We start from the raw sequence: 70,863 nt of genomic DNA, 5'->3' as shown, positions 1-70,863 counted from the left end.
CACCAGTACTTTGGGAGAAAAATAGCTTGAGAACCCAACATTCCTTCCCTTAACTTCCCTTAATTCCCTTCTGCGATTAAACCCATCTCTCCTCGATAAATCAGATACAGCTTTCTGGCCTAATCCCTCGTGTATGTTCGGCTAAGTAATCCACACCGAGATCAGGGGGATTTATCCGCATTCAGTGTGCGCAGGAATTAGGATCGGAACCGTAAGCTCAATAGGACTTTCTTCCGAGGAAACACGCATAGGATTGCGCAGCTAGCTGGTTATTTCCCCACCTAAAGGTTGCAGCCCTAAGGATTTTGAACCAGGAGGTAAGGGGTGAAGTTCGCTCTTGCGGAGATCTGGTGGATCTGAAACCTCTTGGGATAAACGGCCGTGGGAATTCTTACTCTCCGAAGTCCAGCTCCCGTCTCTGACGCCCTGGGGATGGAGAGAGACATCCAGGGCTCTGTCATGGGCGCCTTCGCGCGCAACGAAACCGTCCAATCACCGGCTCGGCTGCGGGCACAACAATCCCTCTCCGCAAGGTGGCCGCGCTCTCCCCCCAAATGCATTCCCCTGGTGCTTAATTTTGGAGGAGAGAAACTCAGCATTGATGGGGCCGGGGCAGGAACTTTAAGGGAGACTCGTTCAAAAGCTGGAAGCTTCCCACCAAGTGACTCTTCAAGGGTGGGTGGGTGGGTGTACACACACACGGGGGGGGGGAGAGAATGGCACACCTACGCCCACACGCACCCACAGAGGATGGTACTTATTAATACATCCCCTTGTGCTAAGAGAAGCAGCATCCAATCAAGGCGCTTGCTTGGATGCTTGCCAAAGGGCTTCCACCACCAAGAAAGAAAGAAACCCGGTACAATTGCCTCACTGTTTAAATGGCCACGAATTCCTCACCAAGCCCCGCTAGGTTAGCCCCTGTTGGGCCAACGTGTGGGACACGTCGGCGCTTCCCCGAAGCTAATAGGCAAAGCCCAAATAGCTGCCCTTTGGCCCCAGTTGCTCGGTTGATCTCAAGCCCAAGTTCTCTCAGGTGTCCATACGACACATTTCCTCCACCCAGCAATTTGTGTAGACGTGCGTTGCGTCCTCGATCGCAGTCTGCCCATTTTCTCGCGACTCCTTTAGCTATTGTGAGCCGAGATGCGAAAAGAAACCTTTCACAGCTAGTTAACCTCGGGAGAAAGGCAACCCATTCGCGCGCGCGCGCGTGTGTGTACAGTGGGAGGAAGAGGAAGCAGCTTAGGAATCTAAAGCTCTGCTGTATATAAAATCTCGCTACCTCTACATGCAAGGAACCTTGACGGTGGTACCTGGTTTCAAAAGCAAGGATGCACAGAGACTTGGGCAGCCCATCCGCTTTTCATAGGTGCTCTTACCCAAAGGTTTGCAGGGAATGGATTAAGATTATTATTAAATTTATTGCCCGCCCTTCACCAGCAGATGCCAGGGAGGGTTACAACGATTTAAATTTTAGAATTAAAAACAGTTAAAGCAGAGCACAGTTAAAACAGAACACACACACACACACATCGTGCCGTCACAGAAGTACGGTGGGCCGTGAAAATACAGAGCTCCTGTATGAAGAGATTGGCACTGCCGTTGACTTTGCTATGGAAAATGGAAATGGAGTCACAGCGGCGGGCGATGTGGAGGCATTCAGTTGAATGATCCACAACCCAGGAAAGACGAACTTCACTGTGGGGAAAGTCAGGTAGGATTCTACACCTAATGGCCCCGAACCAAACTTCGTTGAGCACCTACAGATTAACTTTCAAGCAGATCCGGGCTAAAGGCCACATTGTCATGGGCCGAACTTCTTCTTAGCGATCCAAAATCAAACACGTTTGCTTCCGAGACAAAGGAAAGTGAAGCCGGAAACTATCATTTTTTTCTCGGAAACAGGTTCCACTATATTCATAGCAGGGCTAACCCCCCCATATAAAGTCAAGTTACTTTTCCTTTACAGGAATCACACCGAGCAGAATTCACCGAGGAAAGGGTCCTCTAACTAATTTTACTCGGTGGTAAGTCCGACTAAACTGGGCCTGAGAATCGTAGAAAAAGGAGACAATAGTCAGGAGTTAAACTGAACTTTATAAATTAAAAAAAGAATAGGTACAGGGGAACGGATTAACAAACAAATATTCACAAATATGCAGGCGTCCACCAGAGAGAATGACAGCGAGGTTTGCTGGGAAACTGACACAGCGAAGAGACACGAGAAGACACTGAATAGTACTGAAACTCCCTTTAGAGGGTTCCCACCCCACCCCCGCAGGCCCGACTAAAATATTCACATTGAATATAAAAATAATTATCATAATAACAACAATTTAATACAACCGCAAAGTGCTAAAATATCAACTCTCCCAAATCCTCTCCATCATCGCCTCGAAGAAACCGGGCGCGATCCAGCGGGAAGTTACCCAGCGCAAGGCCCATGGAAGTGAATGGGCAGCGGGGACTCACAGGCGGCGGCTCCTCCGTTGCCCAAGGGGGCCAGTTCGCGCCGGAGAACTTCCGGCGGGGTTGCGCCGAGGCATAAAATAGGTTTGGATTTATTTGCGCTGTTCTGGGGTGCGTGTTGGGCAAAACCTCACCCTTTTGCCGCCTCGAAGAAAGAGAAGCGTGGAGCGGAGGCTGCCTTACATTCATCCAGCCCCGTCGGGGAAGCTCCACTGGAGTTTCGCTGGAAGACCAAAAGACATGGGGGAGGGGCAGATGAAATAAGGACGTTCTTTGGGGTTTGGAGACAGCGGGTCAGAGTGCAGTTCTCCTCTGCCCCTGCTCCCCGCCCCCCGCCTGCCCACCCGCCCTCCGGGTCTCGTCCATTTGCCTTAGTCCGAAGCCACGGCTCTTAATCCAGCCTGGATCGAGGGCAGGGAGTCCCCGTCACTGCGTGGGTCACTGCGTGGCCCCGGCGGCCGCGGCGCAGGCGGAGAGAGCCCAGCCCGGTAGGCAATAATAGGGGTAATAGTAGGATGGCTGGAGGGAGAGGAGGGGCGGCGGCCGGAGGACCTCGCCCGGGTGATACTGCCTCTGGTCATCACGGACTAGCACCTTGACAGCCACTTTCTTGGCGGCCGGCGCCGAGGACAGCAGATCCGCGGCCAGCTGGCGCCGCTTGGTCTTGTAGCGCCGGTTCTGGAACCAGATCTTCACCTGCGTCTCGGTGAGCTTGAGCGACGCGGCCAGGTCGGCGCGCTCCGGCCCGGACAGGTAGCGCTGGTGGTTGAAGCGTCGCTCCAGCTCGAAGACTTGCGCGTGGGAAAACGCCGCCCGGGAGCGCTTCTTTCGCGGCTTCGAAGCTGCCGTCGAAGCGGCCATCGGGGCCGAGCCGGACCCAGCTGCTGCCGCCGCCGCCGCCTCGTCTTCCTCCGACGGGGCCTTGGAGCTCTTACCGCCACCTCTGCTGTTGCTCTGCTCTTCCTCGAGCTCGTCAGGATGGCTGCGATCTGAGGGAAACACGGTAGAGGCACAAACAATCCAGAATCAGAAGAGGCGGGGCGAAGGGGGACCCCCAAAATGCCCTCGCCACCCACACCCGACTCAAACCCGAGCGCACACGGCGGGGATCCCACTGCCGTCTTTTTCAAAGGCTCGCACCCATTGGCGGCACCCCGGGCAGGGGCGACGTTTCGGATTTGGAGAGGCACAAAGGGGTGGGGTGTTGTCAGAGAGAGGCAGAGAAAAGCAAATTTCTCGTGTATGTGTGTCACGCAGAAACTCACACACACATTTTTAACTTTCACATCTCAACCCAGTCCTCTTCTTTGTGCCTTTGAAATGCCCACGCAGTGACCCAGTCTCATTCGAGAGTAAATCACAATAGTAACACGGGTTTGGAACCAGAGAGTTGGCCAGACGTGTAGGATCTCCTGAGAAACACTCAGAAAGCATGGAGAGCCAAAGTCCGTTTGATTCGAAGTGAGCTCGAAGTGAGCCTCCCCTTCGCTAGCACCTCTGCTTAGGACGAGCGACGGAGCCCGACGGAGCGACATTGCGCGCCTGGAATCCCCCAAGCCCAGGACTGTGTTTTGTGGTTCGCGGCCACCCTTCCCGCCTCGGATCCCACATTAACGCTTGACTCTGAAAGAAACAGGATTCGGATCAAAGGCCGCCGGCCGTCGTAAAACCACAGTCGGTTGTCAGCACCCCAGTAAATAGAGGGAGAAATGCCATTTCAAACAGCTTGCGTCCCTTGACCCCGAGAGACTGGCTTCGAAATAAGCTCGCCTGGACGCAAGGCTGTCGCAGGCGGGCGGCGGTCTCCGGACAGCGGCTCCCATTTCGCTTTCAGGGAACAGGCTTTCATTTGGGAAAAGAGCCTAAGGCGACCGCCCTATACGAGACTCACTCGGCCTGGGATTAAACCCCGTGGCATTTCGACAGACCACCCAAGCCTACATAAGGATCCAAGCGGAGCCCCGCCAGACCAGGCGCTTCGGGGGAAACCTGGAGGGACCCGCCTGGGGCTCTTCCCTTCTTCCCACGGAGGGCCACGGGAACGTGCCGGAGGAGATCGGCCTGCCGGTCACGAGGCCCTCGGAAGAGTGGCTGGAGGAAGGCCGGAAGAGAGACGGGGCTCGAACAAGGACCTCGAAGGGGCAGAGGGGCTTTGGGAACCGGCTCTCGAGACTATTTCGCCTCAGACACGCTTTCTGGCCGAGCGCATTATCGTCGATACTGGATTGCCTTTTTTCGCTGTTCGGACGGCATTTAAAGTTGTTTCGCCACAAACTGGCAAGCCGCGTTTGCTTTGTGGTCAAAAAGCGGGATATAAATACTGACACGGAGTTGGGCCGGGTCCCTGGCTCATCCAGGAAGGAGGCGGACCTCGGAACCAGGCAGGATAGGGACCCAGGACGTCGTTTGAAGGGGCAGAACTGGCAGGCAGAGGCTATGCATCCCTGCGGCCTCCCCTACCCCCAAAAGAACTCGCCCCCCCCCAATTGCTGGAGTCTTGTCATTAATATGCAGTTATTTTTCTTTGAGATCCTAACATATGGGGTGCAACTTCACACCTAGACATATACTTTGTCCCTTCTGTGCCCCCCCCTCTGGATTTCGGATGGAGGCTCCTGCAGACCGACCGCGAGCCTGCAAAGCCAGGAGGAGGGGGAGGCAGGGAGGAAGGCCTCCTTCGGGAATCTTGGGGAGGGGCACCCAACCAAAATCGCCCATCCCTCCCAGGGGACACCTGATTCCCGTCTCAGTGAGATACCTGTCCTCCCCCCTGCACTCAAAACGGGGCTGGGGTGGGTGGGCTCCACCTACAGCACAGCGCCAAATAGAGGTCCCCCCCCATCGAGTTCAGCGCAGGGCCGAGAAAGACTTTCTCTTTCACTCACGCGTGAAAGTCGGCAACTGGACTGTCGCGGAGTTAGGAGGGAAGCCCCAGTCCCGGCGACCCGGCAGGCGAGCCCAGTTGGCAAACCAGGCAGGGAAAGGCTTCGGAGAGCCGGGCCCACTCAAGGCCACGCCACATCCGGCCACAGGCGTGAAAACCCAAAACGAAGCAACGGAGGTGGGCCTAGAAGCATTTAGGAGGGTCTGCGTCTGTGTTTTACACGGGAGTAAGCAGCACTCGTGAGCTCGTCCCCAGGACAGAGAGCAAAATACTCTGGCACAAGCGGTTTCAATGGCTGCAGCTGATTATTGTTTTGGTTGACCTTGCGAGTCTCAATACGGATTAACCGAAGTATTTTGAGCTCCGTTGATCTTAAAATCGCGCTCAGTACTACGTAGGGCTTAATGAGGTTGTGGATCGGACCGGCCAAAGTATCCCTTACACGAAATTTAATCCGGCTCACGTGACTGGAAATCCTGGAACCGTGCAACTGAAAAGGGATTTTATCCGCCTCTCGCAAATAAATATCACTCGCTTGCTCTCCCACTAATCTACGGCGGCGGCTGCCCTCCCCTTCTCCCCGTGGCAATGGATCCTCATTCAGAGGCACGATCCTGCCTTATGAAAGCTACACCTCAAAGCTTACATTAAAAAAAAGAAAACAAAAATTCGGGACGCAAGGCGGAGAAGTTAAGCGCAGGAGTTCCACGCAAAAGTCTGAAGTATGCGCGCAACTCTGCTTAAGAACTGACTAGGCTCGAAAGCCCGCAGCTTGGGCTGGATCGCGGGGTTACTGCTCTTGTTTTTAGGGCTATTATTCCCGCCCTCGAGGCTGAAATAATCTTGCTTCTCCTCCGTTCCTGGACGTCCGTTCCCGCCAGTCCTTTTGCTCCCAGACCTCGCCCGGCCTGCCAGCCTTGGTTCTTCCGCAATGGCCACCAGGCGAACAAGCGCCCTTGAAGACTGGGAAACTCCCTGGAGTAAAACAGCCCTCTGCATGGTTTCCGGAATAGGCCGGAAGGAACAAACTGACTTCTTCTTTTTGGGGGGTGGGGTGTGGCTTTCGGTAATGGCTCTGCCCCGAAGATGCTGCTTTTTCCCGCAAGCAAGGCGCCCTATTTCACGGCCCCTCCCTGGCACGTGGACGCGGAACCGGGTCGCCATGTAAGTGGGTACCAGGCAGTGGGACTCCCCGCCCCGGATTTTGCCACCAAATTCGCATCCCGAGATCGCATTTGGATCGCATCCCGAGATCTGCGTCCAGAGGAGCCGCCTCGGGGTTGAGGAAACGAGGAGAGTCGCCGTTTTCAAGCGAAAGTCTAAGAGGCTCTAGACCCAGTGGCGTAGCGTGGGTTGTCAGCACCCGGGGCAAGGCAAGTAATTTGCGCCCCCTAACCCGTGGATTTGCGCCCCCTAACCCTAACCCCCAGATGTTGCGCCCGGTGAGGCCGGCCCCCCCTGCACCCCCCACGCTACGCCACTGTCTAGGCCAGTTGCTCTCTGGGACGGAGGGCCTGCAGCCTGCCTCCAGCTCCGGGGCCTACATAATGAGGCGAGCGGGGACTGGGAGTAGCAGCGGGTGATGGACTCACTGTCTAGCGTAATGCTGCCGTCTTATCTGTACCCGCTTAACCCCACTGAACTGAACGGAAGCAATTTCTGTATAGGATTTCTGCCTAGGGTTGTGCTGTAGACGAATTAAGTGAAATACTATGGATTAAAAAGAAACAGATTTCTATATAATAAAGTTGGGAGTGGAGTTCGGGAAGATGGGATTATAAAGGTTCGCATCACCGTAATTTTAGTGGAGATTACTCCGAGGCTGGTGTGCGCGCGTGTGTTTGCAGGACTGCAAGAGACACGGACAAAGCAAAAACGAAAATAAATAATTGCAACTTTCTGCTCCAGTGTTTTAAAAGCAACTCGCTTTACATGGGCCCTAAGCTTTGAATAACCAAGGCGCTGAAAGGTTCCATTTAAAATGTAGCAAGGTGCGAGACCTGAAGATCATGATCCATTTAATTAATATTTTTAAAGAGTTCTTTCTCCTTTGGGCGGAGGGGGGTTGTGGCCTTGAACATCAGTAGACTCTGCTTGTAACATTGAGATGCGCTATTTAAACAAAGGCCTTCGGGACGAGAGCTACAGTAAAAACTTCTACTCGCCTATTGAGGACACGCTTTTTATGGAGAAAGCAGTAAAAAAACATGACTCCCTGGGCCGCAAGCTGGAAGGGTCCAGAATTCTGTGGCCTCAGCCCGAGTTTTTCCACCATGAGCAGCAGGAGAGAGCGAGACGCAGTCAGTAGTGCTAAATTCTCCATCCCATCCGTCTCCATTCGGACTAACAGCGCACTCTTAAGCGCGTGTGTTCGGGACCACGTCTAAGCGCACTGCAGTGGGCCTTAGATCTAGGTGTAAGTGTGCAAAGGACTGCAGCGTTAAAATAGTAGTTGGATCGTTCCCCCTACAGCATGTTCCCTAGGGCAGGGATCTTCTGAAAGGCCGCTCAAAGTGGAACTCTAAAGCGGCTCTAACAGGCTAACTGGCGTCTCCAGATCAGTGGGGCAGATTCGTTCCTTTGGCACACGGAGGGTGCGTGTTTCTCTGTGTTAACACGCGATGATTTAGGATGGATATTCTCATCCCCCCCCGCCCCTGCCCTGCAATTCCAATTCGTGCTTAATAGGTGCCGCGGAACTGGCATTTCCGGGAATCAGCTCCTGCGAGCAAAGCGCCATGGGTTGGCCATTTTAATCCGGATTTCAAAAGCGCAAACTCCACCCTGGGACTCCCGCGTAATCTCTGCGTACCTGAGATTCGGGCTGAGAGCTCAATGTCGCTGAGACCCTCCGGGGACCGTTCCTGGAGCTCCTGTCCCGGTGGCTCCCTGCCCGAGCCCTCCGACAGCGATCGGGCGCCAGAACCAGAGGACTGCCCTTCTCGTGGCCTCCGGGAGGCCGCGGGCGATTTGCTGCCGTCCTCGTCGTCGTCCTCTTCGTCGTCGTCGTCCTCCTCCTTGTCGCCCTCTTGCTCCTCGCTCAGGACCGAGTCGGAGTCCCAGACGGCGAGTCCGGGAGCCCTGGAAGCCGCGGGGGCCAAGGCGGAGGCAGGCTGGTGCTGCTGCAGCGCCGCGGCCAGCGCCGCGGCTTCGTCGCCGAAGAGCCTCCAGCAGCAGGCGGGCGCCACGTCGGGGCTGGCGGAGGCGCCCCCTGCGGGCGGCGGCGGCTGCAGTCGGCCTTGCAGGAAGCCCCGCGCACTCCGCTCTTCCTTTTTGTTGAGGATGGCCTGGATGGAGAAGGGCGTCGGGGCAGGGGTGCTGCTGCTGCGCACCGCCATCGGTCTCCGGCCCCCGCCCCTCGGGCTCCTTCTCCAGCGGGAAGCCTCCCTTCAGCTGGGCGAGCGCATCGCCTCTCCTCGGGCTGCAGCACTGGCAGCGGCGCCGTCGGGGCCCCGGGGCGTCCTGCGCAGTCTTCCCATAAAGAGCGCGGCAGGCGTCGGGTCTGCCTGGGGCGCTCGCGCCCGCTCGGCGCGGCTCCTCCAGCTCCGGTCCCCCCTCGGCAGGCCCTCCCCGTCGTTCCCCCTCCACCTCTGTTTCTTTCCTCTCCCCTCCTCGGCCTTTTTCATGCGAGCCCAGCTGTCATTCCTCTCCGGTGAGTGACAGCTCCCGGGCCGGCCTTTCCCATTGGGCAGGGCTCTGCCCCGGGAGCCGCCTGATTGGCTCTCACGGCAGCCCGAAGAAGTTGTTAATTTTTTCCAGGCAAAGCGATCTGGGCGCGAGTTGGGGGTCCCGGACCAGCGCTGGCCGTTAACCCTTTCCCAGCCGAGCCACCGCGCGCTGGCTTCGCTGCCTTTTGCTCCGCGAGAAAACTATTAACTGCAGCTCGCTGTGCTCACGATCCTGTACTCGCTGAACTTCAGTGAGACATACTTCTGAGTAAGCGGCGAAGGGACCCGGGTGTCAAACTCCGCCGAGGGAAACGTCTTTTGCAAAACGAACCAATCGCGCGCGGGGGGCGGGTGGGGAGGGGGCCAGATCTGCTCGAACATGGGGAAACGAATGGAGACCGTTTAATTTCCCCCTCCAGTCGTGTGCAACATTTTTTCTAGGTCGCAAACATTTTCTCTCCCTGTGTAGTTTTCAAATGGTCGATTTAATGTATTTCTGTATAATCCCACCTCGGATATGCAGTTAGGTGCTTCGATATTAAGATGATGGGCCTTCAAATGTTTTCCTGTTAGGCAATTTTATCAGATGAGGTCAGTTTTGTCGTGGCGATGATGTTATATCAAAGATGAATTATTTTTAATCAGTTTTGCGACAGCTATTTCCCCCATCATGGATAGATGCTAGATAGATCCTTCCAGGATGGTATTCATTCGTTGCATCAGAAGCCCCTGCTAGCACAGTGAAAGAAAAAAACTACTATAGAGATGATTAACTGGACGCATCATTAGTAATCAAAGAGAGTCTTTGATTATTGATAATTCATGACAAGGCCAATAGAGAAGGAACAAATCTCGCTCTTCCTTCTTCCTGGAAGCACGGAAAGCGTCTTCTGCAAGCCGATGAAAACTCCAGAGTCCTGCGGTACCTTAAAGGCCAACAAAGTTAGAGCGTGATCCGGATTCCAATGGGGGAACTTAAGAGCAACTTCTCACGCTGAAACCAACGTGACGCAACTTTGAGCTCGACTCTGGCAGCATTGTGCCCTAAAGGAGTCAGAACCTGAATTTTCGTAATAAGAGCTTGTATACCAATTAAAAAGCAATAATTCTTAATGTAGCACGTATGGCGATGGCTTTACTTCTTTATATTCCCTGGAGACGCAGCTCTTCTGTTTCCCATTCGCAACCCGGGGCAGCTTGACGACTCTCAGAGAACTTTCCAAGTGTGTCGAGTACACGTTACGAGACAGCCAGGCGTTGAAATAAAGTGATCTGGTCCCGGGGGAAATGCTGGTTTCGCTTGCTTCAGCTGCCCAACATTTCCCAAAATGTGCCACCATTCTCCGGCGCTTGTTGCATGCAAACAGATCTGCAAAGGAAAAACATTTTTGCGAGGTCTCTGCGTGTACGTGCAGGAAACAGACTCGAGGTGGAAGAGGCCCAGGGGAAGAAGGCACAATCGATAAAAGCCTGCGGGGGGGGGGGGAGAATGCAAAAAGTAGGGGCGACAGGGATGGGGGATGCGACTTTTGTGGTGTTTCAAAATGCTGCACACTTAAGGGAAGTTGGGGGGTCAGCTTGACATTGGTGTGTGCGAGCAGCAGCAAAAAAATAAAATAAAAAAAGCTATTGGGGGGCTCCATCGAAAGGAGGGCAGGGAGTAGGCGATCATTATCCTACAGGGCCTGGGGTGTAAATAGGCCCAAATAGGAGCAACTCCAACCAGGGGCGGGTAAAACCAAAGTGCTTCACCCGCCCCGCGTCCATCTTGGATCTTAGGCGATCCGCTCCAGAGCCGTCCTTCGGGCCTCGCCGCCTGTCCTGAGCCCTCGAAAGGCCTCCAAGAGGCGAGGCGCCCAGCGCCTTTTCCTTCCCCCTCAAGAGGGAGCCCCGGGCGGGACCCCGGGCGAGGCCAAGGTCCCGCGGAGCGAAGAGTCCGGCCCTTGTGAGGGGGCCCGGGCAGCCCAGCCCCGAGGAAAGGGCAGGCGAGCGCCAGGCGGGCGGCAGCAGAGCCCGAGGCCCAGCTCCACTCGCGCCCTTTCCCCGCAGAGCGAACCGTGGCTTGGAGGTCGCCGCGGGCTGCCGGGAAAGGCGGGAGAGTCGCTGGAAGCCCCGGAGGCCGCGAGGAGAAGCCTGGCTGGCAGGCGGCGCGGTTCAGGGCTCAGGGAGGCCTCTCCGTCTCCTCGTCCTCTGCCCGCCGCCTCTCGGTGGGCCTCGGCGGCTTCGGAACTCGCCCAAAGGCCCGGGCCCCGTTTGCGGAGGGCACCCAGTCATGCAGGGTGATGGAACGACAGCGGCCAAAGCTTTTTAATGAAGATGCGGGTGGGTGTTTCGCTCAGAGCTCCACAAGGTGGGGATGAGCATGAAGTGGCCCCAAAGGCCCGCCTGAAACCCGCGAGGAAGAGATGGCCGAGCCATCCCGCCCTCCTCAGCCGGCCTTGACTTGACCAGGGAAGGGGTCTCTGAGGTGAGGAGGCGCAGGCCCCGAAAGAGACGGAGCCCGCCCGCCCGCCTCAGGAAAGGGAACGGAAACAGCTCGGCCAGGAGGCCGCCTCAGGCTGGGCATGGTCGCCTCAGAAGGGCTCTTGTAGGGCAGGAAAAGGTTCCCAAGAGAGCAGCCCCAAAGATGGAGAGGCGCAGCCCTGACAGAAGAAGGCTTCTTTTGGTGCTTCGTTTAGTGGAAAAGGCGCGCGATGGAGGTGCGCAGAGCGAGTGGATGGGCGGGGAGCTTCCCGTCGCCGCCAGTGGATCCTCCTCGATCGCCCCGTGGAGCTGGATCGTGCTGGGAGATTTAGGGCAGGAGAAGGGAAGCGCTCTCTCGGAACTCGGGCCGCCTTTGAGTCGCTGAGGAAAACCGCGCGCAGGGGCCGCAGGGCTCTCGTGTCCGGCCGGCGGGCTCCCCAGAGGCACCTGGATCGTGGCCAGCGGTGGGAAGCAGGCGGCCTTCCAACAGGTCATGTTCTCTTATGAGCAGCCCCGTCGCCCGTCTCCGCCATTCCCGAGGGCCAGCAGCCTAAGGACGAGGGGGAAGAGTGGGGGGCAGATCCGGCAGAGGAAGCTGGCCTCCCCCCCAGACTTGCTCCCGAGAAAAATGTGCCTCGGATCGGGTCACCTTTGTTAGCCAAGTCGGACCCACGACAGTCCAGAATTTAGGTAACCCAGAATTGCCTAAAAAGATACGCGAGCCAAACACGTTTGGATCCCCATTGATTTCAATGGGGGCAGACGCTCATCTGCACACGAAAGAAAGCCATATAAGAAATGCAACAGGATGGATTTCCTTCCTTTTTGTAAACCGCTTTAAGAGGGTTTTTTAAAAAAAAGCAATCAAGCGGGGTATATATAAAAACAAATTTCTAGCCCGCCTTTCCTCACACACGTGATCCCAGGGCTGGGACCATCAAATAGAACATCTAGAACAGTCACCTCCAAACTCAGCCCTCCAGATGCTTTGGGACTACAACTCCCATCATCCCTAGCTAACAGGACCAGTGGTCAGGGATGATGGGAATTGTAGTCCCAAAGCATCTGGCGGGGCGAGTTTGGGGATGCCTGATCTAGAACAAATAGAACAATGTTTGGTGACCCAGACTCATCCTTCCTCCTTAGCAAGCGTTCATCGTTGCAACCTTAAACGCCTACTCAGCTCTATCCTTGCAACCAACACCATCCGCAAGGCTCTAGTTTGGGCGTGTCCAAAATTTTGATGTCAAAATCACACTCGCTTAATGCAAGGAGAAATCGCTTCCCGGGAACAGGAGCAGGCGGTTCCAGCGATGCCTTTCTGCCACAGCTCAGCGATAGAGCAGGTCCTACCAAATCCAGCCTCCAGCACCTTCAGGGTTGGGGAAGACTCCTCTGGAGCCGCTGCTAGTTCGTGTAGACTTGTGCGGGGAACCTTTGGCCGGTTACCTGTTGCCGGACTCCAACTCCCATCAGCCTCAGCAAGCATGGCCAATGGTCACAGATGATAGGAGTTGTAGTCCAGCAACGTCAGGCGGCCACATCTGGTGCGTGTAGACAATACTGAACTAAATGGACCAGTGGTCTGACTTTCCTTGAGACGCACAGAGCTGTATCCGTTTTTGGCCCTGTGGATTTGGCTGCTCCAGCATGACTTCGGATTGGGCTATTATCAGGATGCTAATCCATAGCTAGAGGACGGAAGAGGAAGCTAGAGCCGACCTGCATGTCCGCCTCCAACCCGCCCCCTCTCTTTCTTTGAGCCAGGGATGCTCACCTGGCAAGGGAGAAGGAGAGAGATGTGGCCGTGAGCATCTAAGGCTGCACTCGTAGGCGCGCTTTTTTCATTGGAGACTCCCATTGACTTCAGAGAGATTTACTCCTGCGTAAAGGTGCATAGGAAGGATCCAGCTGCACAGGGTAGACTTGAAGGGAGAGGGGAAATCTCCCATCAGATTCCCCCCTCTCCTTTTTTGTGAAGATCTAAAGCGGGAGGCTTCATCTGGCACAGTGACCTGGTGGTTTAGGTACGGTGCCGGCATGGATGAGGGCCGGGCTGAAAGGGATGAGACCGTGGGTTGAAAATAGTCCTTGCTATCTGAGTCGGCAGGTAGAGTGAAAAGGTAGCTCTGTCTCCCCACCTCCCGGTCACTGGTCGCTAACTGCAGGGCTGGCAGGCGGAAGCGCGCTTAAGCTAAGGGGAGGCAGGGAGGGGAAGCTGCAACCCCCCGCCCCCCAGTCAATAAAAAACACATAGCTAACTGAAGTTCTGCCCACCCCCAACAAAAATTCTGGCTATGCTCATGCTGAGGTGGGATGTGAAGCGCATGAATTGCTTCCCACGCAAGTAAGGAAGCACTTGATCTATGTCCGTCCTCATATATTTCCATACCCTCCAACGTTTCCCCGATGAAAATAGGGACGTCCCATTCCAGAATGATAATTTTAGTATTTATACCCTACGCATCTTACTGGGTTGCCCCAGCCCCTCTGGGCAGCTTCCAACATATGAAAACACAACAAAACATTACACATTTAAAAAACTTCGCTTTACAGGATTGCCTTCAGACGGCTCCAGGGTCGGATAACTCCACACCCTCCAACATTTCTCAAATGAAAATAGGGATGTCCTAAGGAAAAGCGGGACATTCCAGAACCAGATCAGAAACCGGGAAATCAGGGACGCCCCTGGAAAATAGGGACACTTGCAGGGTCTGTATTTCTCGGCCTCACGGGGGAATATCAACCGCGCATATAACTCAACTTGTTTCGGAGCAGACAGCCGAAACACTCAGTACCCAATCCGAGCAGACAGCCGAAACACTCAGTACCCAATGAGTTTGTATTTGGGGGAAAACAGGCCGACTCCAATACATAGACACAAATAGATATTGTGCGCCACCTAGAGGCATATGGATATCACTGCCTTCTGAAGCGGAGTGGGGCGAAGGATAATAGAATCAGAGAACTGTAGAGTTTGAAAGGACCCCAAGGATCATCTAGTCCAACCTTCTGCAATGCGGAAATCTCAGCACACGCCCCCCCCCACGTAATTTGACCCTACTTAGCTTTTACAAAACATGCTAGCAGTTCTATTGCTGCACCACTAAGATGGGATATTACCTTGCAGCTGATAATTTCTATTTCAACAGCGTTTTAGCTATTAAATAAAGGACTGGGAAACTTAAATGTTCTTTTTCGTTCAACTGGCTGCTTAGTAGCAGAATCCTATCAGTGTCTGTCCCAGTGATGCTTACTCTCAATTAAGAGTCACAACTTCAGTCTCCTGAGGAAATAAATGTGATTTAGAAGTTTATTGGACTGATTGGACAATGTCAGTTGCTTAATCATCTGCCCCGAAACAGGTTAATTTATCAATTAGATTTAAATACAGCTGCATATTCGTCAACACAACCTTCTTACACATTCTCTATTGCTGACTAGAGTAAGCTCAGTTCTTTGGTATTCCAGGGAGCTGGCAGCAATGAAGAAGTTGTGGGGACAATTGAATATCCAGCTTAATGTAAATTGTGGTTGGTTGTGGGGAAGACCTTAATACAAGTCTGGCTGAACATGGGCAAAGGCCCCTTGAAGGCAAGGCGAATCTGGTCATGATGACGACGATGGCAAAAAAGAATGCCAGTAAAGGCTTATGGTACCTCAAAGACTGCCAGATTTATTTATTTTTTAAAAAAATTACACATTTTGTTATGGCAGTTTATGTGGACAAGCATATACTTTATAAGATGCAAATAATGAAATTGGTATTTAAAGCGCCATGACATCTTTTGTTGTTTTTGCTGCAACAGACTAACGCAGCTACTGCTCTGGGAACTGTTAGCCAAAAAGAAGTACATCACCGCCACTCCTGTGTCTGCTCTGTGCTGCCAAGTGGAGCTTTCCTGGATAGTGAGAAGTCTCCTATATTTAGAGTTCTTGGAGTGTGGTCTAGAACCCTTAGTAGCCTGCTGTGACTTGTTTGCTGAGCATTTTTCTAGAAATCACATCTGTTCTGACCTGGACTCTAGGTTAAATAGTAGCAATCCTTGTGGGTTGCCTGAAGGGAATGGGAGAGGCTGTATAGCTCAGCGGTTCCACTCTAAACTGGCAGATTGCTTCCATGGTGCTGGAGATTTTCAACACTGTGCTATGATGTTCTACAAGCTTCAGTTGTATCCATTATCCTTCATGCTTTTAACATCTGTGTCAGAGGTCAGGAACCTTTGCTCTGCAGACTCATCAATGGGTCCAATTTCATCCCAGTTCAAATCATGTTCACCTGCCCATCAGCTGATGTGAGGTTCAAATGTGTGGTGCACAAAATTGTGTGGTACTTCTTGCTTCCTAAAATGCTGAGCACAGGGCTGGTAATGCCCCCTGCACGGCAGCCCCCTTGCCATTGAAATGCTTTATAAATCCATCAAGGCTGTGTTCTGAGCAGGTACCTGGAGTCATTAACTGGATGGACAGGGACCAACAAATTTAAACTGGCTCCAGTGGAAGATGGAGGTACTGTTAGGTCTTCCATAAAGATTTGTTTTATTTTTAAGTATCAGGATGTTGACCTCTGGGCCTTACAATATGGAAGCTGAAGGGTAACTAATGTTTCCAAGTAGTGGCATATTTCAGTGGAGGCATTTGAACATTGTTGTCCTCATTTATATAAATAACACATCATTGGTACATATATGAAAATTAATATTTATTCATTATCATTGTTTCCCCCCAAAATGAATACCATCATCTATATATTACAAATAACAATAATAAATTACAAAAGGGAAAAAACCTGACATTCAAAGATGGAAAGTCAATTTTGAGGAATCCATATTGTTCATTCATATTCAGATAGTTGAGAAAAATGTTCCACAGGTTCTTTTCCTTTATGACTCAGAGGTTGTGAGTTATTTTGTTGGCAATTGCTATGTACCAAACAAACATTTTTATACCATAATTCAATAAATATTTGTTTGTTCATCTTCTACTATACCTTAATTTTTCAGCAATCACTATGCATCCGATTTGACTGCACCATAAATCCTTATTTAACTCCTCTAAATATTTCATTTTTCTTAATAGAACCATCCTGGCAGCTAACAACAGAGATAGAACCAATTCTCTATCCAATCTGCTTCCATTTGGCCATCTAATATCCCCAGTAACGCTAGTGAAGGGAACAGTATCAAAGCTTGTTTTGTTGTTAAATTAATTTCTAGGAACACCATCTCCTAGAAAGCTGTAATTTAAATGATTTTTACCCTACTCTACAGGTGAAAAAGCAAGCAGAGTGGCTCAATTTAAAAAGTCTCTACTTTCAGGTTTACAGTCTGAAATATGCAAGACAAAAGGCAGAAGAGATGGAGGGAGAGAAAAAGCACCCATTTCATAGTTACAGCTACATTTCTTATAACAGTCCAGATGGAAGGGAAACACTCTGGGACTGAAATATTCAATAAAGGGTGGGTGGGTTATAAAACAAGCATCTCAGGTAGCCAGCCTATTAGAGTAGAATGACTGCTGGTGTGTAATATGACAGTCCAAAGAAGAACTGATGGAATATCTGCGTAAAACAGGACAAGGGTGGTTCCACTGTGGTTCAACTGATCTAAATACTGACCACCCATAAATCCCTTATTTTAAGAAAGACAGAGATGACTGAATCAGCCATGGATCTCAGCTGTCCAGAGTCAGAGCTCTTACCGTGCAGAAGCCGTAAAGAGAATCCTTCATTTTCTCCCACTGACACTAATGACACTTGAAAGTACTGGATTGTTCCCTGTCTTTGAATGATTAGAATATCAGGATTTCAATCTTTCTCTTCTTATTTTCCTTATTTTTTTAGGGAAAAGATCCATGTTCATTTAAGAGCTGGGGACTCAAATACAAACATTCTTTATAGAGGTTTACAACCTCAGGGAAATAAATGTCTGAATTTTGCTGACTGTGCTGGATAAAACTGTTTTGTCATCTTTAAAAGCTTAAAGCCACAGCTGCTGGGAAGCAAAATAAAAGACATTTTTGTAACCTCATATCTGGAGCTAAAGATTGGGTTCTGGCACTTAGGATACTGAAATATATCCCAGCCAGCCAGCCCTGTAATTCCGCTTTAACACTCTTCTTTTTCAGCTCCCTCTCCCCTTCCATTCTCTTCAACCGTTCCTACTGAAATCTGATTAAAGGAAGTTGCCTATAGATGGCCATTTGGATAATAATAATAATAATAATAATAATAATAATAATAATAATAATAATTTATATCCCGCCCTCCCCAGCCGAAGCCGGGCTCTGGGCGACTAACAACAATCAAATAATCAAACAATCAAATAATCCAACATTCTAAAGACATTTCATTATAAAAATTAATTAAAATCAAATTGATGGCAACCGTTAAGCAAAATTCTGTGCAGGTTGCCAGAGGAGGGAGTCAGGCTGCGCCCTGACCAAAGACCTGGTGGAACAACTGTGTCTTGCAGGCCCTGCGGAAAGATGTCAGGTCCCGCAGGGCCCTTGTCTCTTGTGACAGAGCGTTCCACCAGATTGGAGCCGCAGCCGAGAAAGCCCTGGCTCTAGTTGAGGCCAGCCTAACCTCTCTGTAGCCTGGGACCTTCAGGATGTTATTATTTGCAGACCGTAGGTTCCTCCATGGGGCATACCAGGAGAGTGGAGCACACATCATCATTGTCAGAAAGATGCATTTCCCAGAGGTGAATCATCAGCATTGTGGTGGTTTTCAACACCTTCATATTCTGAGTGTGTTTTCTATGTTTCATATGAAGCTACCATGCTTTGTGTCAGACGAGTCCATACAGTTTTGTCTCTTCTAGTTGGCAGTAGCCATTGGCCATGCTGCCAGGGCAGGGAATGCCGAAAGGCCTAGGTGAGGAGGGAGGAGAGAGCAAGCAGGTAAGGAATGGGGAGGAGAACTTAGCAGCAAGCTAAGAGAGGTTGTAGAGGGGAAGTGGAGGCTGCCAGGGAATGAAATATGGGACTCAGCAGAAGGGAGCTTTCCAGAGGGAAATGACAGACGGAGGGAAGAGTCCAAGAAGGGGAAAGGCGGGCAGGGAGGAGGAGGAGGAGGAGGGGGAGAGAGACTGGTCAGAGAGAAAAGTGACACGCTGCAGAGGAGAGGCATCACATTCTGATTTCAGAAAAGCAGCCCAAACTCGGTCTGTAGGGTTTCTTCGTAAAACATACTCCACTCAGTTTCCACACCCCGGCAGGGTGATAAAAGGAGGACAACCGACTTTCCTTTCCTAGACTCATATTATATCACCCATGGGTGAGTGTGTGGGGTTCATGTCTCAGAATAATTTTTGTCACCAGCAAACAAGCCTTTCCCTTTTTTTAAAAAAAGATTCAAATAACCAATTTAGTCTCATTACTGGGAGAACTGAATTAAATAAGGATTCCGTTACTCAAGCATTCTGCACTTGTGTTTATATTTAAAGACATCATTGTCTCAAAAGAAAATCTTCCAGCTTTCTGCTTTCTTGGGGCATTGAGCCAGAATTATTTTTTTTAGACTTGAAAATGGTGACAGACTATTACGCATGTGATTGTTAACCATTACCCCTTTCCTATATTTCTTCTTCCTCACTCACATTAACGAGCTTTGACATTTAGAGAGAAATTACTGCATCACATGTGTGACAAGTCACAATAAAACTCAAAACCTAATTGATCTGGCATTCCCCTGTAGTGTTCAATTGCTTCCTGGCACCTGGGACTGAAAAAAAGAAAGAAGGAAATGTAGATTGCCTGCACTGTTTAAGTGATGCGATACATATGTCTGAGCTTGGATAACCAGTCCTTTCAACTAATTTTCTCAACGGTGTTGAAAGGCAGGTTCTGGCTAAACTGTTTCCTCTGCAGGATAGGTGCATGGGGTATAGAGGACCCAAGTCAAGATACTTCAAAGTAAGTCTGGTGATCTCTTTTTAAGTTGATCCGCCTTTTAACTGATTAGCCAATTAATTGAACTTCATGCAAAATGGTGGGCCATTAAAGTGATTTCCTTGTAGGCCTTGGTTGCTGCTTCTGTGGAATGTTCAAAACTGGAGGTGGAAACTCATCCCTGTCAGTAACTGTCTGAAGGCCTGCTCAGTTGCGGCTGACCTGGGAGTCAGTTACTTCCCTGAGTGCCGAGTTTCACCTGGCTCCACTCCTGCTATCCATGGCTCCTGCCAGGAAGGCCCTCCTGCCTCTTCTCCCAATTGTTTGTCAGCGGTGGATTCCCCAAAATGAACTTTGCCTGTTTACATGTTACCAAAAATTCAACTCAAGTGCCTTTTTGAGATAAGTAAGCAACACAATAACAGCAAAAAACCACCCCCTCATTGTTGGGGGGGGGGAAGCTGGGTATTGTTAATGCTTTATTTTTCATTCTCCTTCACTGTAACACACCAGAGCCACAAAGGTCTGTGTGCCTTTAAGTCACAGGTAAACCAGCAGAATCCCTAATCAGTTCATATTCCCCAGCACCAGTTACAGACACGCTAGATGCCCACTCAAGTGGACAGAAAGCCTGGAGAGAGATGAATTTCCTACAGACTACAGCAACTCCCAACCCCTCCAACCCTCAAGCCTGCTCTGATGAAGGACTGAGTAACCTGAGGAGGCACAGCTGAGCAAGGCCAACCTTGTGGGAGATTGCAGTCAAACATAACTATGCAGGACTGCTAATTAGTGCGTGAAGGGGTTAAGGACCACAGAGTTTATTGCTAGAAAGACTCAACTAAGTCATGTTCCCTCTCCTCCAGAGAGGGAGGAAGTGAAGCCTTTCTCATTCCTCTCTCACTTTCTGCATCATGTAATCCAAGCTTAGAGCATGTGTCTGGAGCTGTATACTGTATTTTTCTACCCAGTAGAACTTTGCCTGTGTTTCTCCTTGCTACTGCATGACTGAGACGTTGAATCTGTAAGTAAAGCATTTTAAATTTACTTAACAGTGTGTGGCCTGCTCATTGCAAGAGGGGTGGAAAGGGGTTGGCTGCTGTGTGCAGCTGAATGGGATAGAAAGGTTTAACAACCTGCATTCTTAACACTTCACTGTACTGCTTATTTTTGTGTGTTTAATACTCTGCTACTGGGGCTCCCTGTGTGCAGGGACCCAGACATTTTTTTGTTCTCCCACACATGTGGGTCCACAGGGATTCGTGTATTTAATTCCCCACAAACCCCACCCTGCTTACCCACCCAGGCCTCAGTAACACATACCAGGTCAGTCTCCTTAACCACAATCAAATCATGAATGAGAGCGCTCTTATTTAAAACCAACCTGGCATTCAAAAGAAGTATTGTCAGGCCTGAGGGCTGGCTAATACATCAATCACAACTCCTCTGGCTAGCGGCCACATATGGCACAACCCCCAACTGTGCAGTGTGCCCCTTGCTGGGTTTGCCCCTCTCATACCATACAGCCTTTTACCCAGGACCACTGCATTTGCCCACCCCCAGCCCCTGCTTTCTCTGGCTAATCCCATCCCAGAGGCAGAAAGCACTGCAGATGTAGGATAGGCAGCTGAGAAGGTGGAGACTGAAGCTGCAACAGATTCACAGGAGCCTGTGGGTCATACTGTATTCAGATTCCCTCCTCCCTTGTCTCCAAGAAAACACAGGTCAGTGCATGTAGCAGAGCAAAGAGCACAGGGCCCTCCTTCCCAATGGAGCTCAAGACTGCTGGGGAAACAGCCGGCCGGGGAGGAGACTTAGGGGGAAGTGAGAGGCACAGATCGTCAGTTCTGGCAACTGCTTTACTGGGGTCAGTCTTGCCCCTAGGTTTCTCTGTTTGTATTTCCTTGAATAAAGAATCAACTTTACTGCTCGAGTCTCTGTGCTGACTTGCATCAGAACCAGCCCAAATCCTGCCATACAAAGCAGCATTTGAGTGCCCTGTCCCAAGAGACAGGAGCATGCAGCAGCTCTAGGTCATCTCTAAGAGGCCAAACAACTTAGGCACCTGGAGTTTCAGCAGAAGAACAAGAAACAGCAGGCCAGTAGGCAAGAGAAGATAAAGCTCACTTAGTGAAGCTCACCTGGGTAGCTGGTGTGCTCATTTCCCCGTCTTACTGGGGGCAGGGTTACTTTGTGGCTTTGTACTTGCTTTGCATGTGCATGTATATGTCGGCACCAGGAAACAGTGCTCAGAAATATGCTGGGTCAGATGTTACTTCCCCCAAACTGGTGTGTGGAGGATCTCCTAGCATCTGAACCAATCAAAGGATTGGCAGGGGGAGTGATAGATAAAGCCAAGCTGAAAACTGGAGGACTGTCTTAGTCTGAGATGGAGGATGAAACTTGTAGCTGCTCCCCATAATGTCACTAATCATCTTTATCTGCCATTTTTTTTATTAACAGTGCCGAAGAATCTATGACCATGATGCTCTCTGTTCTCTTCTGTTTGTGCATTTAGTTTACAATAATCTACACATTAAGGGCACAACCCATCCAACACTAAGTGCCACTGAGTTCCTGTGATTTCAACTGAGGAGGGAACACCTTGTACTTCTCAATTTCCCAATTTTAAAGAGAGTTAAATGTCCTTTGGATCGTGTCCTTTGAACATAACAAAATTTTCCTACCCATTGAAAAAGTTAATCTAGCGACTTAAAAAAAATACAGGACTCTAGTTTTGGGAAACGTTTTATAATTTATATATAAAAATTCAGTAAGAAACAAAGTAGAATATTTGACAGAAAAAATCACATTACAACAATAAAAGTCCCCAAAACAAAAAGAAAACAAATTAAAAAAACATAGAATGCTGAATTTGGTTATAAAACATGAATATGAACATTTTAAAATAATCTCAGGTTATTTGGCAACTTACCACATCCTTGCAAGAGACAAATTCTGATAATAATTAAAAAAAACCCCCAAAACTTTACATGAAACCAAACTTGAAGATTTGTTCTTGTGAGAGTAAAATGTAAGTATACTAATGATTCTGGCAGCAGGGCCAGGCGCTACATTCTCTTTTAATACTAGTATATAAAGTGTGAGATAAATGGTGAAGATCTTTAAATCCTGAAGGTGATACTTTAATTTCAGTGTTTCAATTGAAAAAGAGAAATACTGAGAGAAAAACATTTAGAAGCTTCAAAATGAGACAGTTTCCACTGTTTCAGCTGAAGGGGTCTAGTTCTATCTGAATGAACTCTAACTACTTTGACGCTGGGATAAAATTTACAGATGATAATATATTCCCAAGTGAATAGGGTGCATTTACTAAGCACTGTAAATGCAGTTTTTAAAATTTTACCATACAGAAAGCCACGAGTGTGAGGAAAGAAAGTAAAGTCTCCTCCTTATACTAATTCTACTTGACTTGAATACATGCAGGAAAGTACTCTGCCAGTTAATCAGAGATTTGTTGAGTTCACTGAAAAGGAGTCCCTTCCCGCGTCCTAGACAATGCTAATGATGGCTGCACAACATTTAAGAATCCAGTTAAAATGACCAAGGTAAGATAACATCAGAACAGCCCACAGAACAGTCCTTGATGTTTGATTAAGTTCATACGCAGTAAAATACATTCTTCTTTAAAATATGTGGCTTATGTACAAAGGGTGTCATTAAGAGGCCACTGGTGATGAGCAGATTGGAAGCATCAGCGAGTCACTCTCGACCATCTCTACTTGAGGTTCAAAGTCAACTTTTGCAATGCTTATAGACTTCTGCATAAACAAATAGTGTATAAAGCTGTTTAAATATGTTACATAGGTAACACGTTATACCTTGGAAACAAGCACATGCAAAGCCTCTTTGTTTTACAAAGAAGCAGAGGAGAGTTTGTTTGTTTTCCCTTCCCCATTTGTCTGGCGTGGGGCAAAACTATCGCTTGGACTTCTTCGCCTCAGGTTCATCGCCCCTCTGGTGACTTTTCTTAGGCGACACCATGGGACTGGCTTCTCTTTTGCGCTTGGTGGGCTGTAACCTTGAACTGAAAAACAAACCAAAAAGCACGGTGAAATTACTCTGGAGAAGACGGCGTAGAGATATTCACAAGCTAGAAGTGGCTTTCATTTCCATACTTACTGTGACCCAGGAGATTTATTGGATTTTGAAACGGCAGGTGACTGCTTTCTCCCTGCTAACTTTCGATGGTTTGGAGGAGGACCTGCACCAGGGCTTTGATTTTTAGATGCAGCTCGTGTTGTGGGCTTGCTGGGCTGCTTTCTGAAAAAATGAGCACAGATAAGCATATGTAAACAGTACGGGTTACCTAGCAAACATAATAAAGTAGCACAAAAATTAAAAATGAATCTATGCTTTCAGAGACACTCTTACACTGGCCATTCAAAAGCAAGTAGCAATACTCGGCAGTCTCATGTTGGGATTGAGGTATTCTGCTTTCTGAAGTTAAATGTGCCAGTCGGACTGCTAAGTCTCTGTTTCGATCACAAGCAAGGACCTGAATCCTAGCAGAGGGAGAAACAGCAGGGGTGGGGGTGGTTTAGAGTGGGGAAGTGGCAGGCAGGCAGAGTTGAGCTTGCACAGCCCACTGCTTCTAAATTGGTCCCTTATGCTAACATAGGAAGCTGCCTTAAACAGATTCCGTCCACTCGTTCATTTAACTCAGTGCACGCACTGACTCTCTCAGGTCTGAGCTGAGCTGACCATCTTGGCTATAAGTCCTGGAAGACCGGATTCCTGCCTTGCTGGCCCGTTTGCCACCTGGCCTGGGAAGGCAGGGCCCGGACTGACTCCAGCTGCAAAAGCTGAGTCTGCTGAACAGACTGTTGGGCTGGGGTATTGTTTAGGGGGCTTCTGTTGCTGTTATTGATATTATTTTTAGTATCTTTATTTTTAGACCTGATGATTTATGTGGAAATGGCTCGGTTTTATTGTGTACTTTTTGATGTTTTTTGTTTATTGTTTATGACTCCTTTTGTAACTGTAAATATTTTCCTGTTGTAAGCTGCCTTGAGCATGGTTTTAACTATGGAAATATGGCATACAAATAAAATGATGATCGTGACTTTGTAAGCCTTGTTGCTAGAGATCCTTTTAATTGAAGCTGCTGGGGACTGGGCCTGAGACCTTCAGGTGCAAAAGATGTGATCTCCAGGCCTTTTCTTTTGGCCTAACAGAACTGCCATCAGAGTTTTGTTATAGACATTTCCTATTATACAACATGGTCCATTCCTACTGTGGAGTAGGAATGATTTTAATGTGGAACTGCTGATAAAGCCTTATGAGGAATGGTTGATGGAGCTGAGTATGTTTAGCTTTGATATATTTGAAGATGGCGATCATATCTCCTCTCAGTCTCCTCTAATCAAGGGCTGTCACATAAAGGATGGAACAAAGCTTGTTTTCTCCTGCCCTGGAGGGCAGGACCCCAAACCAATGGCTTCAAGTTATAAGAAAAGGAGATTCTAACTAAACAGCAGGAAGAACTTTCTGATGGTGAGCACTGTTTGAAAGTGGAACGAACTCTCTCGGGAGGTGGGGGGGCTCTCATTCATTGGAGGTTTTTTAAGCAGAGATTGGATGGCCATCTGTTATGCATGCTTTGGTAGAGATTCCTGCATTGCAGGGGGTTGGACTAGATGGCCCTTGGGTCCCTTAGCTACTGTATCCTCCAGTGTGTGCATCCACACATGTGAGTGAGACACAGAGGTGGGGAAAGAGACACATTATTAGTCAAATACTAGATGGCCCTTGGGTCCCTTAGCTACTGTATCCTCCAGTGTGTGCATCCACACATGTGAGTGAGACACAGAGGTGGGGAAAGAGACACATTATTAGTCAAATACTAATAATGTGGCAAAACCTCTCTGACTCCTACCCAGGGAGTCAGTTTCTGCAATAAAGTTTGGATTGCTAGACGTGAAGCCTTCATGGGTCTAGAATACATTTATTTCAAAAAAATTATACACCACTTAACTGTAAAAATATATGCACCCAAGATGCTAAGAGATCACCAAGGGAGGGAAGGTTGTAAGACAAATTTGCTTCCTGAAGAAGCAGGTTGGCTAGAGTAATTTAGCAATAAAATAAAAGTATGAATATGGAATATATAGAAAGTCTCATCATTTTTTCCATAAGCAACAGCTGAGCAAAAGTTTTGGTAGGTAGGGATCACAAACGAAATGCCTTTATTATATTTTTATACAGAAAGATGAGGCAGAGCTGGATTTGGGATGGATTCATTAATGACTGGAGTCAGAGGCCAGGATTCAAAGAAGTACAAGGTTGTGTCTGCTCATCCACTGGCGCTCTGGACTTCTTCCATCCCCACCACAGCCCTCCGTGCTTGGTGACGCATCTAGCCCACTGCCCAAGTCTCTGCAGAGCCCACGTTACCTTTGTGCTTCCAATCTTGAGGCTGACCGTGTTGTGGCCCCTGAATGCATTTCGTCAGCATCATCGCTGTTGTCACTGTCCTCCCCTCCGTTATCGCCACTCTCCTTGTTTTCATCCTTTTCATCTTTGTCTTTTGTCTCCTCTTCAACAGCAAGTGTTAGTTTCTGACGTTTTTTGTCTGGCTCAAGTGTGTCCTTCCCTACAAAATTTTATAAACACACTCAAATTTCCACCCAAGCCTCCAGAAGGGATATGGATACTTACTTTAGAAGGTGAATTCTAAATGGACCCCGTGAGTGGAGTAAGTAATTTTCCATTTCCGTAGCATTTTAATGCATACTTGTTTAAAATCTCTCCAAAAACATTTACAATAGTTTACTTCTTTAGTTCACAGCCAGAATTCATAGAAAACCCAAGAGGTTGTAGGGAAGCAGCTGGGATGTACCATTCCTGACATGAGATTACAGCAATTTGCACATTTCCCCATAATATTTACTTTAGCCATAACCCAATGATTTTCCCCTCGATGAATAAAGGATAATAAAACTGATATTTGTATAAGCTAACATGCACCTTAAACAATAGAAAAAGTTAAGAGAAACAGAACCTCCATGTTTTACCTGTTTCCTCTGGTGGAATTAGAGGTCGCTTGGGCTTCCTTCCCCTTCGACGCACGGCCACCTCTGCCTCCCCTTCTTTAGCTTCCTAATAGTTGGAAGTAAAGGGGGAAACAGTAAAGAAATTGAAAGCACACAGGGCTTCTGGCTGAGAAAAAAAAAGACAAGGGGAACTCATAAGAGGGCTTATAAATTTACTGACAGTACGGAGAGGAGAGGAACATATTGCAGCACACTCTACTTATGTACTTGTTCACAAAATACACACGTCACTTAGGGGAAACATGCAACAAGATGCGGATTTTTAATTGGGTTTTTTTAAGAATTAGAAAAGCTCATAGATGACAAACTGCTGAATGACTGCTACCCATGATCATGTGTATAGTAAGGCATACAGTGGTACCTTGGTACTCAAACGCCTTGGTTCCCAAATGCCAAAAACCCGGAAGGAAGCGTTCTGATTTGCAAACGTTTTTCGGAAGCCAAACATCTAATGCGGCTGTCGGCTATTGTTTCTGGGGCGCCTGCACCAATCAGAAGCTGCGCCTTGGTTTTTGAACATTTAACAAGTCAAACACACTGCCGGAATGGATTAAATTTGGCGCTTTTGTTTTTGCTATTTATTTTGAGTTTTGAGGCTTTTTTGGTTAATTTGTTTTTGTGACTGTGTGGAACCCAGTTCAACTACTGATTGATTGTGTGACTGCGGAAATGAATAAAAGCCCCCCATCCAAACAATGACTATCATCAGTGCAGGTAAGAAAAAATTGCAATTTAAATTTTTTTCATCTACAATACTGTCTTATTTATTTTATAGTACAGTACATTGATTATTGCTTTCATTTTATGGATCAATGGTCCACAAAAATCAAACATTTTTAGGATCAAAGTGGAAAACAAATTGCACTAAAAGATCTTGAACTTACTTTGTGTCTCTCATTCAATGAACCTTTGACTAAAAAAGGAAGAAAAAAATGTGTTAAGAACTCTACATAAACTGCAACTCTGAACACACCAACTGTTATAACCGTCATTTTTCGTATGAAGTTTAAATTAAACTTAAATGACCAAGGAACTTTTAAAAAAGGATTTCTTTCTAAAATTCGCCACAGCATAATAAAGCAAAAATTAAGTTATTTCTGGCAGAGATGTCCACCAATGGCAAACGGAAGGCAGCTCAGGATTTTGAAATGCTTGATGTTAGTTGTAAATGCTACAGTCTGGTAAAAAGGTGGATGCAATTGGTTACTTCCCATGCCAGCAGCCTGAGTAAACCATGCAGTTGCTTCGCTTCAAAATCTTACTGGAACAGTGTATGAAGCAGTGAGTCACAGTGGTTACTTTGCCATTTGACCCAAGCACCCTAAACTGCCCTACTCACAGAAGTGAGAAATCTCTGGCATCCATGTCAATGCCACTGAAATCAGTCCACTTGGAAGCTGGACAAAGTGTTTTACTCATCTTTGAAATAGATGGGGGAAGGTCTTTGCATGCACCATTGTTTTGTAGACCCACAAGAGTTTATACAGTGGTACCTCTGGTTATGAACGCTTCAGGTTATGCGGTTATGCGGAAGTAGTTGTTCCTGGTTGCGAACTTTGCCCCAGGATACGAACGGAAATTGCGTGCCGGACGTACGCGAGCGGGGGAAGGCCCCATTAGAGAAAGCATGCCTCAGGAGAAGAACGGTTTCAGCTTAAGAACGGACCTCTGGAACGAATTAAGTTCGTAACCAGAGGTACCACTGTATAAGGCTAGATCTGAATTTTTGGAGTAGTAACTCTTTAAAGAAAAATGGCTGAGTTACAGATGCACCTCATCCTTTCCACTCTTTCTTCCTTTCCAAAGAGATTTTTTTTTGAATAATTACCTTTTGGAGTAATCATCTGTCTACTGCTAGAACCTGAAGACTGCTGCATCTAATTAAAAACAAAAATAGCAGTATATTTCTATAGTGCAGGATTAGAAAAATTAAAACACGTTCAGGCCTTGTTTAGGTCTTATCACCCGAAGAGAAAACACCCACTGAATGGAGTTGTGAGGACAGATGTTTCCCCCACCCCAAATGAAGCCACACGTCTCCCGACTCCTTCAGACATTGACAGTGCATTTCTGCAGCACAGAGCTTTGCAGATCTATGGAGGCTCCTTGCAAGAGTGGGAACCCTGGAAGATCAGGATTCCTAGTCCCATGAGTGGCTTCCGTAGATATGCAAGGCTCTCTACTGTGTGAAAGTGCCAAAAAACTCAGGTGCCTGTGGGTGGGCGCAGGGTGAATGGTGCATATTTGAATTTAATCTCTACATGCGTTCTCTCTTAAGATGATAAGTCCTGAAGAGGGCTATACTGTTTCTTCAGTTAATGCAAATAAAAACAAAATAATCTAATATGCACACGCACATTCTTTGTTACGGTCCAAAGACTCGCAAAAATCTAATATGCAGTACATTTTACAACTCAAGACCATTTCTCAGATCACACAACAACAAACCTGGCTTTGCCATGAAATCTACAGCTGACTTTTCTGTGAGCTGGCAAACATTTTAAAACCACTGCTTTCAATGAAGCTCTCACGTTCAGCTGCCAATCACTAAGTGCTGCAGTGATCCAGTAGTTGACATGTTTTGGGTCAATTCATACCCCCAGTTTAACAGTTCTTTTATGCAGTAGCAGTTATGCCTTCCTCCCACAGAGATGGTATGCCTTATGGCAAACAGGCAAACACGGCGTTGGTGCCTCCACTGGGGGTGACCATGTCAGTGCCCATTTGTGGACTGCCCCGCCTAGTGAGGTTTCTTCTTCTCCCTCATTACTGGCTTTCAGGAGGAATTTAAAAACATTCCTGTTTACCCAGCCATTTGGTGGATGAAAGATACTGGCAACCCTGAAATAATGGAGTGAGAGAACCTCATTGCTTTTCAACTGTTTTTAATGATATTGTTACTGATGTGTTGGGTGCCTTTGGGAGAAAGTGAGGGATATAAAAATAATAGCATGAAGAAAATACAAAATTGTCCAGGTTGTCAATTAATATGCTGCCTTCCTGGTTGGACAACAGACCTCCAAGGCAGGTGACAAAAAAAGAAAATCTGCACCAACCCACTGGAAATCTTGAGTTACCTGAATATCACAACTCTTTTTGAAGGTCCCTTCCATTTAAAAAATAATCCGCTATAGTGTGGGAGAAAACAAGGGTAATGCCTTGAGCTCAGGGAACCAGCTTAATAGCCCACGGGATCCTGGCCAATGTTGTGTTATTGCAATTGAAAAAAAGTATAAAACAGTGTTCCACAGAGAGCCAGCAATCCCACAATATGTGAGCATCCAAACAGAATATCCATCCAAATGCTTACATTTCCAGTTCTTGAGTCAGCTTCTGAAACTTGACCTGAAAGGAAAAATAAACCTTCTGAGTTTAATGAAATGCTGAAGTACATTTTCCATGGTGACGCAGCTCTGTACTTACCAAGCAGTGCCATTATTTCAATAGGATATTTACGGGGTCTTCCTCTTTTCCGCTTAACTGGTACTTGCTTTTTTTCCTAAACAAAAGTTGTTTAAGTCAACTCAAGGTGTCCACTAAGGCAACTGGATTATGAACAAAGAGTTTTGTGTTACATTAAAGGACTAACCAATTTATTGCTGTGTAAGCTTTCACTGACTAGTGCCCACAAAACTAATACAACATGTCCAGAAATAGTGATTCTTCACATTATAGTCACATTATGATAGCGTGTCTTTCCCAACCTCTCTCACACACCATAGGTTAAGTCAAACATTTCTTTTAAGTTTCGCTATTTCAGTGGAGAGTTAAAAATCCGCTAAAGTCTCCTCTCCCATTGAAATCAAAACCATGGCTGGGATGGATTCTTAATAGCCAAGGAAAGTTAAACCATTTATAAGCTCCGGTGTGCACCAACGTTATTCACAACGATAATAATTACTTAGTATTTGTGTGAAGGTCAACCAGTGGAGCTATTTTGAGTGGTTTGCAGTTTATTACAGCCCCCAGTAGCCTGCTGGGACCAATTAGTGAGGCACTTTCCAGATAAAAGTGCTCACGACCATTCCAACATGCACTTCAGAATATATACAGAATACAGAATCAGTTCTGGTTTAAGCAACTAGACTTACTGGGTACTTCCCTCAAAATTCAGCAAATTCTCTCCTCCTTTTATTCTCCCAGCCTCCCATCCTGGGAGATCTTCCCTTCTCTTCCCTTCACCATCCATCCATCCATCCATCAGGAAAGTATACTTTCAAATAACTATCAGAATAGGCCATGTTACTTGCCTCAACAGGATTTACACTGGATTTCTCATCTGACTTTTCACAAATATCCGCTTTACCAACAATCTCATCTGCAGGAAAAAACGTTTTTTAATTTAAAAAAAACCCCACAAATTAAATCCCCACCATCATTTTTGAGCAATTGCTTAAACCAGTGACTTCCTCTGAATTGTACATCGCCTGGTTTTCACTTGCAGCACACCCCATCATTTCGACTTCTTTGACAATCTAGATAAACATCAACGAATATGCAGCTGCTATAACCTATCCTACAGTTTGCTGCATCATGTATCGCTGCATACACCTGTGCTTCTATGGCAGGGATCAGCAACCTTTTTCAGCCGTGGGCCGGTCCACCACCCCTCAGACCATGTGGGGGGCTGGACTATATATATATGCAGGGAGGGGGGGGGAATGAACGAATTCCTATGCCCCACAAAGAACCCAGAGATGCATTTTAAATAAAAGGACACATTCTACTCATGTAAAAACACGCTGATTCCCGAACTGTCCGGGGGCTGGATTGAGAAGGCAAATGGGCTGCATCCAGCCCCCGGCCTTTAGGTTGCCTACTCCTGTTCTATGGGGTAGGTATGCAAAGGAACAGGATATTTGCTTAATACAGTGGAACCTCAGTTTTCCAACGTAATCCGTTCCGGATGTCCATTCGACTTCCAAAACATTTGAAAACCGAGGCTCAAAGGGACGCCAGCAAGTTCAGTGGGGAAAATTGAGAAACATGCCTTGGAAGCTGTTTGGCTTTTGAGGGGCATTAGAAAATGGAAGCATTCACTTCCGGGTTTTTGGTGTTTGGCTTCCAAAATGTTTGGCAGCCGAGATGTCCGAAAACTGAGGTTTGACTGTACACAGGAGCAGCAGTTCTACTTATTCACTAGACTGTGGTCCAGACATGGGTAGACTATTCTCCATCCAGCAGGAAGGAGGCTCTTTGGAGCTGGGGTTGTCTGTTTTCTGAAAAGGGAACTGCATAACAAGATAGACCAGGAGATGTTTCTGGAGTCTGTAAAACTTGAGTACTGTTAATTAGAATGTTGCAAATGTGCAAAGACATATTGTGTAAAGTTATATTGGAAGAAATATGATTTAAAATTATGATTAATGATTTATATGGATTGATAAAGGAAGATTAACTCTATTTGATTAATTAGGAAAATAGTCAGAGAAAAGTTTAAGCAGGAATTGAACAGGCACAGTTGATGGAAATAGGAATGGATGGAAAAGTATTAGAAATTAAGAAAAAGTATTTTGCTGTGAGTAGCAAAGGAGAGAGGGAAAAGTTGCATCTTGCAAGGGGGGGTAGAGGTCAACTTTTACATTTGTGTCAAATTTGAATTAATTTGTTAAAAATTTGGAAAACTTATAAAAATTAATTGGGGAAAAAAGAGAAAAGAACTGGGGTTGCCAACCCAACACCAACAAAGGCTTTCATTGGTCCCTCCCCAAAAATGAAAGGTGTCTTTTAACCCTTTCAGGAAAATTCTGTAACTCTGATGTTACCTTTTCCTTCTACAGTTTCTGATGAAGGTTGCAGAGACTTGGCATCACCTTCAAGGGTATCTTCTGAGTCTCTGGAAGTTGTTTCCTATGAAATTATAAAACATGTTAAAATATTGTGTGCTGTAGTACTAACAGAACGGCATTGTGAACTACTACATTTAAAGGTTGCCACCACAACTAGTTACGTAAATTATTCTGACAGAAATAACTGATAAGCCGCTTCTGAGGAGGAGCCACACCTCCTTCCAAAAAGCTTCCAAAAGGTGTAATTAAGTGGTGACTTGACAGCAAAGTTTATCTGTCATTCTTATCTCTGCGTAACACATGCAATATGGGATTAATTCCTCCTACATGCTCTGGATGGATTGTTCGCTGATGTGGAACCGAGAAAGCCTATCAGATGGGTGAGCGACTGGAGTGGGAGAAACTATAGCTTGCCCAAGCACCATGAAAATTAATCTCCAGAGAAAATGCCAGCTGCACTGTCTTTAATTATCTCTGAAACTACTATAAATCATGAAAGAATTTAAAGAAAATGCTCATCTGTCAGTAAATATGTCAATCCGAACTACGATCCTAAAGCTGGCTTGAAAAGAGACGTCACGGAAAAGGCTGAAGGTAAAACTGTCTTCTAGGAAGCTCATTTGCAATTTACTTTGAGGAAAGCTACAACAAGCAGCTGTCTATAAGGGACGAGAGATTCTCTGAGAAGTGCTTATGTTGTTGTTTTGTTACATTTTCGATCCTACGTTCCACGACTGATTGCATTGACAGTAATGAGAATTAATGGATGCTGTTGCCCCTGTTATGGGGAATGTGGCTAGGGCTGTGTTGACTTTGAGCAAGCATTTCAAGCAGTATGTTGAGAAGTAATATATCTGAAAACAGATTTAAAGTATACCGTATTAGATTCTGCTCTGGCTTCAAAATACTGGCTCTCTTCAGCTTCTTTTTCCAAAATCTGACACACTGGACCATGATCTGCAAAATAAATTTAACCCTTTTTTAAAAAAAACATTTTCTGAAGACTTAGGATAATGAGTGCTGAAACCTTGTACGTATTTTTTTTCTAAATCAGATTGGCCTGCAAACCATCCCATGCAAACTAGTCAAATGTTTGCCAGAGACAACAAGGTAGGAGAGTTTATTTGTAAACTACCTGATTCACCCTCTTCGATACCAGGATGTCTGTCTGTTTCTGGCATGAAGCTCTCTTCCTTCTGATCAGGTATTTCTACCTGCAACTAAGAGGAGGAGAGGAAATAGATGAGAAAGTAAATATTTCTATGTTGGATCAAGACTGAAAGTGGAACTAGTCCAGGATTCTGTTCTGAACAGCAGCCAGCCAAGATGCATCAGGGAAGATGCCAAGCAGAGCGTCAAAGTTACAGCTGTCCCTGGTTGCTTGCCTCCATTGTCTGCTATTAAGAGCGATACAAGGCGGTTTCATTTAGCTATCCCAATATAGAAATCATGCCTTTGATAGGCAGGCTCCTAAAAGCTGTAATCTTTTTTTTTAAAAAAAAGGGGGAAAAAACTTCAATAAAGAAAAGTAAAACAAGAAAGAAATGCAAACCTCTAATGATTTCTCTCTAGAAACTTGGACTCCTACTGCTTCTGTTACGACTGAAGTATCTGTTGTTTCAAGTGCTAAAAAAAGGCAGAAAAAAGGACTATTAATTCATTCAAAATGCTTTACAAAGCAGTGTCTCAATGTGATGGCTTGTATATGCTCTTCTCAATAAGCACCCTCTGCTCACTCAGAGAGATATTTACAGTTTACATATGTACAAGCAGCACATTACAATCATGCGTCTGAATTGTCCGGTTCAGATTCGGGGAGTGGTCTTCTCCGGCTTCTCCTCCAACAGAAAAGGTGGGGACGTCTCTGATCCCTGCGTTTTACCCCTCTCCTTTCCTGTGCAGACGGCACAGGCACAGGCTTAGGCTTCCTGTGCGGTGCTGGGGCTCTGCTTCAGCATTGGAGAGCCTTCCTGCCTCCGGGCTCTCTCCCTCTTTCCCATCCGTCACTTACTCTCTATCTCCCTCTGACTGTTTCCGCTCCTCAAAGGCGTTCCCTGGCAGCCCCGTGACAATCATTTCATGAATCTGTAAGGTCAACCAATTATCTCTATATTGTAGATGTAGACAGCTTCCTAGTGACTTCTGGCAGATAGGAGATTTAAAGTGGTGACTTCCTGATTTATACCCACATTTCCTTAACAGTATGTTAACCACAAGTTCAAGATGGATTTTAAGAACTACTATGAAGTGTTCTCAGAACTATGCAAACAAGTTTCAGCTAGAACAGGGCAGGCAACCTGAGGCCCGTGGGCTGGATGCAGCCCAATCGCCTTCTCAATCTGGCCCACAGACGGTCTGGGTATCAGCATGTTTTTACATGAGCAGAATGTGTGCTTTTATTTAAAATGCTTCTCTGGGTTCTTTGTGGGGCATAGGAATTCGTTCATATTTTTTCTTCAAAATATAGTCCGGCCTACCACATGGTCTGAGGGACGGTGGACTGGCCCACAGATTCAGATTTGATTTATTACGGCCATAGGCCCATATCTAAAACAATACATCAAGATTTCCATAAACAAACAATTTAAAACAATTCCAAGTTAAAACACCCATATAAAACCAATTTTACTTCAATTAAGTAAACACTATATACAATAAGCTCCCTCTGTGTCAACCGTAATTCAAATCCCTCGGGGATATGCGTCTTAGTTCTGGCACTTATTGATGGTTCTTAAGTTTGGCTAAGCTGTCAGAGTCATACAGTGATCCATTTCTCCTCTTATGAAATAAGACATTAATCAGGTATCTAGCGACTGCAAGGGATCTACTTGAGTCTTCGTCGTTTAATAAGTATATTATTTGGGCTTCCTGAGGACTGTCAGCAATTCTTGATAAATATGGGGCCAGAAACTTGGACCGTGGAGCCGAATGTAATGGACAACAGAAGATTATATGGTATAACGATTCTATAGATCCACTTTTACAGTCACAGAGGAGTGAGATCTGTCCGTTGGAGAGTCTGTTACCCAACACATTTGATGGGAAAACATTGAATCTAGCCTTTATAAAGGCATACCTGTGCGTCACCACAGATAAGGTAGTTAAATAAGCTGGGAGTTTCGTTGGTGGTGTTAAGCCAAGGTTTATCGGCGAACAGGTGCCACCACCTGTCGCAATATTAAATTGTAAATCGATCTCCTCTAATCTGTGAGTTATAATTCTCTTGGCAGAAATTAAATCCAATTTTAATAGTTCAGATGGAGATAGTCCTAAGGACACAAGTTTCCCATGTATTATTTTTGCCCAAGGGCTAGGGAAGTAATCTCTCCAGAGACACTGTATCAGGTGGAGATATGGGAGTTTATGCCATAATGCCAACCAGTAACAGAGGATGCATTTCCATAGTGTAGTTTCTAGAGATGTCACATTTAGTTCGAGTCGTATAGCTGTATTGCCTACACACCTGGGTAGTTTTAGCAACCTTCTTAGCAGTTGGTTTTGGATTACCTCCAACTGGGTTAGATTAACAAAGGACCCCCATATTGGGATTGCATATGCTATTGTTGCAATCACCTTTGCCTTGAAAACTTTTAACACTGATGGAATATGGAAAGCCCCATCTGAAAAGAAAAAACGCAGTAGCGCAAAGGAAAGGGCTTTAGCTCTATTTAATACATATGCAAGATGGACCTTCCAGCCCATGTTGTGTTGGAGGAGGACACCCAAGTATTGAAATTTAAAAACTTGGTCTATGGCTTTCCCGTCTATTCTCCAATTATAGGTTTTTCGACTCTTGGTGAAAATTAGGACTTTGGACTTTGCGTGATTAATTGTAAGAAAATTTGATTTGCAGTAAGCATCAAAAATTTTTAAGGCCCTCCTAAGGCCAACTCTTGAAAAAGATAGGATCACTGCGTCATCTGCGTAGAGTAGAAGGGGGCAACGATATTGGGCAAGACGGGGGGCATGGATCATCTCTTGAGAATCTATCAGAGGCACCCTCATATCGCTTATAAATAGATTAAAAAGGGTCGGAGCAAGGATACATCCTTGACGAACACCTCTATTGATGGTTACTGGCTTTGAGAGGTCGCCTGCCGGAGTGATTCTAACCCTAGCGGCCGATCCGTCATGCAGTTTAGTTATTAGCCACAAAAGTCTTTTGTCTATTCCCCATCGTGCTAATTTCCCCCAAAGTAGTCCTCTGGGGATGCTGTCAAAAGCAGCCTTTAAATCAATAAAGGCCGCACAAAGTTGGCCTCTATTTGGGGCGGAATATTTCCGGGCAAGGTGGTATAAAACTAAGACATGATCGACCGCTGACTGATTCGATCTAAAACCAGCTTGTTCAGGCCCAATCAGGTTGTTCTCTTCGGCCCACTTAGTAAGCTTAGTTAACAAGAACCGTGCATATATTTTCCCAATTATTGACAATAAGCTGATATTCCTGTAATTTCGCTGGCCCACAGCTGAAAAAGGTTGCTGACCCCTGAGCTAGAAACTTGTACAGAAAAATAATATTTCTATGCAAGGGCACAGGAAGCAGTCCTCAGGCAGACCGTACTACTCACCTCCCCACCCCAATCCATGGGCTTCAGTTCAGAGGTGCTGTGCCTACTGCAGGCATGGCCAAACTTGGCCCTCCAGATGTTTTGGGACTACAATTCTCATCATCCCTGACGACTGGTCCTGTTAGCTAGGGATGATGGGAGTTGTAGTCCCAAAACAGCTGGAGGGCCAAATTTGGCCATGCCTGGCCTACTGCATCCCAATGCATATGCATTTTATCCCCATTAGATATAAATTTGCTCGTGTGGATTTCAGCAGCAGTACTGAAATGCTCCCACTAAAAAATCAACCCCCCATTATGCTATTATTTATGTTGTTGTTGTTTAGTCGTTAGTCGTGTCCGACTCTTTGTGACCCCATGGACCAGAGCACGCCAGGCACTCCTGTCTTCCACGGCCTCCCGCAGTTTGGTCAAAGTTATTATTTACAGGTTAGCCTTATTTCAGAGGAAACCTTTCTGGGACTAGAGCAGCTATGTTCTGTGCTCAGGAATCTGCTTTTTCTCCTGCTTTATAACAGTTTGCACCCCCACCCCCACCCAATATCCAAATTGGCCACTTCACGGGCAGCATCCCGTAGTACCAATTCTAATTCTTTCACATTGCAATACAGTAATGCAGAGGCTACCAACCAGGTTTCCTCTTCCGATGTCACTTGTCAGGAAAGGGATTCAAGTGTCAGATATGCATAAGCCTCTAGCCTGTTCCCTGTCTTGACTCACTTTCCAGCAGTCAGGAGACAGCAAAAGGGCTCCTCAACCCCTCCTTTCCATCATGAGCAGCAGCAAAGGCTTTCAAAGAGCCCTCTCTTTCTTATGCAGGTCGGCTGCTCGCTCCCAGGCACTGCAGAGAGAGAGGCCTCTTGGGGTTGAAGGATTATGCTGAGCAATAGGCAGGAAGCCTGTGCCTCCCAGTTGCTTATTCCAACTTTAAAATGTTTAAAATTCTGATTTACTGAAACTTCCTATTGTAAACGTAGACTATAGCTAGCTACTGGTATTAATCCAAAAACCCCTTCCAAAAACAATGCTCTTTCTCTAAACCACTGAAAACACGTACACGGTTCCTTTCATTGATACTACATTAAACTACAAGAGAACATTTCAGTTGTTAAATATACTGTCAAAGACAGAGTTGGATCTTAGTTTCTCAAACAGCAATGGGGTGTTTACATTCCTTGCAGTTTCAAACTATGAAATTCACTGTCTGCTGTGCACACTCAGCCCTGACAGAAGACATGATTATTTTATAAACAACTTCCTTTTACCTAGGTAGAATAATCTCAAACAAAGCAGAGGGAGTGCTCTAAAAATGTCTCTAATAAAAGTTTTGCAAATTTAACATTTGCCTTATATAACAAGAATTACATATCAAAGCAAAAGGACTCCCTTGTAAATATCTTAGAAACTGTGAAATACTTTACCAAGGCAGTAGTTCCATATGCACAAAAACACCCTGTACCCATGGCCTCTCTGCACCCTTCCCAAATTTGCACTTGAGGGTGGGGGAAACACCCAGAACAGATTTAGGGGGCACACAGGGAGAGGGAGGGGACATTCCATTGCACAGCCGGAAGTCCTTGTACTGATGGAACTACTTCGCTGTATACAACCCTCACAAGGGTTAAATTTGAGTTACACTAAATTTACTTAAACTGAAAGGATGGGGGTGGGGGCCTCAACTAAAATGAGGATTTAAGATCTCTCTCTCCAATGCTGAAACAGCTAGTGCAGCGGAATAGTTTTTCAGACATTTACTTTTAGTTCAGTTTAGTACATATAACACTATGGCAAGGGTGGGGAACCACTTTTGTTCAGCCTTCTGGGGGCTGCTTCTGACACCCACCTGTCAACTGCCTGACCTTGTATAACATCTGATAGATCTGGACGGCAAACGGTGCAAGATGGTGGCGGGGCTGTTGCGGGTGGGGCTGGGCAGACCCCACGGCGGGGAGTTGCTGGTTCCAAGGCTGCCTCTCTGCACCGGACTGGTGAGTGAGCAGTCAGTGACCTCCTGCTTGGGCTCCTGCCTGCAGCTTACCTGTATCCTGGACCAGCCATGGACTACTCGTTGGCTGACACTCTCACACTCCACGGTCACTGGGGCCTTGGGCAAACAGTAACTGACTATGTCCATGGAGAGACATCTATTAAACTGGCCAACACTGGCCTCTACCTGCTCTCAGCGCTCACCTTTGCTGGCCTCTGCTACTTCTATCACCACGATGTGGGCATCTATAGGGCCGTGGCCATGCTGTGGAGCCTCTGAGGCACAACACGTCACCTACCAGCAACATTCAACGATTGTTCACTGCTGCCTCTGCTTCATTGTATTATTGCCGAGTCATTAAATGAGGGAGAAATAGCAACAGGGGCCCCCACGCTGCATATAGCAGAATGACTTGGGGAAAGAGGCATCCAAATATGGGTCAGCAGCCACAGCCATTCAACAAAATGTGGGGATCTCTCGTTGAGAAAAGAGCTAGGCTTGAGACAGGCTAGAGAGCTCACAAAGTTCTGATGTTAATGCAGAGGGCAAACTAGTAGTGATTGTAGTGGCAGCCTTTTTTTGCATGGCTGACCCCTTTCCTCTGTCAAATGGCAGCTTGGTTTCAACAGCTGCAGCAGAACTGGTCTTGAATTCCAGTCACTTGTTTTTTTTTTGGTCCTGATATTGCAATTAGTGGATTGTGTACACGGCATCTTGCATGGTGCTCAGGCTGGGCCCTAAGCAGTGGCTGGGCAAAAGGGAATTTTTCTTTTTTGCTTTACTGATGTACAATAAAGAATTTACAGAACCCTAAAAAAAATAAAAATATCTGGCAGATCTGCACCCACCGGAAAGCAGCACAACTTGCATTCGGCACTTAAATTAAGCTGCACTAAATGCAAGTCTCACTCCCCAGGAACAACTGGGGCTGCTGACTAACCTTCAGATGTTTTATGAAATGTAATATTTAATTCTATTGATTCATCCCAAAGATTATAACCTGCAACAGTTCATCCCTGCCGTTAGAAACAGGAATTTACCTTTGGAAATCAATTCTGGTTGAATCTCTTCAGAGAGGTTTTCTTCTTCCATGCTTCTACACTGTGGGTCCTATGAAGTGAAGGAAAATCTTTCAGGACTCCAAAAATTAGCAGTTAGGGCATGCTCAGTTTGTTAAATTATCCAGTACTTACACTAAAAGTGGATAATCATTATTTCACAGGCATGGAAATGTCTGTATGGAAAACCTGAATATTCTGGTAATAAAATCCAGAAAAGTTCCTTTGAGCGTCTGAAATTTGACATGCAGTATCAACATAAACGGCTAAGGGGTGTTCTAAAAGTTAGAAAGCTATTTTCAACCTTCCATCCCTTTGATGAAAGTGCTGGCTGCAAAGTGAAACTGTGGGAAAAGAATAAGGTCTGGAGATAAGAAGACAGGAGACTCAAGCTTTTAAGGTAGAGACTATAAACCTTAAAGTGGAGAGTGAGTTGTCAATAAGACCAAGAACACTCAATATGGCAAAAACACTGTTGGACACCCCATTGACTGTTGGCATCATACAGCAATTACTGGATGAGCAACTAAAATAGATCTGAACTGAGATGGATAAGGTGGTGAATGAAAATGGTCAAGAGAAAGATGAGGTTAAAGACACAGAAGCTTTGGAGAAAAATATTGATTGCCAGAACAAGGCCTGCCAGAAGAAGAGAGTGGAATGATAAGGCTGGAGGCAGTAGATGATGGAATGGAGAGGACAGGTGCCTGGAGAGGTAAAATAGTCTTGCAGTGGAATTATGATGTTGGAGAAGTGGAATGGAACCATGGATGGAGAGATTACGGAATATTCTGAGCTGGCAGAGACAGAGCTGGGAGAGAAAGGATTCTGTGTACAATTTGGAGTGAATTTAGAGTGAAAAACTTTTTAAAAAAATCCTGCTTCTTTTTCTTCTTGTTTCTTTTTTTGAGTGGTTTCTACTCTGGATCACTGAGGAGACTGTACGCACATGATGGAGATGGCTGGCTGGTGAATGACCCTGCGTGAAAGGCTGGAAAGGGAAGATCTCCCAGAGTGGGAGAAGAAAGGGAAGCTCCTGGGTGAGAGCTGGGAGAGTCCAGCGCTTTCTGTGTAACATTTGATTAAGATCTACCTCTGAAAGATGGCTTTGTATTTACTTTGCTTTCCCTTTCCTTTTTTATTTTTAGTTAGCTTGTTTTATATTGTACTGTAGGATGAAAAAGTTTCAATATAAATTTATTGGGATGGGGGAAAAGAATTCAAATAAATTAACTTTTCTCCCTAGTTAAGTCCAGAAACTAAATCAAAGGTATAAGGAATAAAATCTTTTAAAACACCATAATACCTCAATAGCTGTCATCCTGGTCCTTTGTTCCAGCTCTTCAGCCACAACTGGGTGAATTTCTTTGCTGTCTAACAAAAGCAATTTAAATGTTTATATTCATTTGATTATACTCCTTGCAATGTTATTGCTGTCTTGCAATATTTGATGTCATCTATTAACTGCATTCCTTCATAGAGTCCTTTGTCTAGAACCCCAAGCACCACTCTATTAATATATTATTTTAACAGCAAGCTCAGTATTCAGCATGTTCTTACAAGGCCCTAGCATATGAATCAACAGTGTCTCTATGCTTTGGGCTCTTTGACAGAAGCAGGCGCCCTCAAACTACATTCCTCTTGGGGGATGAAATGGGCATAGTGTCCCTGTTGTGCCTTTGGCTCTCTTCAGTAAAGATTTTACAATTAAACTTACTTGCATGATTCCTTATTCTCTGTGGCATTTTATATCTAGGCAAAAGCAAGCTAATCTCTCTCTCCATTCAAGGCTATGCTACAAGATTATTAAAGATAGAAGCTTCTGGTGCAGGTAACTGTTCCTTTCTCTGTGTTTCATTAGGAACTGGTGGGTTTAAAATAACTAAGCCTTCCATGGCTCAGCTTCAGAGGATATCCCAGTTAGAAAGTTAAACGTGAACTTTATTGTCTGTTCCACAAAACAGAACAGTTCTAGAAATTCCTAACTCTTCCAGATATTGCCAAATCCAGCACAACCCTAGTGACGAAAGAATATAACATTTACACACCATGATTTCAAAGGTATAGGATTGTAAGACAATTTTCAGTTTTATAAAGGCTTTGATTCTTTGCACTACTTCATACTTTATACTGCAAGTTACTGCTTCAAAGTGCCCCACTATCTGAAGTCAGATGTGGCAGCTAAAGAGTGTGGGTGGTATTCAAAATAAAAAAAATTCCTTCCTGTAGCACCTTAAAGACCAACTAAGTTAGTTCTTGGTATAAGCTTTCGTGTGCATGCACACTTCTTCAGATACCATCTGTAGGTGGTATTCAAGTACATTTTACTCGGTTTAAATTACCCATTGAAGTTATTATACCTGACTTAGTTATGTTCATTCATTTCAATGGGTAATGCCACATAGAACTTACCTGCCGGATACCTAAACCAGTATATTTCAGGCAGCAGGCAGACAGACCTTTCGTTCCCCAAGAATTTTAACCTCAGGTGCATATTCTCTCTGCTGTGGTTTTAGCACCACGATTTACTGAATTTTATTCATCGTTGCCACCTTTCTTGGAAATTTGATTTCAGGGGTTTCATAGAAATGTTGTAAATAAAACTGCTTAGAGTGGTATATAAATTTTGCTGAATAACAATAAAATATGAAGGTTTCGTGCTAGCCGATAGTCTAGCTGCTATCCTTAAATTCTAAAGTTGACCCTAATCCTGTTCTTAATTATATTAAATAGGAAAATCTCAACTTTGTTTACTATATTATTTCTTTGTATACTTGATCAACTGCAGGCAGTTTGCTTATTTATGCTAGCTGGCTCCTAAGTCTAACTTCCCACACACCCCAATCATTAAATTCCGAAGTCTCAAAATACTGCAGTTCATAAGGATCTTACCAGACTGATGTGCTACACTCCCTTGAGAAAACGCTTCCTCTTCATTCTGGCCATCCGATTTAGCATCTATGTCAGCCAAGTGACTACCCTGAACTGCTCCTCCTCCAAGTGCTCTGTCCTTGGAATTTCCCCCCAATTCGACAAGTAATGAAGTCGAGCATTTCCTGTTGGGGAGATCCATTGTTTCACCAAGGTCAGTTTCTAATACTGGCTTGTGACTAATATCGCCTATTGATAAATTTACATCCCCACTTTTCTGTTCCAGTGGCATACCAGATGGAACTTCGGTATGTTGCCCACTCTCTTGGGTTCTGCATTCATGCACGCTGTCTTCGGTGGATGTTCCATCACTGACAGAAGGGTTCAAAATTTCTGTGCCAAGGCTTTCTCCTATGCTATCAGATTGCACTGTATTTTCAGGCATTTCTGTGCTTGTGGTGTCACCTGTGGTTAATTCTTCCACAGCACCCTCAGGTTCCCCCTGATGGAATCTTTGGCTTTCTTTTTGAAGCACATCTTCATCTTCAACTTCTTTGCTTGAAAATTCAAGTAGAGTTTTCTCTGAGAGCGCAACAGTAGAGACACTGTCACATTCTTCCACTATTCCGGCTGCTATACTATCCTCCGGCATGTCTGCACTCAAGGCAACCAACTCTTTGTCAGGTTTAGCAGTGGCAACACTAAGTCCAAGAGCATCATACTCTCCTCCCTTCTGAACCAAAATTACAGCACTCTGGTTGTTGTTTTCAGTGTTTTGAACCACAAATTCAATCTCTTGGCTTGTGGCTTCCTGAACATGTTCTGCTCCATCTGTGGAAACTCCAGCACCCGTAGTTCTTGCTTTAGCTTCTACTGGCACAAATGCACCATGGATGGTTTTGTCACATCCTTCTGTAGTAGAGATAGTGGAAGTCTCAAACCTTCCTTGGGTTCTACAGACCTGATCAATCTCTTGTGTCTCAACAGGAGACACAGAAGTCTCAAACTGTTCCACTGAGCTTGTCGAGATCATAGCTGTGTCTGCCGTTTGTTCCAATCTTAAGGGGAAATGTTCATCTGCATCTTCAGTTCTTTCCTGGGAAATGGAAGTCTCTAACTCTTCAACTATGCTTGTGGAAATCACAGTGCATTCATCCCTTTCCTCTTTGCTATGAACTGTATTACCTTCATCAACACTTCTAGTTGACATACTGGGCATGGGAATAGCGTCCATTTCCACAGTAGTGGTCTTTTCTGCAGCTTGTATAGTAAGAAATGCACTTTTGCCATCTTCTATTGTTGCACTTGGCATAGGGGCTTCAAATTCTTCCAAGATACTTGTAGAAACGTTATTTTGTTTCCCAGCAGTTCCATCCTGATTCATATACTCAACAGCTGTGCTAGGCATAGGGGTGTTGAAATCTTCTGTACTGATGAGGTTTGGGGTTTTCTCAAGGTTTTCAACTGTTTTTGCAACAAGTGGTGTTTGATCAACATGCTTAGCAGAAGACTGAGCAGAGGTAGGGCACACTTTGACCACACTTGTAGAGATGGTCTCACCTTCACTTCTCTCATCTTCATTAGCAGATGCTGAGAGAACAGCTACTTTCTTTGAGCCTATCCTATACGGGCCTTCAGATTTCCTGATATCTATGAAAGATGTGGCATCCTCATTCTTCTCTTCCACAGCAGACTCTTGATCCACACCTTGCTTCGAGGTTGCACTAATCACGTCACATTCATAATTCTCAGTAAATTGAGACTCTTTCTTTGCACCAAATGCCATAACATTTTCACTGGCCACACCAACACTAGTGGTGCTACTTTCAACCACTCCCTTTGTACTGTTGTGGATATCATCAATTTTCAAGTCTTTCTCTAAGCCTGTCATGCTGTCAACAGCACCTTTATCGACATCTGAGGTCAGCTCACCCAAGTCAGTTCTAAGCTGGCTTGCAGCAAGGCAGATGGAGGAACTTCCACCTTCTTTGGCTCCAACACAAATCAGCACCCTTTCACTTTCTTCTGTTCCTGTACAGGTCAAAGTCTGTTCCGCTTCTTCGTTCCCTCTCCCTGTACTAGTAACAAAATTTTCACCTTCTTCGTCATCTTCTTTTGCACCAGTGCTAGTCACACAACCTTCATCATCATAGGAACCTTGACTGACATCAATGATGTTCGTTTCAGCTCTAGCTGCTGTACTGTCTGTGGCAAACTCGTATTTTTCTTGTGTATCTGAAGCTGCTGCAAAACCTTCATTGCTGTCCTCCAAACCAGTGCACGCAGCTGCAGCTTCAGGACCATCTTCTGCTGTTATGCCTGTGCTGGTGACGGCACTCTCACCATTCACAATGTCTTCACTCTTGTCAGCATGCGGCCCAGTTGCCACATTGTTTGCCGTCTGAGCACACACGCCAGTCACAGCTCGCTCATCTTGCGAGTCAGTACCAGTCACTGAACAGATGGCAGAGCCAGGACTTCCTCTTTCGGCAGCCGTACAAGTCACAGCACCCTCAGCAGCTTTAGCATGCTCACTTCCAGCTGCATTACTCCGAAATTCATCTGGATTTTCACTTGTCACAGGTCTATCCTTGGCTTCAGTACCCGCACTGGTAACAGCACCATCACTTTCTACTTCACTGAGGAAGGTAGTAGCACTGTCAAAGTTGCTTGTACCGCTACAGACGGAAGCCACACACCTTTCTTCAGAACCTGCACTGGTTACCGCATCATCTTTCTCTTCTGCTTCAACACTATTCACAGTCTGTTCAAGTTCTACCCTGGTTTCATTGATTAATGGTTTAGAATGCTCTTCTGCATAATTCACAATGCATTCTCCACTTTCTTCCTCCTTGGTTGAGGAGCTTTCACACACGCTAAGTCCTTCAGTGCCAACACCACTTTCTTCAGTCGCTGTGACAGGACATTCTGACATGGAATGAGCACCTTCCTTATTTGGGGTCCAACATCCCACAGTGAAACCTTCATCTGCTTCTATACTTGTACAGCTCAAAGCAGTCTCACTTTTTTCTTCTGAGCAAGTAATAGTGGCATCGCCTTCTCTTTGCAAATGGATTGATGTACCTTCTTCACTTTGGCTTCCTCCAGTGCTAGTAGCTGTTACAGCACTCCCAGCAGTTCTCTCTGTGCTGGTCCCGATAACAGTCACCTCAGTCTCCATGCTGTTGCTGATGCTAACACAACTGCTGCTGCCTACTACATTGTTTTCATTTTTATCTTCAGTGACTCTTCTTAAATCACCTCCTCGTTTACTAGCCATCATGGACATTTCACCAATTTCTTCTGGAGTGTTCTCGGGCACTGACCCTGAAGACAATTCTATTACACCACTGACAGTATGGTTTTCATTTGTTTTGCCTTTGTTTGCACATACCTCTGTAAATACTATAGTTGGGCTGGTCATTTGTTCACTCTTTATACTGCCAGTTAAAGCAATTCCAGTAATCTTTTGCATAGTACCTTCTTGAATGCATATAAAACCACTCGTTTTCTCTTCAGTCACTTCTTTACAACTTAGGTGCCCTTTGCCACCTGCGTTAGAAATTTCCATGTCAGTGATATCACTCTCTTTTATGTTACCATCGAATACAATGCTACCATGCTGTTCCGTTTTAGCAGTATGTGCTTCATTGTCTGAAATGGTATCTTTATTAGCTGGCCTATCCAAATTAAAAGATTCCTCCATAGATACATCACACAAAGGGTTTTTGACTTCTGCAACAGTCATATCCATGGATTTTTGATGGACAACACCTTCATTTGATAGCTGCTTGGTTGGAGAACTGCTTTCGTCACTTTTAAAGGCATCACTTGGCACATCCATTTCCTTCATAGGAGTCTTTTCAAACTTTTGTTTGGGGTTACTGAAACCGGAAGGGGAAGATTTTGAGATTTCCTTTGTAGGCAAAGTTTTATTCAACTCATGCAATGAATTATGATGTATTTGGTCTTTGGCATTGTTTTTAAATTTAGTTTCTTGTTGTGAATTATTACTGATTTCTTCTTTAGGTTGAGTTATTTGATGCTGTGCATTACTGTCCCTTTGTTCTGACTGTATGTCCATTGGCTCTTGGCATTCTTCAGAATGTAACATGTGCCCACTAGTCCAGACTGACATTTCTGCTGATGATTTTTCTTCTCCTTTATCTATTTCTTGGAATGAAAAACTTCCCTTTCTGCTTTCACTAGCTGATTTTTTAGTTGTTCTTTTATCTGTGAGCAGATTTTCTTGCAACTTTGAATGAGTCTCTACTTGTTTAACAGCTTTGTCATCTGGTTTGTTGTCATCTTCTCTCTTTTTCATGTCCTTACTATTATGCTTCAAACTTCTGCTCTTGTGACCTTCAGCTGACATTTTCCTTTCCAGTCTTGAACTACTCAAATCTTTATCACTTTTATTTCTCTCTTTTGCAGATGATTTTTCTATTGACTGTGACTTAACTCGATGACTGAAGTCTTTTTGAGAACTACTAACTGAATGTGCTCCACTGTCAGGGTCCAATTCTACAGAATTTTCTTCAAAACCTTTAATTTCAGTTTTGGATTTACACTGCTTATCTGGATCACTCTCTTCTGAATTAGGCCCGGATTTCTGTCCTGATTCCTGCTTGGAGGAACTTTCTTGTAGTTCAGGTTCAGGTGTTTTGCCTTGCTTGCTGTGACTCTTGGACCTGGACTTTAACAGTAACTTCTCTTCCAAAGCATTCTTTGATTTTCGCCTGTCTTTGTGTATACTATCACCTTGCTTTAAAGTGTTATCAGAGTTTGTCGATTCTGCATCATGTTTGTCTTCTGAATAACCTTCCCCTTTCCTTGATGTTACAAAACTATGTTGCTTTGATGTACCCTGAGACTCTTTCTGTGGCCTTAAATCACTTGACAGTCTTTTAGACTTGTGGTCTGCTCTGGATTTATCTATAGAACCCTGTCTGTCTTTTCTGTTTTCTTTACGTGAACTTTCTTCATTTTTTAAAGCATGTTCAGAAACACTTTTCAGATCTTTGCTGTTTGCTGATGTTTTCCTTTCACTTCTGTGCTTATTCTTCCGTTCAGCTTTGTCATCTGAGAAAGATTTTGTTAGCTGGCTATGCTTCTGAAGATTCTCCTCGCTTTTCAGCCCTTTCTCAGATGGCAAATTTTCAGCCTCATCACCTGTTTTATGAAACACATCTCCTTTACATTTATGCTTAATTAATAATTTATCTTCAGAAATACTTTTCTCTTTTTCATTTTTATCTTTTGATGATCTAGCCTCTTTCCTGGGTGCACCTCTAAAACTTTGGATTTCTGAATCATCCTTTTTAACATGCTTTTCATTTTTAAGTATGCTTTTCTGCTTCTGAGGTTCTTCTGAGCTGGTCTCTGCTCTGTCAATCTGAGATTTGGGATCCCGGGGCTCAGTATCTTGCTGCATTCCTTCCACCTGGAGAGAAGTAGATGGTCTTCTTTTGTGTTCTTTTTCTACCTTGGAATCATTTCTGTTTTCATCAGCTGAATGCACCGTCTCTGAAAGTCTTCTCACAAGTTTACTTGCTTCATTTTTGCCTTGACTGGCCTTCACTTCTTTTGGGGAGGGCTTTTCAACACCCTACAATATAAAAATGTAAGTATGATTTCTTTGTGCAAAAGGCTATTTTCACCTGAATTACGTCAAAGCCCATGCTCATTGTCTGAACTGAAATCCTTGAATTTAATTGGAAGAATTAGCTGCATTGTGCAACATGTAATTTTGTGTATTAAATCATTTTTAAAAGGTTAATAGTAATCTAACTTAAATCTTAGTAGTTAAGATTTTCTTCATTATACTAATGGCTTAAAACCTATAAAACAGTACTGCAGTGCAGACAATACTAGTTATATCTTTGAATTTTAAAGGTACAGCTCAAGCTTACAGTCTTACAGAACAAGAGCCAAAGTTTAAATGAGGGACTTACTTCAGGAATCTTCTGAGGTTCTCCAGGATCCTTCTCAAGCTGTTCAGATTTTTTCTTCTTCCCTTCTTCTTCATGCCTGAAAGAATAATAAAAAAGAGATGTCTTGGGCTACAACTCCCATCTTCACCTATAGTGCAGCCAACGGTCATGGTTTATGGGCCTCAAACCGTGGTTCCCAATGTGGGGTGCCCCACAGGGGGGCAATTTGATTTTTAAGGGAAGCAATTTGGAAGCTTGCTTAGACCAAGTTAATGGCCTTTTAGGCTTCCTCCATGTGAACAGGAGTTCACTTTTTGACTAATAAGAATTACCGTATTTTTCGCTCTATAAGACACACTTTTTCCCTTCTAAAAAGGGAAAATGTGTGTGCATCTTATGGAGCGAATGCAAGCTGTGCAGCTAAGCCCCAAGCCAGAACAGGGAGACGGAGCGCTGTGCAGCGCTCCGTCTCCCTGTTCTAGCTTGCGGTTAGCTGCACAAAGCCTATGCAGGACAGCAGGGTGAAGGCACCCCGCTGCCCTGCGGAGGCTTCACAGGCTGTCTCCAAAGCCAGAACAGCAAGAGGCTATCCCAGAAGCCAGATCCCTCTTGTTGTTCTGGCTTCTGGGGTTCAGAATTTTCTTCTTCTTGTTTCCTCCCCCCAAACTAGGTGCATCTTATTGTCTGGTGCGTCCTATAGAGCAAAAAATATGGTATATGTCACGGGGGGGGGGAGGACATCAGGATTTTAGAGATGCTTAGGTGGGGCATGGCCAAAAAAGGTTGGGAACCACTGGCCTAAAACATCCAGAGGACACCAGGCTGGGGGAGGCTGTAATGCCTAGTGCAAGTATGGACACAAGTCCCTGTAGCAGCTCTACAAATTTCTTCATGTGGAGCTGTGTCCCCAAAGCTGCAGACGCAGCAGATACTCTAATAGTGTCCACCAGGATATACTTTAGAATTTCAGCACTGCTGGTGGACTAAATGAGAGTAATATGCTCTAAGGAAGATATTGCTCCTGGAATCTTCCGCTCACCTAGAAGAGTATTTAAAGGTAATAATGAGGGCTTTCACAAGGGCTTAGTATGATCCAAAGAGAACTCAAGTGCACAACACACAAGAGCAAGATTGACTTGGATAAAGGGGAGACCAATTCTTGAAGTTAATGTATGGCTGAATATTAGGGATAAAAGATAGGTCTGGAGAAAAAGAATGCTCTATTTTTGAAATATACACAACTAGGTTTTGTTTTTTTAAAAAAGATAAAGCTCCTATTTGCACTGGGGACTGCTACAATGGAAAAAAAAAGCAAATTAGAGCCTTAAATGGAAAGACCCTGAGAACCCTGCGGAGACTCCTGGAGGGCGAGAGATGCACCAAGGCGGCATGGAGGAACTCTCCTCACACTAGTGGGTTTGCTGAAAGGATGGCTTCCCATACTTTCATTAATGCTAGAAAAGGGCTAAAACAGAATGAAGCCTGACATCTCAGTTGTCCTTCAAAAATAGTTAGACGTCATTAACTGAAGCTCTCTGGGATGAACTTTCCTGCAAGGTGCTCGCCGCCTGCTACTAACCTTATCTTGGATGGGTGAACTGTGAACAGCAGCCCAGAGGTTTGTGAACCTTAGAGGGGGTTCAAACTATTTCAAACTGTATCTATGCTACTTTCAAAGGATTTGCACTTTGTAGTATGCAAAACGTACTAATTTCATCTCCTCTGCCAGTACCTTGACTCTCTCTTTCTTTTCCTGCTGAGGGCTACCTTCTTTTCTAAAAACCTTTGTTCTTTCAGCACATCCTTGATGCTGGCACCGCTGGCTTTCAATTCAAGTCCTCTGGCAGGAGTTTCTTCCAGGCTTTGAGTGCTTTTACCTAGAACGACACAGTAAAGTCTCTAGCTGCAATTTCTGATATTGTTATTTTGGCTGCAAAACGAAATAAATTGTTTGGCGAGTACTAAATTAAGTATACACTCTCTTGTGCAAAAAAGCAACTAACTCGCAAGTAGAAAACAGCACAAGAAGTGTTCATCTGAAGTACAGCTCAGCACCTTGATTTGCACTTTTCAGTGTTTTCGTTTTTTCTGCAGCTTTCTGTTTCCGCTTTTCTTCAAGTTTTTCTCTGTTAAGCCTTCTCCTTAACAGTCTCTCTTCTTTTTCTCTAGCCTGAAGATAAGAAAATGGGAGTTCATATGATGGGATCCAAAGCATGTTTTCACTACCCTGCTTCCAGCAGCAGCCTCTATGTCTCCCCAGAAAGCTTCCCTGAAGGCTAGCAGAGTAGCTTCAGTGGCACTCAATGAGGTATGAAGGACTGCTGCAAGAAAGCAAAACCTGAAAACCCTATTCCTGTCATGCAAAGGCTTCTCTAGATGCTGGCCATAACTGTTTTTGTTTTATTGAAATAAACCCACAATATGTTTTTAAAAACCTAATAACCCTTTCGATTGTACTTTCTTGTCTGCAAAGTAAACCCCCTCCCCCCAGAAATTGTAGTCAAGCAAATTAACTCAGTCTGGACACAGTACCAATCTATTCTGAAATGCAAAACAAAACCCTCTCCAATGGATCAATATGCTGGCAGTAATTTTGTGTATCAAACAGAAGTTCATCTGATAAAGAAATTAAGAGTTCCTCAAGACATGAAACCTTTATTAATATTCTTCAGTTTTCCCTCCATTAAGACTACTGGACATAAGCACACCAAGGCCAAGTCTCCAGAAATACTTCTTGAAAAGACTGGAGGTCAGAAGAGCTATCATTAGGAATAGCTGACTGCCACATTAATTGATAATAAGCAAGAGGCTTGAGAATGGCACAACACTGGTCCAAACTATACTAGTTTGTGTTCCAAGCATTCCAAAATAGGTCAGAACAAAGGAGAGAAGCAGTTTCTTATCCCTGAAATGTCTACACATGTATTGTTTGTAGTTTCGATTGTTTTCTTGTTCTCATTTCTTTGCTAAATAATTTTTTTAAAAAATAAAATAAACCAAACTTACAACAGACTGGCGGCGTTGCTCCACAGTCCCTTCATCATCAGAATCACTATAATACTTGGAGTAGAGGTAAGGCTTATGGACGTAAGCGTGTCGCCCAGATTTTGTTTTTTTATTGCTGGCCCAATCAGCCTCTGGCTTTGTTTTAACCTGATTATGTTCTTCTTCGTCATCTAGAGAAACATAGAGACAATGAAGGTTACTAAACAGCATGGATAAGGAATCTGGTGCCATGCAAGATGTCAATGAACTCCAATTCCCATCAGCAAAGGCAAAGTTCTGGGATAATAGGAACTGGAGCCCAACAAACATCTGTAAGGACACAAGTACCCCTCCCCACCTTAACTGAAAGATGTTTTTAAAAGCCAGATCTAGGCTGGGATGAAAGGGACCGGCAGAAAGTTCCATGTGAACAAAAGATCCATTCTGCCTTCTTCCTACTGTAGCTCCTTGTGTTCCATCTCAAAATCTGATGCTGGCAGTCAGGGGACCTACTGCTCAATGCAGAAGCTGAAAGTGAAAAATCAGCCACTCAAGGCAAGCTTCCCTCCCGCCCCCTGGCCAGTTGACAAACATTCTGTGCTTGCACATAGCTCTTCAAATTCTTGCCTTGTTTTCCCACACATCTAAAACTAAGGGAGAGCTTAAATCCCCAAAATCTGTTGGGGTTAAAGTTAGTTAGTTAGTTTATTAATAAACAGCAACATAGAGCACTTAGTACCCAGGTGCTACAAGGCAAGTTGGCAAGGATTCTGGAAATTGAAATATTGCAGCAGGATTGTAGAATACCTAGCTGTCTCAGCAACAATTTATTGAAGGTATGCATTGGTTTCAATTTGGGACGTAGCACAGGCATATCCACTAAAATCTGAAAATGTATTAGCATTTGAATAGACGGCCTGATGAACCCTAGGCTGAGCCCTGGATTTAGATGAGGCCCAAGCCAAATGGGGCTTCTTTGGAGCACTCAGACAGGTCGAGTACATAGCCATGAATTGCTCTGAGTCAGGTTGTCTTGGTCCAGACAAATTTGTTGCTGTCAGAGGATGGGACAACAGGCAGAAGCAGAGGCAGATAAACTGGGCCAGAAAACTGTGCAATACCTCCAAGACTTACTTGGCTGGCAGCTGTCTTCTGGGAGAAGGTAGGCCCAGTGCCATGAGTCTCCTTCCTGCCTCGATGCCCCACAGAATTGATGCCACAGCTGTTGAGCAGAGGCATTGATTCCATAGGCAGTGGGTGCTGCACTGCAAGATTTCCTGCAGGAAAGTCACTTGCAAAGCAGCACCAGACAGGATCCTATTCTGCACAGTTATGGTGCACTCCCATCCCTGGTCATTTTAAAGCCCCAGTTTAACTGAATATTAAAATATGGTTTTAAAACCCATTAAAAATGATACTCAAAATCCCCCACTTATTTGGGGGACAGCTCCAAGGTGGTTCCCAGGTGGCACAGGGCATATCAACCTGATCCACGGGCCACAGATGTCAGTCACAGGGTGGATTAGGGGCCTGTGTACAGCCCTAAATGAACACCCCATTTAGATTATACTGTACTCTCAACTAACAGATTACATGGGATTAATGAGATGATAAAGACAAGCCTAGCATTTGGCTGCAGATTAATTTAAGAGTTTTGTGCCCACAGCTATGCAATTTTCAAACTGCACAGAACACAGCAAATTTAACTCTGTGATGAAAATAGGTTGTCTATGTGAGGGCATGTAACATCTCTGCTACTGAACTGTATGCTCAATTCATTTTTGACCAATTTCCAAAAAATGGGTGATTTCATGTCAATACTGATGAAAAACATTTTTCCTGTGTTGTACCTAGATATCAGTGTGTATGTTTGTGCGAGCTTCCATGAATGCTCTCATGTGAGCATTTAGGGCAGATAGTAGCAGATGGCAAAGTGGTGTGGTTTCCTAATCAACTCACTATTGGTAGCTAAGAGGAGCAAATCAGCAGGGAGGTTCCTGCACTGCAGACCCAGCAAAGGAAGCATTTGATTGGCTCCACTGCAGCACCTGCAGGAACCTCCCTCCTGCCTCGCCCCTGAACCTCATGATTACTGGTAGCGACACCCGTATTGAGAGGCCAGGGAAGTAACAGCACCCCCACTGCCAGCCACTACTGCAATAAGATGTTACAGTGGTACCTCACAAGACGAATGCCTCGCAAGACGAAAAACGCGCAAGACGAAAGAGTTTCCCGTTTTTTGAGTCGTTCCGCAAGACGAATTTCCCTATGGGTTTGCTTCGCAAGACGAAACGTCTTGCGAGTTCTTGCTAGTTTGTTTCCTTTTTCTTAAAGCCGCTAAGCCGTTAATAGCCGCTAAGCCACTAACAGCCGCTAAGCCGCCAATAGCCATGCTTCGCAAGACGAAAAAACCGCAAGACGAAGAGACTTGCGGAATGGATTAATTTCATCTTGCGAGGCACCACTGTATCAACTTAAACTCTGTACAGTGGTGCCCCGCAAGACGAATGCCTCGCAAGACGGAAAACCCGCTAGATGAAAGGGTTTTCCGTTTTGGAGGTGCTTCGCAAAACGAATTTCCTATGGGCTTGCTTCGCAAGATGAAAATGTCTTGCGAGTTCCTGTGGGTTTTTTCCCCTCCCCCCCTTTTCCCCAAGCCGCTAAGCCGCTTATCAGCTGATCCTAAACTGCTAAGCCGCTTATCAGCTGATCCGCTAAGCCGCTTATCAGCTGATCGCTAAGCCGCTTATCAGCTGATCGCTAAGCCGCTTATCAGCTGATCCGCTTAGCCCGCTAAGCAACTAATAGCGCTAATCCGCTAATGGGCTTGCTGCAAGACGAAGAGACTCGCGGAACGGATTCTTTTCGTCTTGTGAGGCACCACTGTATCAACATCAGTATAACACATTATTTCTCAAACTTGGGTCCCCAGCTGTTGGGACAACTCCCAGCCTCCCTAGCTACTAGGACTAGTGGTCAAAGATGCATATTTGAAGATAAATGTTCACATTTTGCTTTCTCCTAGCTAGGGAATTAAATCCAGTGCAGCTTCAGGACTGTTACCTTACCATCAGAAACGATCTCTCCTTCTTCTGTGCTGTCTGAAAGCGCAACTTCCTCTTCACTTTGTTCTTCAAAGGAAGAAAGATCACTGGTGTGCACAGAGCTAACAGTGATATCACTGAGTATGTCAACATCAGAATCCTCCAAAACCAGTTCTGAAAGAAAGGAAGATCTTTTAAAACATGGGCCCAGAGTCCCACATGCAAGTGGAAATGGCTTACATGAATGCCTGGGGGAGGCTTGCCAATTTACATCCTTCAAACATCACATGGAAAGCTGCTTCTGGTCTCTTAAATTTTGCCGTCAAATTGCAGATGAAAAAAAATGGCACTCTTAGTACACATAAGCAACAAAATGCTGTTGCAAATATTTGCTTTCTAACACTACAGAGCATCCTACAGAAATTAGAACTTTCTTATCAACCCCAATAGCCCCGCCCCACCCTCATATTGCATGGCAACCTGTGGTTTTTATACCTTCTTTTGTACTTTCCATTGCTTTGTGCTTACTACTGTTCTTCTCCAGAGCTGAATATTTGGCTGATTCTGCCTCTCTATCTTTCAGGGACTTCTCTTCTTTAGCCTTTAGATCATCACCACTCTTTTTCAAGCGGTCCAACTTTTTCTCAGATTTTTCTTTCTTCTCCTTTTTCCTCTCTCCTTTCTCCATGCTCTCTATTTTCCTATCACTTTGGGCCATCAGTTTACTTTTCTGCTCATCACTTTCCTGTGCAGCTTCTTTGCTTGGGTTAACCAAACTGTTAATTTCTTTTGACAGACTTTTCCCTTCTTCACTTGAAGAAAATAAGTTATTTACATCTTCTGAGTTGGATACTGGTTCAGAGCTTTCTTCTGCAGAGTCACAAAGCAATTTCTCTCCATCTAGCAGATCTTCTGAATTCTCTACACCACCGTCTTTCTCTATACCACCATCTGTGCTCTGCTGAGACAGGAGTTTTTTCGGGACTCTGTCATTAGTCTTTGAATTTGTTGCTTCTGTGGATGCCCTGGCTGCACTTGCTTCTTGGTTTAGAGAAGTGATTGTTTCCAAAATGGACATAGCATCATTAGCTACATTTGTGCTTGGAGTGGAAGCAGGAACACCTTCAAAGGAGTTAAGTAAAGAACAAATGTCATCCATTAGTCGGAAAAATCTGCTCTTACATTCATGTCTCATATATTAAAGCAAAAAAGAAACCTGAGTAATTGGGGGGAGGGGATATTGCAGGCTTCACGCATACAGTCATACCTCATGTTAAATTTGCTTCAGGTTGTGTGTTTTCAGGTTGTGTCCTGCGGTGACCCGGAAGAACCAGAAAGGGTTACTTCCAGGTTTCGCCACTCAAGCACGCACAGACACGCAAAATGACGTCAAGCGCATGCGCAGAAGCGGCGAATTGCAACTCGCGCGTGTGCAGACGCGGGTTGTGTCCTTTTCAGGTTGCGAACGGGCCTCCGGAATGGATCCCGTTCGCAACCAGAGGTACCACTGTATATGGTCAACGTCCAATGTGATCAAAGATTTTTCTGGGGCGGGGGGATCCTCCAGTTTGCATTTCTTAGCACAGAAAGTACTGACCTGATGTGTAGAGATCTTTCCTATTCTAATTAATTCAAGAGAAAATTAAAAAATTCCTTCCAGTAGCACCTTAGAGACCAGCTGAAGATCTGAAGAAGTGTGCATGCACACTAAAGCTCATACCAATAGCTAACTTAGTTCGTCTCTAAGATGCTACTGGAAGGAATTTTTTTTATTTTGTTTCGACTACGGCAGACCAACACAGTTACCTACCTGCAACTAATTCAAGAGAGTTGTAGAAGCTTCTCTGTGTAAAAGAAACACATGATGTTTGGGTTATTCCTTCAGAGCAGCTGCGTACAGCAGGCTTAAACTGATTCTGTTATCTTTTTCTGTCAAGGTCATGCTGACTCTAATAGCAAGGCCAAAAGGAACCTGGGTTTCACTCTCTTCTTCATCTCTCTTTCCAACTGTGTGGTGTTTTGTATATAGTATGTTTAGTGTTAAGGTTTAGTCTTATTATAAGTTACTGCAAGTTTGAATTAAGTCTGCTGCAACTGGACTTCTTATGGCCAGTGCCAATCCTGAATGTATTGGATTTGTGACCATTATGCTCAATTTTCTTCAGCAGCAGTAATGCTCTGCTGGATGAAATACAATTGCCTCTGGTCTATTTTTTGGGGATCCTGCAACGTGTTTAAGTTTTTACTCTGCTAACTATACCACTGGAGTTCTGCTCTGGATCAATATGAGTAGAATAAATGACAGAATCATCCTACATATAATTGATCCTTGGAGGAGATCATGATAATTAATTAGGACTCAACTCAATTTCAGACCAACTCCTATACTGGTAAGATTGCACCATGAACACTTACTTAGAAGTTGGGAGGCTAAACCTCAGCTTCCCTTCCTTGATACCTTCCCATCTGCTTACAGAGTCACCAAGCTCCAAATTAAGACTTCATAGCACATCAGTTCTGCCGGGAACAATGGACATAAATACCTTGGATCAGAACAGAAGTGTCCGGTTTTTCCTCAGGTGCAGCTGCGATGGGACTGGCCTCCTCTTTGTGGCTTAATGTGGCTAAAAATTCATGGACAGCTTTCTCTACTTGCGGCCTGAATATGTGATTGATCTTTGGATCGACAACTTGAGAAATTATTCTGTCAATTCCAGATTCTAGCATTCCAGATCTGAAACAAAACAACAACATAAAATAGCATATTTTTGTCTAGGAAGTTCGCCTCATATTGGTCCTGCAATAACTCTGTACAGGAGGATGTTGATAATGATGATGATAACAATAGTAAAGAGCTTATTTCAGTTGTGCAAAGACTTCATCATATATGTTCTTGGGGTTCCCTAATAAGATACTCCAGATTCACCTGCATATTACAAAGCATGCATGTATATGATAGTAACAGAGAGTCACTAGCCTAACAACACATGTTTGAAATTGGATCTTCCTGGTTCATAGGTCACGCTTAGCCACTACCCTACCCCAGCTCTCTTATAATAATGCACTATAACAATAAAGCTTCAAACTTGTTTACTTCTTGGGGAGGAGCAGGGGGAAATACTTGGCTGCCCATTATGGGGATAACAGTGCTGAAGCACACACAGTGAATACACTTGCTAAAAAGTAATACTTTATTTTTGCTTCAAGCCAATAGAAAAACTCTTTTTTATCTTGTAATTCAGTCAATCAAATTTTCATTGTTTGTAGACTATGGTAATTATAATATAGGCGCGCGCGCGCGCGCACACACACACACACACACACAGTTAAAAAGTTAAAGTATTACCAATTTTAAAAATGGTTTTAGGTAAAAATGTAGCCCCAGTCCCCATTAAGGCTCCCCCACTAAAGATTTCTGATCTTTAGTGTGTTCTGCAAGTATGTTCTTTAGTATGTTCTGCAAGTCTGGGGAGACACCACAAGCCTGCCGGTAACTCCCACTTGTGACTGGATGGTGCCATTTTGGCTACATAAGGCTCCACGCTTGGAGAATGAGTTTGGTATTAACTCATGGGACAAAATAATATAATAACCTGATATGGAAATAAATATGAATTTGTTTTTATTTAAGCATAGCAAAGCCTACACCTGTAATATCCTTAAGTTGAAAGATGGTAATCTATTAAACACTACTCTCTAAATTGCTCTTGAAACTAGTACGTGCTTTTTCTATGTTAAAAAAATGGAGCGGAGATCCAATTTCTTAGGTTAAGCAGTATAAGTGATAAATACAATACATATGATTTCTTATATTTCTGTGAACTTCCTACTAAATTCAGAGACTAGTGAGTTGTCACAATGACTCAAACAGCAGTCTTCCCACTCCCACCCCATCAAAGTGGTCATGAAATGAAATTTTAATTTATGATGTGTCAGCAGCTATCTGAACACCACTAAAAAAACAATTGGTTGGACCCCTGTACTGTTTTCTCCAATGCAACTACATTAGGCATTGCTGCATTTTAAGGAGTGAAACTTACTTGAGAACCTGTTGTCTAATATTGTTTCTCAGTTGGTTCTTGTTCAGGTGAGGACTCCATGTATGAGTTGCTAGATGGTTGGAAACAAAGTTGTCCACCCGCTGCCTCAAGTTCTGATAAGCAGGCTAAAAGGAAAAATGCGAAATGCTATGTGAAACTTCTTATTAGCATATCCTTGGCATTCATGAGATTGGACACAATGGAAGGTACTCAACTAAGTTTAACTCAGTGTAGACCCATTGAAATTAATAGGTTTAACTTATATTATATAATCTCAATGGGTCTACTCTGGATAAAACGTAGCTGAATACCACCAATCACTTATTCATACACAGGAGAAGTCTCACTGAAATCCATGGATTTAAGCTAGTCACTAACTAAGCCCATTGATTTTAACGTGTCTAGTCTATTAGTTTGATAATACACCATAGCTTAAAGTGACTCAATTAAAAAGAGGGAGGAAATACATAACACACACCAGCCTTCTCTAACTGGGGCAGAGGAACAAATGTTTTAATTTAAAGAAAATTTCCCTGCCAACAGGTCTTAAGCCAGGAGTAGGTATCTCACTTGCTTAAGCCTTGCATATTGGCTGAAATTGGCCGCATTTACATATAACACTAATCATGGTTTTGACATTGAAATTCTACTCAGTATTGATCCAGAGCAGATTCCAATGTATAATAATAATAATAATATTTATTTATACCCCGCCCCCCCCAGCCAAGGCCGGGCTCAGAGCGGCTTACAAGCAATAATAAAAACAAGTTGAATGATTACAACTTAAAAACAAAATTAAAATACATTAAAATATTGAAACATTAAAATATTAAAATGTAGCCTCCTTGCAGGAGGAGAAGGAAAAGAAAAAAGAGAGGGAGGGAGGGAATCAAATTGGCTCCAAGCCAAAGGCCAGGCGGAACAAACTCTGTCTTACAGGCCCTGCGAAAAGAAATCAGATCCCACAGGTCCCTGGTCTCATGAGACAGAGCGTTCCACCAGGCCGAGGCCAGTGTTGAAAAGGCCCTGGCTCTGGTTGAAGCCAATCTAACTATAGTTAGAATAGTAAAAACTTAAACACGCTGCAGAATTCCCCAAAAAATAGACCAGAGGCAATTGTATTTCATTCAGCAGAGCTTTACTGCTACTTAAGAAAAATGAGCGTAATGATCACAAATCCAATACATTCAGGATTGGCACTGGCCATAGGAAATCCAGTAGCAGCAGACTTAACTTAAACTTACAATAACTTATAATAAGACTAAACCTTAACACTAAGCATGCTATGTACAGAACACCACACTTGAAGCAAGAGAGATAGAAAGAGAAAGTGAAATCCAGCCCCCTTCTGGCCTCTTATTACAGTGTAGGCTGCATAACCTTGAAGAAGAGAAGAGAATCAGTTTAAGCCAGCTGTACTCAGCTTCTCTGAAGGAATAACACAAACAAACCTTCTGTTTGTGTCTTTCACAGAGAAGCTTCCTGAACCCTCTTGAATTAAGTAGAACAGCAAAGATCTCTACACATCAGATTAATACTTTCTGCACAATGAAATCCAAACTGACAGGTTTAGCACTATGTTGAAAAGCCTGAATGAGTCCAATCTAACTGTCAGGCTTGCATACCACACAGAAAAAGTTTTGTTTCAATCAAATCCCTGCTTGGTTTTATATTCAACCTGAGGATTCTGGTTTACACAAGGGTAATTTTAAGAAGCCAGACATGGCTTGAAGTTGGCTTGTTATGAAATTTAGCATAATTTGTTTTAAATAAACAATGGCTTTTATTTCAGGTGGGAGCCATTGAGAGAGAACAAGGGTGAGTTCCTACACCTCTGTCTGGAAAAACAGCACGGAGTACTCTCTTGCACTTGTAGTATAGGCTAGTTCTCATCAACATCTAATTCTCTACGTACAAAGCATGTTTTTGAATTGCAAATCATTCTATCATACGAGTCTGCACCTTCAGTCTGAAGTGATACAGCCCCCCCACAAATTTCCTACCACAGTGAGATCTATTTCACTAAGATACTAGCCTAGGGAAGAGGAAAACAGGAGATGAGTGAGTATTCACAATAGTGGTCGGGTGAGGGCAGAGCTTTGGTATCTTTCTCAATTGCCTGGCAACTAGGATTGCAAGGTCTTCTGTTTGACCGGACACCTCATGCTTTCGACTTTCACCTTAAAAATTCTGGTTAAGGAGCAAATTCACAGCACAGAGGTGGAGAATTAAAGGAAAAGAGCTGTTTTATACAGTGGTGCCTCGCAAGATGAAAAGAATCCGTTCTGAAATACATGTGTAGGAGAAGAGCATTGGATCTGGGTCCCTGAGTCATCCTTCGGAAAGCACAGATGCACAAATATGTCACACTGGACTTCACAGATCCAGAGCCCAGCTCAATACAGTGGTGCCTCGCAAGACGAAAAGAATCCGTTCCGTGATTCTCTTCGTCTAGCGGTTTCTTCGTCTTGCGAAGCAAGCCCATTGACGGATTAGCGGATTAGCGCTATTAGTGGCTTTTAGCGGCTTATCTGCTGATCGGATCAGCTGATAAGCGGCTTAGCGGCTTAGAAAAAGGGGGGAGGGAAAAAACCAGCAGGAACTCGCAAGACATTGTCGTCTTGCGAAGCAAGCCCATAGGAAATTTGTTTTGCGAAGCGCCTCCAAAACGGAAAACTCTTTCGTCTAGTGAGTTTTCCGTCTTGCGAGGCATTCGTCTTGCGGGGCACCACTGTACTTGTCTCTGTTTTCACTTTTAGGTAAAAACCCACATCCATTAAGCCACACATCCCAAACTGCCAGGCACTGCCAGGCTCTGCCCAGTAGTCTGCCAGCAGCCCACCCCAACCCAAAGCTTTTACTCCACACCTCGAGCCACAGCAGCACAGGAAGCTGCCTCAAACAAGTCTAGCTCCATATTGCTTGCACTGGCTGTTTCTCAAACTCAGGTCTCCAAACTACAACGCCCATCACCCCTGCTAGTTAGGGATGATGAGTGTTGTAGTCCGACAACAGCTGGAGACCCAAATTTGAGAAACACACACCAACTTTAGGGGGCAGAGGTGTCTTCAGCCCCTCAAAGTCTCTTGGATGGGACTGAGCTCCCAGAGTCCTGAGCCTCTGGTCATACCCTGCCCTATGACCAACAGGTCATTGCCTCTGCCGCACCCCCCAGTCCTGCCTCTGGGGCAGGCCCAGTGGGGACTACAAGTCCCATCACGACTGCCCCCTCTGCGTAGCTCACTTTGCCCACAGGGCCAGCCATGGAGAGGCCAGCTGCACGGCTGGGCTCTCTGCGCTGGGCTTCCTCCTGATTCAACAGTTGCGCGTGCAACTGCACAACATCACATGGTCCTCGCCCCAATGTCAGGCGAAACGTGGCGCCTCTGATATATAGATGGACGGTTTTAAGTCTCTTAAAGTTTCCTTCTTCTTCTACGTTTTCAGCAGTTCTTATTCTCGTCCTTATTCTCGCCTGGAGTCCCTCTTGTGGGGGGGGGGGAGGCACTGCGTATGTGTGTGTAAATAAACCTAAAAGCAACAACGTTAATACCAAGGACAGGGCTCTGAAGCACAGGCTCCACCCCCGAGCTGCAGCCCTCGACGCCTCTGGCAGGCAGGCAGGCAGGCACTCAACAGGAAGAGCTTCTGCTATCCGACGGGGGGGGGGCGTTTCCAGAAGCGCCTCCTGCCGCCGCCGCCGCCAGGGGTTGGTCCAGGTGTGGGCGTGGCGGGAGGGCGCGCGTCTCTGGGCAAACGGGGCTCCGAAGGGCCGCCCCCCCCGCAGGACCCTCCCCGCGTCCCCTCACCTTGGTGTCCACGTCGGCCAGGCAGTCGCGGCGGAACTGGTCGAAGAGGCCTTGGCTCTTGAGGCGGTTGAGGATGAGGGAGACCAGCTCGGGCTCGGCGGCGGCGGCCGAGGAGGTCCCGGGGAGCGGCGGCGGGGGCTGCGGCTGAGGCGGCGGCGGGGGAGGCGGAGGGGGCGGCGGCGGCGGCTGGGCGGGAGGCGAGGCTGCTGTCGCCGCCGAGGCCGCCGCTGCTGCTGGTGCTGCTGTTGCGGCGACGGTGCTGCCGCTGCTGGACATGGCGCTTCCTCACACGGCGGCTGGTTACCGAGGAAGCGGCAGCGGCAGCAGCGGCGGCGGCGCCCGCGACGCTCCACCCTCTCCGCCCCAACCCGGAAGCAGAAAAGGACGGCGCCGGAAGTGCAAGACAACGAAACGCAAGGGGGGAAAGAGGGGCACCGTCGGCCCATAAGGCGAGCGGGGTGGCGGGGCTATTTCGCCCGCCAAAGTACGCGTGCGCGCAGCAGCAGCGGCGGGGCAAAACAAAACAGACGCGCGACGACGGTCTGCAGGCCACGTCCCCTTGCTCTTGGCTCCGCCCCTGGGAATGTGGCGCGGTCTGTGATTGGCTGCTCTTGTTTCTTTGCTGGAAGCCTTCTGGTTTCTGTTTGGGGAAAAGGCGGGGAATGGAATGGAATACAGTGGAATGGAATAGAACAGAACACAATGCAATAGAATGGAATGGAATGGAATAAAACAGAAAAGAACAGAATAGAATAGAATGGAATGGAATACAGACGACGCACCATCTTGAGGCTTCTATTATCTACGCTGACCTGGAGCCGGTGTCCCGGGTTTCAGGCATGATTCTTCCTCCATCCTACCTGGAGATGCCAAGAACTGAAGCTGCGAACCTAATGAATGATAGGTTTGAACATGCAAAATGCATCCTACTCAGTACTTTTTTCTAAAAAAAAATTGTTTAGGGGTACTCTCATTTCGACTCAAGAAAATCACCATTTTATAGTTCAAATTGGGAAAAATAAATACAGTAAATGGACCAAAGTGCAAAGATTCACAAAATGTTTAGGGGTATGCATACCCCAGGGACACGGGTGGCGCTTTGGGATAAACTACAGAGCCTAGGGCTTGCCGATCAGAAGGTTGGCGGTTCAAATCCCCATGACAGGGTGAGCTCCCGTTGCTCGGTCCCAGCTCCTGCCAACCTAGCAGTTTGAAAGCACGTCAAAGTGCAAGTAGATAAATACTCCCGCTCTGGCGGTAAGGTAAACGGCGTTTCCATGCGCTGCTCTGTTTTGCCTGAAGCGGTTTTTGCTGGCCACATGACCCAGAAACTGCACGCCGGCCCCCTTGTCCAATAAAGCAAGATGAGCACCGCAACCCCTAACGGTCAGGGGTCCCTTTATCTTTATGCGTACCCCTGCGTTCTCTCAGGAAAAAAGCACTGGTTCCACTATGTTTAGTACAGCCCTACTCATACTGAACTTGCGTTTTCCTCCTTTGGGGGATAATAGAAGGGCCAGCCTGTTCGTGAGGTGGACACAGGCAGCCTCCTTGGGCGGCAGAATCCCAAGGGATGGCACCCCACCTGTCCCTGCAGAAGTGAGGAGAAATGGCTGCAGCTTCTGCAGAGCTTCCCCAGAGCTGCTGTGGCTGCAGCCCAGCCCCCTGCCACAGGAGAAGACGTGGCTGCAGTGGCAACCTCTGAGTCACGGCAAGATCTTGCGGGGCTCTCATGAGATTTTGTGTGCTTTCTCTCTTGGCATTCCCTCACTTACTGGCACACAACTGCCTCTACGTGTTGCATCGAGAAATAATTAAGTAATTCAATTCAAACGTGGAAATGGCAGGAGAGCCTGACTCACAAGGAGACCCTTCCTGAAGCCCGAAGAGGACATCAGGGCGGAGAAAGCCCCAAAGAGACCAGAGGCTTTTCAAAATGCTGCTCAGTCTCCCCACCTAGCAGTTCATGTGGAGGGTAGTGCTTATCCAATGCACCCTCCAGTCTCTTGCCAGCCCCAGAGCTGCAATTCTAGTTGCGGATATTTTTGGATGCAGTATTTTTTGCATCTATAGAAGAGAAAGTGGCAGAGAGTTTTAAAGGGTGTTTAGATGGCTCTTCCTCACTTTATGTGCGCAGGGGTCCAGAATGTAATCCCTGCATAAGTGAGGAGTTGCCAGCATATGAGTCAGAACACCCAGCCATGGATCTCGTACATTACATCTGATTTGCTCCTCATATGAGCAGCTTTTAAAGTACCAGGTGCTCAGATCCAAACATGAACAAATACCGTGGGAGGCAGCAGGCCAGCTGGCTAAAAGCCCAGAGACAAGTGCCCTCACTGACAATTTACCCAGACCAAGGAAAGTCAGCAGATTTCTTGTGTTTTTATAGCTCTTCAACGGCACATCGCTTCCTCCTTGATTACAGGCGATTATGTTAAAAGTCTCATCTGGAATTGTCTGCATCTTCTTCCACCATCTCATCTCAGTGATTCTAGGGGACAGATGAAATTTAGCCCAAGCTTTGGGATTAGTTATCAGTTGCAGTGGGAGTAGAACTCTTAATTGGGAGTGGACCAAAAGCAAATCTCACTCAGCCTGAACTCTGCCCCCCCCCTCTGAATCTTGAGCCACAAGTTCTCACAGGCGAATGTTTGGCCCAGCACTACATAAATGGGGTCTGGGCTGCCATTCACATGTTGAATTCGTTCTTTACCCTACTTTCAATTCAAAAATAGGCTCCACTTAAAATTGTTTGCAATTAGAGGTGTGCATGCGTCACTTAGTGTAGAAAATTGGGTGAACCCCACACCAATTCTATTAATGTTCTGAAACTCAGAAACGTATCAGTGAATGTGGACCGCTACCCAAATGCCTGAAAAGTGGGGTGGGGTGGGGTGGGGAGATGAGTGTTAACCGTGAAAATCTTCAACACTGGAAGAACTTTCTGACAGTAAGAGCTGTTCGATTATGGAACAGTCTCCCTAGGGAGGTTGTCAACTCTGCTTCCTTGGAGGTTTTTAAGCAGAGGTTGGAAGGTATCTATCATGGATGCTTTAGTTGAGATTTCCCCATTGCAGGGGGTTGGACTAGATGACCCTTGGGGTCCCTTCCGACTCTACAATTCTATGATTCTTTGATTCACTGGGCAATGTTTGGTGGGTGTTTTCAATATTCCCCAATGTACCTTTTTGGACAGTCACATAATTTATCTCAGCTTCTCAGTATTCCCCACTGAATGTCAATATTCCCCAAATTTAGGATAGTCAAATGTCATAGCATGACAGTGCATTGTGTGTACATGAGAACGGGTGCACAGTTCAGATGACCACAGGATCCAGATATTCCTTTCTTATGCTGCTTTATGCACCCTCTTTACATGCTGTCTGCGATATGGACCATGCATTCAGTGTTTGCCTGCAGAATGCCACATGTGAGGTGACAATTGGCTTCAGCTTGCCACCCAAAGTGTCAAGAACCCCTGTCAGCTGCTGCATGTTGCTCACATCAGCTGCTTTGTATAAAAGAGAGTGATTTCTTCCCCCCCTCCCCCAAATCACTGAATGGCGCTCTTAGTTTAGGTGGGTTAGGCAAGACAAATAAAGCCATTGTTCTATATTTGCTTATGTAAATCTGTGCTTGTTTACACATGCTGTTAAAGCATTGTGCCAGCAGGTGGCAATGTCTTACCTTTGAAAAACTCTGCTCCTTGATGGTGCCTTGGAGTCTTTGAGGCCAACCAGCAATGCCCACCACCTGACTGCGCCTTTTGAACTGCATACAGTACTGCATGGGCTATGCCTCCATGGCAAACAACTTGAGATCTCAGGCTAGAACTCATCTGTAATATTTAGATGCTTGCTTTAAAAATAGGTTGTGGAAAGGACTCCCTCAGAAGGTGGTGGACTCTCCTTCCTTGGAGGTTTTTAAGCAGAGGCTGGATGGCCACCTGTCATGGATGCTCTGACTGAGATTCCCGCATTGCAGAGGCTTGAACTAGATGACATTTGGAGTCTCTTCCAGCTCTACAATTCTATGATTCTGTGACATGGATGCATCTGTTGTATTGGAGGTTACTATTCCAATTGCCTGCTGGTTTTAAAGAAACTCGTCATATGTACACATTCAAGTGCAGGGAATTAATTCTGCTATTGAGGACCAAAGTCCAGAGCAGCAAAGTCCGCTAAAATAAAACTTAGTTATATTTAATCTAAGCTTCCCACACAGCATGCAAGTGCAAATGAATGAATGAAGGCCATCCTGGGGCATGACCCTTCTGTGTTTTATTGTTCAAGTGATCAACCCTACTTGGCTAGAATTGCTCATGCAATGCATTCAGGAAGTCATTGTCTCTTTAGGTTTTATTTCCCCTTAGTGACACCAGCATATAGATACCCTGAACTGGCTTCATAGTGTCACCGCACCCAGCGTGTGAACCCTGACTGGCTGGGTTTATTTGAGGAGGTTAAAATAGAGAAAAATGGCTAACAGTGCAGCTGCACATTGAGAGGAAATAGTATTGTGGACAACAGCTGTTTCTTTAAAAAACACAAACAAACAAACAAACAAACAAAAAGTGAAAAGCCATAAAAGTAAGATAAAGGTCTTTGGGGATGAAGTACCCATCACCATGTGGCAATCAAATCTGGAGAAGATGTTCTGCTAAAGCATAATCCTAAATGTCGATGTTATGAGCCATTTAGCTCGTCTCCCAGAAAATCCACATTAAAGCTATCCCCCAACCTATCTGTTTGGCAGGCTTCTTACCTGGGGCAAATCTCTTCAACAGTAGGAGATGCTGATTTCTTTTTTTCCCATCTCAAAACTGGAATAGCTCTTCCACAGCAGCCATCCATATGAGATTGGGCAGGATTCATGTCTTCCCCTGCCTTGCCTGCAAACCTCATCCACTTCTACCCCCAAATAAAATAACTTTCTTTGTTTTGATGTTCTTCAGAATAACAATCTAGGCCTCCAGATTTAGTTCAAGAAGTGACCCAGGCTAGCTTATTTTGGACCTAGAAGAGGTTGAGATTCCCAGCCAAACATTTACCTATGTCCATTGATCTCTGGGAGAGCTGATTGTGTTATGTACTGAAGTTCTCACCCTGGGCCAGCAGGGGGATACTGTAGATAGTTTTCACTCAGGTCCACGTCAGTTATTTTAGGTGGGAAACCCTGGGTTGTTGTTGCTACAATGTTGACAGCCGGCTGCCTATAAAAGCAGGCCGGCTGAGCTGTTTGCTGTTCAGTTCTGTCCAGCTTACAAATAAAGAGCTGCTCTGGAGAAATCGCTGTGTCGTCTGCTATGTTCGCCCACAACTTAACAGATTGAATGGTGGCGGCACAGCACATGTGTCTAGGCATGTCACGGTGTCCCGTTGCATCAGAAGTGGTTTAGTCATTCTGGCCACATGACCTGGAAAGCTGTCTGTGGACAAATGCTGGCTCCCTTGGCCTGAAGCAAGATGAGCGCCACACCCCATGGTCACCTTTGACTGGACTCAACCGCCCACAGGTCCTTTACCTTTCTCCTTTACCATTCAGAAGCAAGTCTTATAGAATTCCATGGGTTTCCCTCCCAAGGAAGTGGGATTAGGATTGCAGCCAGCCGGCAGCTCCGTGTTTTTCCACTTTGTTTCCTTTTACCTGTACCTGAATGCCCATATATTCCATTCTTATGAAACATTTGTGTGATCGGATTTGCTTTTTGTTTTTCTGAATTAAACGGTCTAAACTTTTGTCAGATAAATAAACACATTTCCCAAGAGTGTGATACTTTTAGATACAGATATGGCTCCCCATTTGTGCAATGATCTCCCTGGTGAGGTCTGCCTGGTGCTTTCTCTGACATCTTTTTGGTGCCAAGTAAACACGTATCTCTCTCCCTGTTCCCACAAACCTGGCTTTTATGGACTGAGCAGATTTTCTTCTGCTGTTAGTGTGCTGCCAAAGTTTCCTATGGTTGCTGTTGGGTGGGATGAGGGGAGTTGATTTTGTATATACGTGATTATATGAACTGCAGGCCTTTGTATAAGAATGTTAGATTTTTATATGAATTTTTAGTGGTATGATGTATTTATGTTTACAGACACTCCAAGTGTCCCTATTTTTTAGGGACAGTCCTGGATTTACAGAAGCTGTCCTGGTTTCTGATTTGATCCCAGAATGTCCCGCTTTTTATTAGGACGTCCCTATTTTCATTGGAGAAATGTTGGAGGGTATGAAGTTATGCGACTCCTGAACCAAGGAGATAAATGACTATACAATGTCTAGAAGACATCTGAAGACAGTCCTCTATAGAGAAGTATATGTTTTGCTGTATGTTGGAAGCCTCCCAGAGAAGCTGGGGCAATCCCTATCGTGTTTTATGACTTCCCTATAATGTTTTATGATTGTATGCGAACTGGAACTTGTCTGTGACTGAAATAATAAAGTCATTCATTCAAATTATTATTAATATTATGGAATAGGACCTCCCTATTTTCATCAGAGAAAAGTTGGAGGGTATGTGTTTATGTTTTAAACACAAATTGCTTGGGGACTTTGATAACAAGTCAGTAATAAATATAATAAAATGACAACAGCAATACCTTTCCTGGAAGATTTTTTTCTTTTAAGACCTAACCATCAATAGCCTCAACCTGCAATGACTTCATTTTGTAAAAAGAAAACCCAAACAGCAAACAGGGATAGCATATATACTTTATTTCACCTTAAAGCTCAAGAAGAAGTTTGAATTGCACAACGGTAATAACGAAGTGTGCTGAAGTATACTGTTGACCTGAGATTGCCATAAACCCTGCAATATCTCTGCAGTTACGGCATCAGGAATTGCAAGGAGCAGGGTTGTCATGTAGTACAGCTCCTGGGAACTATTGTCAGAATTTAATGAGTCTGCATTTATGGCTCAAGGACAGGCATGCATGGAATAATGTCTTATGTTATTGCAGTCCTCTCAAGCTATATACAGTGTCCCAACACAGTTCCTGGTTGCAGCAACCAGCTAGGAAGTGTTACCTTTTAATTTTTAGACCTTCTCCACAAGCAGAGTGGGCAAGAGTGTAAGGAACCTTGCAGACATGCTAATGGATGCATATAGCATTCTTCATGAGATGTCCTATTGTGGCCATGAGCAGGAGCCCGTGGACTAAAAGGGGGTCCAGAGAGGTAGACTTAGTGGCAGGTAGTCAAAAGGATGGTCAATATATCTGTGCTATTGACCTAGATAAGACCACCCAATCTCACTGGGACCCCAAGGCATAATATGAGAAAGCATAACCACCACAAGGTAGTTCAAACAGCCCATCCTCCTATTGTACTATCAAATCTCTATCAAATCATAACCACAATATTATAATCGAATCATTTCTGTTGCTCATAGATAAAATCCTACTAGCAAGTTCATCATACTATAATATTTCTTTAAATAGCCCCAAAAAGGCATCCATTCTTCCCTAAAGCACTTGTCATTCGATTCTCTTAATTTTTGCTGTTAATTTTGCCATAGTCCATTATCTTACTGATAATTATCTTACTGATCCAATCTTCTTGGGTTGGAACTTCTTCCTTCCATTTCTGCGCATATAAAATCCTAGATGCTCTTGCTTGGGGAGATTTCTGCCCCTGTAATCCCTAACAGAAACGTTTTGGGCTTTTTGATATACACATGCTAAACATGTTTTTTATCTTGTCATGTATCATTTCCCAAAATACCCTCTCTTTCTTGCAAGTCCCATCACATACCGAAAAAAAAATCATCTACCTGTTTACACTTTCCTCAGTTTCATAAATTCATGGCACACAGTGTTTCTTTTAAATGTGTGACACTGAACTTGCAATTAAAAAAATACTTTTATCATCTCTGAGAGCTAGGAACTTCCCTTCTAGAAAAGCCCCATAAAACGCCTTAAGCAGACCAGGATTGCTGTGCCCAGATTTCAAGATGGCAGCATGCTATCTTGACCTCAGAGTATGTGCTGCATCTACTTTCTGCTGAATGGCAAGTGGGGACTGAGTGATTGGTGGGAAGGTCTGCATTGGTGGGGTGGGCTGTGGCCTTTTTTGCTCATGTTTTATTTGTTTTGGAATGTGTGTAGGTGTTTTGTCTGGTTTGGGGAGGTGGTTGTGAGCACTGGCAGTCCCTGCCTGCTGCAAGATGTGTATTTTATGGGGCCGAAGATGATTCTTTGGAACTCTAAATGTGCCCCAAAGTAGTATATAATTGTTATGTACTGAGCTTGGATCCTAGATCAATAGGCAAGTAGGATCCTAGAAGGCAGCATCCTGATTGGTCTGCAGGAGCCGCCCAATCAGGCTCC

At 45.3% G+C, this 70,863-nt stretch overlaps 2 protein-coding genes and 1 long non-coding RNA gene across 4 annotated transcripts; 1 reads left to right on the top strand and 2 right to left on the bottom strand.

Moving 5' to 3' along the window:
- Nucleotides 1-2,098: 2,098 nt before the first annotated feature.
- Nucleotides 2,099-11,064, bottom strand: NKX3-2 (NK3 homeobox 2). 2 transcript variants are annotated; one of them, XM_082237517.1, is made up of 3 exons: nucleotides 8,169-11,064; nucleotides 3,169-3,461; nucleotides 2,099-2,695 (listed from the first exon to the last, which is right to left on the bottom strand). In XM_082237517.1, the coding sequence occupies exons 1-3, from the start codon at nucleotides 8,692-8,694 to the stop codon at nucleotides 2,603-2,605; spliced, it is 912 nt and encodes a 303-aa protein (XP_082093643.1). In that variant the 5' UTR covers nucleotides 8,695-11,064; the 3' UTR covers nucleotides 2,099-2,602. The 2 variants fall into 2 exon arrangements, with proteins under 2 accessions (XP_082093643.1, XP_082093642.1); XM_082237516.1 differs by lacking the exon at nucleotides 2,099-2,695 and having other exon boundaries at nucleotides 2,817-3,461.
- Nucleotides 11,065-22,115: 11,051 nt separating this feature from the next.
- Nucleotides 22,116-62,896, bottom strand: BOD1L1 (biorientation of chromosomes in cell division 1 like 1). Its single transcript, XM_082238498.1, has 25 exons — nucleotides 62,543-62,896; nucleotides 58,734-58,858; nucleotides 57,237-57,427; nucleotides 55,189-55,815; nucleotides 54,718-54,867; nucleotides 51,671-51,840; nucleotides 50,720-50,834; nucleotides 50,397-50,541; nucleotides 48,686-48,761; nucleotides 42,753-48,339; nucleotides 41,167-41,234; nucleotides 39,843-39,912; nucleotides 33,798-33,871; nucleotides 33,381-33,465; nucleotides 33,123-33,202; nucleotides 32,222-32,306; nucleotides 30,707-30,774; nucleotides 29,880-29,955; nucleotides 29,767-29,801; nucleotides 28,285-28,333; nucleotides 27,341-27,369; nucleotides 26,418-26,502; nucleotides 25,798-25,996; nucleotides 23,524-23,664; nucleotides 22,116-23,428 (listed from the first exon to the last, which is right to left on the bottom strand). Exons 1-25 carry the CDS (start codon nucleotides 62,816-62,818, stop codon nucleotides 23,320-23,322), a joined length of 8,715 nt encoding a protein of 2,904 aa, XP_082094624.1. The 5' UTR covers nucleotides 62,819-62,896; the 3' UTR covers nucleotides 22,116-23,319.
- LOC309541158 lies at nucleotides 41,242-42,507 on the top strand. Its single transcript, XR_014223652.1, has 2 exons — nucleotides 41,242-42,054; nucleotides 42,167-42,507. It is a non-coding gene; the product is annotated as an uncharacterized lncRNA (long non-coding RNA).
- Nucleotides 62,897-70,863: the final 7,967 nt, after the last annotated feature.

The sequence above is a fragment of the Podarcis vaucheri genome, assembly GCF_965113315.1.
Source record: "Podarcis vaucheri genome assembly, chromosome: 9".
Lineage (NCBI taxonomy): Eukaryota > Metazoa > Chordata > Lepidosauria > Squamata > Lacertidae > Podarcis > Podarcis vaucheri.
Note: the sequence above shows the minus strand (reverse complement) of the source record. Positions and strands in the feature narration are given on the sequence as shown.

What these genes read in the sequence shown, in the direction of transcription:
- BOD1L1 (XM_082238498.1), bottom strand. Translation starts at nt 62,818, where the DNA reads ATGTCCAGCAGCGGCAGCACCGTCGCCGCAACAGCAGCACCAGCAGCA. An exon ending in ACTGAAAAGTGCAAATCAAG is followed by an intron (nt 50,542 to 50,719) that starts GTGCTGAGCTGT and finishes GTGTCGTTCTAG; the next exon opens with GTAAAAGCACTCAAAGCCTG. An exon ending in ACCAGAATTGATTTCCAAAG is followed by an intron (nt 33,872 to 39,842) that starts GTAAATTCCTGT and finishes GCCTTTTTTTAG; the next exon opens with CACTTGAAACAACAGATACT.
- NKX3-2 (XM_082237516.1), bottom strand. Translation starts at nt 8,694, where the DNA reads ATGGCGGTGCGCAGCAGCAGCACCCCTGCCCCGACGCCCTTCTCCATC. An exon ending in GCTCTCAGCCCGAATCTCAG is followed by an intron (nt 3,462 to 8,168) that starts GTACGCAGAGAT and finishes TGTTTCCCTCAG; the next exon opens with ATCGCAGCCATCCTGACGAG.